The sequence below is a fragment of the Lampris incognitus genome, chromosome 13, assembly GCF_029633865.1.
Source record: "Lampris incognitus isolate fLamInc1 chromosome 13, fLamInc1.hap2, whole genome shotgun sequence".
Classification (NCBI taxonomy): domain Eukaryota; kingdom Metazoa; phylum Chordata; class Actinopteri; order Lampriformes; family Lampridae; genus Lampris; species Lampris incognitus.
Window position 1 is genome coordinate 20,325,256 of NC_079223.1, and position 60,948 is coordinate 20,386,203.

At 42.2% G+C, this 60,948-nt stretch overlaps 2 protein-coding genes across 2 annotated transcripts; both read left to right on the forward strand.

Moving 5' to 3' along the window:
* The first annotated feature begins 16,952 nt into the window (after positions 1 to 16,952).
* myoz1a (myozenin 1a) lies at positions 16,953 to 29,033 on the forward strand. Its single transcript, XM_056292105.1, has 6 exons — positions 16,953 to 17,120; positions 19,235 to 19,321; positions 23,219 to 23,406; positions 23,972 to 24,203; positions 26,711 to 26,876; positions 28,120 to 29,033. Exons 2-6 carry the CDS (start codon positions 19,237 to 19,239, stop codon positions 28,352 to 28,354), a joined length of 906 nt encoding a protein of 301 aa, XP_056148080.1. The 5' UTR covers positions 16,953 to 17,120; positions 19,235 to 19,236; the 3' UTR covers positions 28,355 to 29,033.
* Positions 29,034 to 32,780: 3,747 nt separating this feature from the next.
* hhat (hedgehog acyltransferase) lies at positions 32,781 to 60,533 on the forward strand. Its single transcript, XM_056292320.1, has 11 exons — positions 32,781 to 32,901; positions 33,218 to 33,279; positions 33,739 to 33,852; positions 34,481 to 34,675; positions 35,476 to 35,688; positions 36,115 to 36,292; positions 37,869 to 38,019; positions 43,244 to 43,279; positions 46,433 to 46,634; positions 47,211 to 47,355; positions 60,192 to 60,533. Exons 1-11 carry the CDS (start codon positions 32,781 to 32,783, stop codon positions 60,275 to 60,277), a joined length of 1,503 nt encoding a protein of 500 aa, XP_056148295.1. The 3' UTR covers positions 60,278 to 60,533.
* Positions 60,534 to 60,948: the final 415 nt, after the last annotated feature.

The following is a 60,948-nucleotide window of genomic DNA, read 5'->3' on the forward strand; positions in this document are numbered from 1 at the left end:
CAACCCTTTACACCCTGAATCACATCGTGACTGGATGTCCCAAAGCACTGGGAGAAGGTTGATGCAGGTGGAGGCACGACAAGGTCCTTACAGATATTGCCAAATGGACAGACCTGCAGAGGGTCAAAGCCAATAAACACCAGGCATTACCATGCGAAGTTGTCAATTTCCAAAGGGAAGGAGATGAGACTCCTTGGCCAAGACTGAACCCGTGCTCCATTTTTTTTTCTTTTTGCATGAAACTTCCAACTGGGAGATGCAAGTACCTGAAGAAGAGACTTTTTTTTCCATCAGAGATGGCAGTAACCTCACTCCGAACTGACATGGTTCTTCTATCCAGCAGCACAAAAACTTAGTAGCTGAACTCGGTGCCCTGGGAGCACAGGCTAGTCATCTGTCACTAACGGAAAAAAAGCCAAGTACCAGGATTTGATCGATGATGCCCTTGTCAAAGGATGGTACACAATCTTATTTCCCATCGAAGTCGGCAGCTGCGGTTTCCCAGCAACATCAGCAGGGGTAGCTAACCATGTGCCATGGAGAGCCATGTGTATGCAGGTTTTCATTCCAGCTGGACTCCACACCAGGTGATTTCACTAATTAGCAACACTTCAACCAAAAAAGTAAGATTGTATCATTGAAATCCCATTGAGTGGAGTCGGGTTGGAATGAAAAACAGCATACACATGGGTCTCCATGGCACATGGTTAGCCACCGCTGAAAATCAGTGTGCTATTTCCTACAGAAGATGGGTTTGGAACCCAAACAACTGAAGCTAGCTATTGGGGAGATGGCCATGGCAGCTGAGACCAGTTGAAGGTGGTTGACAGCCCGCAGTTGGTACCCTTCTGCAGGTGAAAGCTAATTTGGTCTTTGCTGCCCCACTCAGGCAAGGCGTAAAGGCTAAGGGGTGAAATGCCTGTGACACAGAGATGCTTGCTTAAGATGCAGAAGGGTTCATCACAATGCGAATGCTCTGACCACCCTACCATCAAGAGGAGTAACTTACAACATCTTACGGAGCACCTGCAGTTTCTGCTTGTAGCAAAGCCATCACTGATGTTTGTTTTACGTTCTTTAATTATAATTATTTATGAAACCCAATTTCCCCTCGGGGATGAATAAAGTATTCGGATTCTTGTGCATACTGTGAATCTCCACCTTATTGTGTAGTTTTTACCACAGTAATGGATGCCCATAGGTCAGTAATGGTCAAATCTCATTGTTGCAGAACTGAGAGGTGGCCGTCATAGGTGGAGACTTCTCACAGCTGAATCGGAGACTAGTGACTAGTGAATATGGTGATTGCCAATCATGCCATCCGTTTGAGGGAAATTCAAAATTAAATAGTTGGAGACCAGGTAGTCTTCAAAGGAACTGACAGCGTCAGTATTTCTACCATTTGACTGGACCCTACAGAAGAACCATGTAAGGGCAAAGCAGCTGAATCGGGAAAAATTTTTTTGTCATTTAATCTTATGGACTACATACACAAATGAATTGTTTTCCACAACAGTGCAACACAAATGATTAAAAAAAAAAAAGTCAACACAGTCCAAAAACTCCACCATCCACAGAACGAACGCCAGCCAGGATGACTGTCGGTCTGCATGGGCTAGCAGTTAGCCTTGCCTTCCCCCACGTCCCATCAGACCGCCCTCGGTGTTTCACTCTCAGGTGCTGGGCCATGGTCCCTGGGCCCATCGGATGTAGCAGACCAGGCTCCCCCAGCTCTCCAGCCACGACACCCTCAACACACCTCCCCTGCACTCCACATGACGACACAAACACTGCACAGTCGATGCTAGGCAGACCGCCTCGGTGTTTCCTCTCGGGCAGGGCCGTGGGCTAGCACGTTGTATGTGCCTTTTGAATTTGAAAGGAATTTGAACAGTTGAGGAGCAACGATTCCAATATGTGCTGGTAATTGTTATACTGTACAGAATTTTTAGTTTGTAGAGTATGGGCCATCTCTCCAGAACATCGATATAGTAAAAGTACTGTATTGATGTGCTACAATGAATAAAATTGATGTTGTATAATGTTTTATAGTAACTGCAACACAAAGCTTTCTTTCCAGTAAAGTAAAATGTGGGTTTTGACTTCTGTAGAGAATCTTTGAGCTGGATGCCATGGCTGACCCACAAGTATATCTTCATTAATGAGGCAGGGTTCAACCTAACAAGGGGGCACAACATATCTGGTCACGGTGCCATCATACACGTTCCTGGCAAGAGGGCAGGTAAAGTTCCTCCTATGTGAAGCCATCAGCAATTGTGGCATCCTCCACCGCCATGTCAAAGTGGGTCCATGCAACATGGTACAACACCTTAAATTTCTAGATCAGCTGCACAATAACCTTCAACAGGAAGGGGAGTCAGAGCAACCAGAGCAAGTCCAATGTTATTTGGGATAACGTGAGTTTCCATCAGGCTGCTCTGGTTGAGTGACCACCCCTGATTCACACCCCCCCCCCAAAAAAGTATTCACAATTTTGAGGAATTTTTCTCAGCATGGCGGTGGGAGTGTAGGGCTGCAACCCCTAGGCACAACAAAATCTCAGGCACTGGTGGACACCTGTGGTGATGTGCCTGGAGTCTATAAGGGGTTTTCTAAGGCACACAAGGGCATTTTCCCATGCTGCCTGTCAAGAGCAAACATTTTCTAATAACTATCAAAATGTAACAATTAGCCGCTGAGAGGGCCAATGTGGGGAGGTCTGTCCGACACGCTATGTCCAATCAAATATGAGTCCGTAGCTGCATTATATTTATTGTAAACACACAACACATGTTACAAGATGCTCTAATATTGTGGTGAAACTGGACAAAGGATAGCGGTCAACAGAAAATAACGGCATCCTACTCACCCCCCTCTGCTACAAATTGAGTCACAAGCGAGTGCAGATGATATTAATTACTACAGCTACACCTCAACACACACCCCACAACTACCATTATTGGCTGAGTGACAGGCGTGCAACCCATATAAAGCCCTTGCTCCTGCATAATGTAGGACATTGAGATATTATGACCTGATCCAGACCTGAGACAAGATGATAACGCTGATGCTGAGTAACCTGTAATTGGAAATACAGCTTTTGGAAATTGGGTATTTTACTGTGCATGGACTCTTCTTTACATGTTTTGTCAGTGTGACATTTCAAAGGTCTGGTTTTTGACCCAACAGCATATACAGTAGTGTTCCTTAGCCACTAATGTAAGAGGTTATTACAGTACTGACTTGAATTTATCTCACCAGGGTGTTCCTGAAAGGGTTATCTGCAGTCAGTACTGTGATTTTTGCAAAGTTCCAAATTATTTCTCTGAAAATCTAAACATTTCGGTGGCAGTGTTTTGAATAAATCCCTCCAGTGTGTAACAGTCATGCAGTCTGTTTTTTTGACAGCTTGTGTTTGAATTGGGACCCAGAAGTTAGGTGTGTGTGTGAGAAAATGGTGAGTTGTTCCACAAATTGTGTCTAAGCAATTGAGGAAAAACTGTAGTTAAGGACAGAGAGAAACTATAGAACCAGAGTCATCTTTATTGGCCGTGTAGGTTTGCACATACATGGAATTTGACACGTTTCGTCGCTCCCTCTGTGTACTTAGAATAACACTACAACACAACTATCTTGACATATATATGTAACGGACCATGCATTTCAGACCTAGGCCTTCGGGGAGACGTCACCTCTTCATAATTACCCAAAGACAATCGTCATATCGCCATGCTAAAATGTTTTAGTCGCAAGTGTTTATCATCACAATCATCGCCATCATCGTTATTTTACACTTTTCACTTTCAAAACAGCGACATCGTGTGGCGATATGGTGTAACGTACAGCCTTACTGGAAGTAATCTCGCTGGGCATATAAATATGCTATCAAGAAACTCAACAAACACCTCCCAGCCCGGCCGCTGGGCATAAAAACAATCAAACATTAAGCAAATCGAATTACTGTAAAAAAAAAACATTTGACTCACCAGTGTTGTCTATTTGAAGACAAAATCCATTCTCCTTTCTTTCTGGATGAAACGGTCGATCACACGGTCATAGGGCACTCCTTTGGCTTTTAAATAAGACAAGCCAGGTTTTGAAAGCCTTTGTAGTTCCATGACCCCTTCTCTGACGAGAAAAGCAAGCACGCCCAGCAGTAAAGTTTTCCGCTTTGCTCTGATCCAGTGAGCCACGGGTACCTTTCGTAGGTGCTTGCCTGGAAATGCCGCACATACGTCTTCCCGGTTGGGTCAGAGCCGCTAACTGTGGGGTTGATCTGCCCAGCTCCACATCCTTTGCTTTTCCCCAAACGATAGTCTTGAAAATGGTGTGACTAATAAATCTGCCACCACAGCATTCACGAGTTCTCCTTGAGACATTATTCTCATTCACGGCTAGCTAGCTTAGCTAACTAAATCAAAAACACAAAACGCTAGCTAACATTAGCCACCAACTACGGCGACCTAGGCGCTGCTGCCGATTGGCTGAACAACCGGTCACGTGGCTGTATGCAGCGAAGGTCCTATGACGCCAAGTATGAAAGAATACGCCCATCCGCTTCACATCAAAATCTGACTGGTTGAGTAATCTATCAATCCCATATTAACGCCTAATTTATTTAGATAGCGGAGACGGAGACCTTCACTCGAGATGCCGAAGGCGCTGGCAGGAGGAGTCTTCTCACATGGTTACAACAGAGGGAAAAAGCTGATTGGATAAAAATTTTTTTTTGGCCGAGAGACTGCAAGCAGAGCCTCCCGAATTCGTATGTGTAGTCGAAATTGAAATGTAATGCAATATTAACAAATTGATTAGAAGATTGTGTTATATTTATGAAAGTGTTTTCCTTTTTCTGTGGAGTCTTGGTCATTCACCAAAGGCCTAGAAGGCCCTGACGGTTCGCCACAGATATATATATATATATATATATATATATATATATATATATATATATATATATATATATATATATATATATATATACACACAAAAAGATATACACACACACGGATTGACTTATACAGACGAAATGAGAAGTGATAAAGTGCAATGGTGCAGAGAATATATCAGAGATGCTGAAATACATGTTAGCAGGTTACTTACATACATGCCTGAGGTAGATGGACATGTCAGAGCATACCAGTATACGTACAATGTACAGCATATATATATATATGTGTGTGTGTGTGTGTGTGTGTGTGTGTGTGTGTGTGTGTGTGTGTGTGTGTGTGTGTGTGTGTGTGTGTGTGTGTGTATTTTTTTTTTATAGCTCAAAGTTGTTAAATGGCAGAACAAGATTGTTTCGTGCTCAGTGCACTTGGCAGCTGATAAGTGCATTGGGCACGAAACAAGCTTGTTCTGCCATTTAACAACTTTGAGCTATAAAAAATATATCGTTGCTCCTGAATTGTTGAGCTCTTTTTTTCTACATCGACGGTTTCATTGCAGGTAAGGACAACAAAGGTACTGTGCCACCTTTGAACCAAGGATGCTGACATAAGGTCGTACATGGTTACATAATTGTCAAGTGTATATGAAACTACATGTGGATGATTTCCAATAACAAAGATTCATTCTCAGAAGATTACTCACCACACAAACCAGCAGCTGTTTTTTTTTAACTTGCCTTGTTTCTCTTCCTCTCCCCAAATCCCCAAGGACGTTTTTCCTTGGAGATTCATGGTGCTGAAGTGGACTGAATTCAGTCCAAATATAAGAACATAAATTAAAAAAAATCCTCACCTGACCAGTTTTACCCCAATAACTGGATCCTAATACACTGCCGTACCACAGATAGCAGAGCTCTTCTCCAATGCTCTGAAAGAGACAGATGCACGAGATGTACTTAAACACATTTGAGAGAATTTAAAGCAATGTAACACAGTCTATAGTAGTTTTGCATAGACTGCTTTTAAACGGTAAAATTGAATATTTCGGTTAAAAAAATGCAAATTAGTGTTTCATGACCTACTTATTGTATCAACATTGAGTATTCAATTTGATCTTTTTTCTTGGAAAGATGTATCTCATCATTTCATTAATGTATGGAAGCTGCTAAGGAAATATCTAAACTTAGCACAAAAAGTAAGGAAATGTGTGTTTGGTAGATTATTTCTTTGTTGTAACAACGCTTCTTGGCAATAAATCTTACATCAGGCACCTGATTGTCAGTAACTGGGGTACCAGAAGCTCAAAACAAGAGTCAATAGCAACAGCAAAATAAGCTGTTTGGCACTGGCAGAGAAGATTTGGCAAATGTTTCATGGACACAACCCACATACTCAGCTCTGCTGCTCATCCCACAAATGCATGTTCCTTACAAATCTGGCACCATTTAAAAGGGAAATAAACAGGCTTTCCAACGGTATAAGATTTCTTGCCAAGAAGCATTGTTACAACAAAGAAATAATCCACCAAACACAAATTTCCTTACTTTTTGTGCCAAGTATATAATTTTTGAAGATTTCTTAGGAGTTAATGGTTTAGAATAGAACAGAGTACACTTTGTCATTTGTACATACAAACAATGAAATTTACTCTCTGCATTTAACCTATTCTAGCTGTGTAGCTAGGAGCAGTGGGCAGCTGCTGTGCAGCACCTGCGGACCGACTCGTTATTTCTTCCGATTGCCTTGGTCAGGAGCACAGACAGGATTATTAACCTTAACATGCATGTCTTTTTGATGGTGGGAGGAAACCGGAGTGCCCAGAGGAAACACACGCAGACACCACAAAGGAAGGCCCTGGGACGGCCTGGGGTTCAAACCCAGGACTTTCTTGCTGCGAGGCAACAGTGCTCACCACTGGGCCACTGTGCTACCTAATAATAATAATAATAACAATAATAATAAACTTTATTGACACAGCACTTTTCTTAACAATGTTACAAAGTGCTTTACAAAAGAAATATAACCATCCATGCATCCATCCATCCATTATCTGAACCGCTTAATCCTGCTCTCAGGGACGCGGGGATGCTGGAGCCTATTCCAGCAGTCACTGGGCGGCATGCGGGAAGGCACACTGGACAGGCCACCAGGTCATCACAGGGCCGACGCCGACACACACACACACACACACACACACACACACACACACACACACACACATACACGCACCACCTAGGGACAATTTAGTATGGCCAAATTCACCTGACTTACATGTCTTTGGACTGTGGGGGGAAACCAGAGCCCCAGAGGAAACCCACGCAGACACGGGGAGAACATGCAACCTCCACACAAAGGACCACCGGGGATGACCCACCAAGGTTGGACTACCCCGAGGCTCGAACCCAGGACCTTCTTCCTGTGAAGCAACTGCTAACCACTGCACCACCGTGCTGCCCAAAATAAAACCAGACAAAGCAAAACTGAGAACAAGACCAAAGGACAAGAGCACAGAGGCGGTAAATACAATAAAGGAATAAAACAAAATAAATAGGAATAAATAGTATAAATAAATAAAAACAAATATCAAACATTTCCAAAAGTTTTCACAAAGAGAAAAGTTTTAACAAGACATTTAAAAGAAGTTAGAGACATGGTTTGTCTTAGTTCAATAGGAAGAGAGCTCCATAGTGTGGGGGCTCCAACAGCAAAAGCTCGGTCACTCTTTGTGACAAACTGAGACCTGGGAATAACCAGCAGGGCTCCATCAGCGGATCTTAATGGTCGAGAGAGCGTATACCAGGTCAATAAATCAGAGATGTATTTAGGAGCATGATCATTTAAGGACTTAAAAGTGAGCAATAAAATTTTAAAATCAATTTGAAATATAACGGGGAGCCAGTGTAGGGAGACAAGCACAGGAGTGATATGGTCATGCCTCCTTGTCCCGGTAATGAGCCGAGCAGCAGCGTTTTGTACCAACTGCAGACGGTGGAGGGAGCCCTTACTGATACCAAAGTAGAGTGTTACATAATCAAGCCGAGAATAGATAAATGCATGTACAAGTTTTTGTAGATCAGCAATTGATAAAAATTAACTAATTTTAGAGATTATCTTGAGCTGGAAGAAACATGACTGCACAACATTTTTGACTTGATTATCAAAACAGAGGTTAGCATCAAATATTACTCCTAGATTCCTAGCTTTCTGCTTAAGACTATGACAGACCACCAAAATAATGTTTTGTTCCAATAAAAACCTAATGGTATAAACCACTCTCCAGCCTAAAATACCCAACGTCGTTGGATCAGATTACTAAATTAACATTATCATACCCTAAACTCCATTGTTTACCAATTTATCGTAGCCTATTTGGGAAAAGTGATTGTACCTTTAATCTTTAAAAGCAATATTTATCTATTTTCGTGGTGGTGCACCGCTGCTAACTAACATCCATCCATCCATTATCTGAACCGCTTATCCTGCTCTCAGGGTCACGGGGATGCTGGAGCCTATTCCAGCAGTCACTGGGCGACAGGCCACCAGGCCATCACAGGGCCGACACACACCCATTCATGTCTAGGGACAATTTAGTACGGTTAATTCACCTGACTTACATGTCTTTGGACTGTGGGAGGAAACCAGAGCCCCCGGAGGAAACCCATGCAGACACAGGGAGAACATGCAAACTTCACAGAGCGGACCACCCGGGATGACCCACCAAGGTTGAACTACCCTGGGGCTTGAACCCTGGACCTTCTTGCTGTGAGGCGACCGCGCTAACCACTGCGTCACCGTGCTGCCGCTAAATAACATGGGAAAGTCATATTCATAGATTGCAGCTATTCACTACTCTGCCAAAGCTAGGGTAACTAAGTGGCCATACGTAATATTGTATCGAGACTCTTGGAAGCTTTTGAAGCCGTTCTGCCCACGAAGGTCATCTTTACTATAGGGCAATCAAGGCTTCAGTAGCCTTCCACCGTCGGTAGGCTACATCACTCACTGCTGTTGCTGTTATAAGGGGTTCACCTATGCAAAGCACTGCAGCAGAGAACGACAACACCCCAGTCCACTTATTTCAAAGTATATAATGTAGTGTTTATGTAGCTGGTCTGGCCTGACACCTCACTTTATAGGAACTCTGCATCGTGATTGTGGATGATGAAGAATGAGACGGAGACAACTGTTGCCTTGCCAGCCAGGGGGATTTATTCTCACACAGGCAGTGTAGAATTAGACTCTCTCTCTCATCTCATCTCATCTCATCATCAGCCGCTTCTCCAGGGTAGTGGTGGCAGCAAGCTAAGTAGGGCACTCCAGACGTCCCTCTACCCAGCAACGCCCTCCAGCTCCTCCTGGGGGATCCCAAGATGTTCCCAGGCCAGATTGGACATGTAGTCCCTCCAGTGAGTTCTGGGTCTGAAGTAATACTTGGGGTAGTATTGGTCGAGGATCAATGACCAAACCGGGTTATAGAACTCAGGTTTAATCGTGGCTCAGTAGGCAGACGTAACAACCATACATGGTAGTGGTGTAACCATAATAACAGTCCGGGTAGTACATAACACCTAGTGTAGTTCCAGTGGATATACATAGCATTATATCACTAAATCCTCCCTGTTTAGTTTTCAATTTTTACAGTATCAAAATACTCTAGAACATTCAGTTATATAAACCAACATATCACACAATTCCAATGTGGTACAATCATTGATCAGCATTGTACAGTCATTACACAGAGGTTGCCCTCTCCTTTTTTCTTTTTCTTTTTTTTAGACAACACACTCAGAATTGTCCATCTCAAAAAACAATAAACATATTCAGAGCCCTCCTTTTGTGTGTGATTGTCTCTACTCATAGTCCTTGTAGTGAGCTGGTTTGGAAACAGCTCTTCCATATCTTGTGCGCACTGTCTTGTGTGTTTCACAGGTTTGGCTGGAAGAAGTTTCAGCTGCATGAGTGTCCTGTGAAGCGGGTTCTTGCGCTCCTCAGTGCATGGGGGTGGTGAATTTCCCGCAGGACAGATACGCTGTTCTCTGCTCCAGATGGAGTCGGTTTTCCTCCTTGCCTGGGTCCCCTCGACTCGGCAGCAGGGTGGTGACTGGCCTTCCGAAGATCAGTTCTGCTGGTGATGGTAGTTTACTGTCGATGGGTGTTGCTCTGACCTGTAGTAAGGCCACTTGTATGTTACCTCCTTGTCTCATGGTTTTCTTCACAATGGATTTGATGTGTTGCACATGCCTCTCAATGAATCCATTGCTTTTTGGATAGTGGGGTGAGCTTGTCACGTGCCTGATTCCCCAGTCAGCCGTGAATTTCTGGAACGTGTGCCCTGTGTACTGGGGTCCATTATCTGTAAGTATCTCGTCAGGCCTTCCAAAAAAAGACATGTACATTTCCATTTTTCGTGCAACTGCCCGGCTGGACACAGGCATGGGCATTTCATCCACTAGAGGGAACTTAGAATATCTGTCCACAATCAGTAAATACTGATGTCCATCGATCTGGAATAGATCAGAAGCTAGGGATTGCCATGGTTTTGACGGTGTGTTGTGTGGGTTGAGAGGTTGCTTTGGATTTGCATCCTGATGTTCCACGCATACGCTACATGACCTGCAGACTCTTTCGATGTCATCGTTCATTCTGATCCAGTAGACACTTTCTCTCGCCAGTCTTTTCGATGCCCTGGTGTCCTACATGCAGCTGTTCGAGTATAGAATCAGTCATGGAGTCTGGGATGAGCACCTGTCTGCCTTTGAATATGACTCCTGCTTCAACTGCGAGCTCATCTCTGAATTACCAGTACTCACGTAGTTGTCTTGGTAGAGCTTTGATGTTGTCTGGCCATCCCTGGTGGATCAGCTCTTTCAGTGCATTGAGTCTGGGGTCGCTGGTGGTTTCTGTGCGGAGTGCGTCCTGTTTCTCGGGAGAAAAGTTTATCATTGTAACAGTGAGCATCTCTGGATCCTCGACTTCTGCCTCTATTCCGTCAATGTGCTCATCCAGCTCGATGTTGCTGTTGTTCTCAGGGTTGGGTAGTCGGCTGAGTGTGTCTGCCAGGACCATCTGGTTTCCTGGCCGATACGTGACCTCGTAGTTGTATCCTTGTGTTTTTATCAGCATTCGCTGAAGCCGTGGCGGGGCGGCATGCAGTGGCTTTGTGCATATGGTAACGAGGGGTTTGTGGTCTGTAACTACAATGAATGACTTCCCATACAGGTAGGTATGGTATCGCTGCATTCCATAGACTATGGCCAGCATTTCTCGCTCTATGTTGCTGTACCTGGACTGGCAGTCGTCCAGTGTCTTTGAGCCAAAAGCTATGGGTCTTTTGTTCTGCACTAATGCCACGCCCAGTCCTTTCTGTGATGCATCGACCTCAAGTGTCAGAGGTGTGCTTGGATCATAGTACTTCAGACAGTCATGTTCGTTGATAACTGATTTCAGGTCCTCAAAGCTCTTTTGGTGGTCAGTGTCCCATGTCCAAGGCACGTCACTTTTCAGCAGCACCCTCAGTGTGTGTGCTTTGTCTGCGAACTTTGGGATGTAGGGTGACAGGTAGGTCAGCATCCCCAAGAATCTGCTCAGTTCATCTTTCTTCTGGGGTGTCGGCATTTTCTGGATGTCCCTGATTTTGGCTGGGTCAGGTTTGATACCTTTGTCTGTGTACAGGTTGCCAAAGAATGAGATGCTTGTCTGTTTGATTGTGCACTGGTCACTGTTGAACACAATACCTGTCTTGGCTGCTCTCTCCATCCGGTTGGTCAGGTTCCTGTCATGCTCCTCTTCGCTTGCTCCATAGACTGCAATATAATTGGCTATGCTGACGACACCGTCGAGCCCCTCCAGGATTTGGTCCATCTTTGCCTGGAAGAGATCTTGAGAGACACTGAGACCAAATGGCAAACGTTTCCAGCAGTATCTACCAAATGGAGTTCGGAATGAGGTTAGCAGTTGTGACTCTTCCTCTAGGTGTATTGACCAATATCCAGCTTTTGCATCAAGTTGGCTGAATATTTTTGCATTTGCAAACTTCGGGTTCAGTTCCTCCACAGTAGGAATCTTGTGTGGGCATCTCCTAAGGCTGGCATGAAGCTTTTGGGGGTCTAAGCATATACGAAGGGAACCGCCTTTCTTTGTGCTGTATGCCAGACTCGAGCACCAGTCTGTGTGCTGTTCTACTTTTCTTAACACATCTTGTTCGACTAGGTTATTCAGTTCATCTTTCAGTTTGTCTTTGATGTGAATGCTGCACTTACGTGGTGGGTCTATGAATGGTTCAGCATCCTTTTTCAGGAAGAGCTTGGCCTTTCCACTGAAGTTGCCAGTTTTGTCAAACTGGTCTGGGTATGCTCTCTTTAGGTCTGCACAGTTAGATATGGTCATTTTGGGTTTTGTCTGTCTTGTGTTGACTTTTTTCTGGCTTGCATTTCCTTTCTCGGTCACATCATCTACATTGACAGTCACTAGGTTTAACAGTTCACATGTTGGCAGCCCAACTATGGCTGGCCCTGGTACGTCTACAATGTAGAACTTTGCATTGATCCATTTGGATTCTTTGTACTGGCATGGAATGTCAATGGTACCTAGGCAGGGGATGGCGTGACCACTGTATGCAGATAGCCTCCTGTTGGTTTTTTTCAGTCGTTTCTGGGTGCATGCATTTTCAATGTACATCTGCTTGAAGGTACGTAATGGGAGTGTGTTGCCTGACGCACCTGTGTCTATTTTCAGATGTAGTGTGTATCCAAGACCAGGTAGGTCAGGTGGTGTCCCCTTCAGGACTGTGTATGCCTCCTCTCTGGCCGGCTTGCTGTCTATGCTATGCATGCACTTTTCACTGATAGTTATGGAGTGGAACTGTTTCTGGTAGGTACTTTCGTTCTCACTGTCCGTTTCACTGCTACTCTCTACAGCATGTATGCGAGTCCTGCTCTGTTGCTTTTTGTCTTTATAGGTTTTGCGCTTGTGCTTTTTGTCTTGTGGTGTGTGGGACTTACTTCCCCCGCTCCTGCTCTGGCTGGAGTGTTCCTGGCGCTCTCGTTTGGCCTTCCTGCAGCACCGCTCCCAGTGACCTTTTGCACCACACGCATTGCATTCATCATCATATGCAGGACATCGACGTGGTTTGTGGCTTCTCCCACAGTTACGACATATGCGGTCCCTGTCCACAGCGTGGATTCTCTCATTGTGTGACAGGCTTAGTTTGTCTAACTGTTCATTGCCTGCTGTCAGGACTTCATATTTTCGTCCCTCGGCCAGAACCTCTGCTAAGGAATATCCTTTTGGTTTGCTGTATAGATCATTCCTCAGGGCATCATGGGGAGTGCTCGCAATAATAAGCTCAATCATACGCTCGTTAAGCTCTTCGTCTGAAAACTGACATTTCTGTGCTAGTGTTCTGGCTCTGGTCACAAAATCATCAATATTCTCATCTGGTTTCTGTCTGTGTTGCATCAGTTGCAGTCTATGGATTCTGAAATTTACGTTCAACTTTAGCTGTTTTTCAAAGAAGTCCCATAGTTTGGCAGGCTTTTTCTTTTCATCATCGGTGAGACCACTGGCGTTCAGTCTTTTTAATCCTTCATCTCCGATTCCACGACATATTTTCCTAGCTTGTTTAGCTGCGCCATTTATTTCTTCATCTTCTAAATACAGAGTCATTTTCTGTTTATACAGTGAAATTGCCTCACCCAGGTCCGGGTCTGGCCAATTCATCGTCGGTAGATGCGATGCCATGACGTCTCCTGTTGCTAGCTAGCTAGTTAGCTTTGCGGCTAGCTCAGCTCCTGCGCACTCTTGCTTGAATGATGACAGAAATTATCCACGGACAATTTTATCAGTCTATCTTCATTCTTCATAGAGAGTATCCCACCGCTGCCACCGTGAAGTAATACTTGGGGGGTAGTATTGGTCGAGGATCAATGACCACACCGGGTTATAGAACTCAGGTTTAATCGTGGCTCAGTAGGCAGACGTAACAACCATACATGGTAGTGGTGTAACCATAATAACAGTCCGGGTAGTACATAACACCTAGTGTAGTTCCAGTGGATATACATAGCATTATATCACTACAGGGTCTACCTCGGGTCTCCTCCCAGTTGGACGTGTCCGGAAAACCTCCAAAGGAAGGCACCCAGGAGGCATCCTAATCAAATGCCCGAACCACCTCAACTGGTTTCTTTCGAAGTGAAGGAGCAGCGGCTCTACTCCGAGCTCCCACAAGATGTCCGAGCTCCTCACTCTATCTTTAAGGCTGAGCCCAGACACCCTACGGAGGAACCTCATTTCAGCCGCTTGTATCCGTAATCTCACCCTTTCTGTCACTACCCAAAGTTCATGACCATAGGTGAGGGTTGGAACGGAGACTGACTGGCAAATTGATAAAGTGGTAAATTTACCAGAATCAGACTGTGTAAAACACAATAGTTAATGTACAGCAACTTCATAGGACCAGGCTTCAACATGCACACCTCTCCTCAGGATGGCTCCCAGCCGACTCAGCTTGACATTACATGTACTACATCCAGCCTTCTATTATATCAATAAAACAAAATACATCTCATTCTGATTGCATAATTAAGAGCTATTTTCCCACTCACCCAGCGGCAACTTTCGTCTTTTATAAATGAATTACACATTTTAAATGTGAAAACGAATAAATATCGAAATATACAGTGTATGAAAGTCTAAATTTATCAATAGGAAACAAATTTAGATAACTAAAAAGTGAAAAGGGGGTCCTCATATACCTGTGTAAAACACAATTAATGTACAGTCTACAGTGACTTCACAGCACCAGGTTTCAACATGCACACCTTTAAGTGAGAAGGGGGATAACCGCGGACCCGCATGAGAAACCATGCCAATGCTGTTAGCCTAGCTTAAGTTCGCAAAATTAGCATGTTACACTAAAGTGCTGTACACGACTTAAAATACATGGAAATAAACTTTATGACAACAAAGAACTGTATCTATGACCTGTACAAAAAACAACAACATTTGGACCTCCGATTAACGTTTTTATCCTGTTTAACATGCTATTTGCTTGAGGACCTGTTAACACCCACCTCTCTTCGGGAAGGCTCCCATCCGACCGAGGACAATAGCGCAAATTCACAGGAAGTAGCGTCACCAAAATGTCAAAGGTCACACAACCAAACGTTGTAATAATAATAATAATAATAACAATAATAAAACTTTTATTTATATAGCCATTTTCTAAAACAATACCACAAACCATTAAAAAATAAAAAGCTCACCAAAAGAAATATACAGAAACAAGTAGCCTATAAACATAAGAAACAACAACACATGAACAAAATGGGGAAATGGATTATTGGTGAAATATAAACCTATTACATTAATACACCGGTTACATGTACGTACAATGAACAGAAACGTGGTGTTGTTAATTTGCTGAAAAAGTCTCAAGTCGTGTCTCTAGACAGCTGTGAAAAACGTGGTACTGCGCTTCAGCATCTTAAATCAAGCAGCTCTTGACAACACTCTGATCCAATGGCGTTGGGCATTGTCAGGTTGACAGTACTCTAGCCCGATGGTGTTTGGGGGGGGGCATCGGAGAAGGTGGGCAGTCATATTTCGGGGGGGGGTGTCACCCCTTTAGACACGTCCCTGCTCTGGTGCGTCCCATGAGCCCCCACCCCCGAGAAACCTCATTTCTACTGCTTGGATTTCATTTGCTAGCTTGTGACCACAGGTGAAAATGGGAACAAAGATTAAGCAGTAAATGGAGAGCTTTTTTGTTTTGTTTTCTTTTTTGCCGATCAGTTCCTTTTTCAGCACCACAGATACAATGCAGGTCTCACGATTTCCTTTAACTGCACGTTAGTGAATACCTGAGCCCTCTCACTCGGCACAGCTGCTGACGCTCCATCTCAATGGGAATTAAAAGAATCCGGCAGAGAACCACAGCTGCATTTTGGCTTTTAGGTTTCTCCTGGCATCGCAACCTTGCATGGCTTATGTACATAATTATGGTCTCGTGCGCATCATTTCTACGTTACTAATATTCTGTGAGACTGTTTTCTTCCCTTGCACATTGGTCTCTATATTATTTTGGCCTTGATACTGGCTTCTATAGTATGTTGAAAAAATGCAGATCTCTGACTTAAAAACAGAAGTCTTGTTAATGGGGCAGTTTCGGCAGAAATATGAAATGAAAATGGGAAACACGTTGCATTACCTTCAGTGACTTCTATTGATTCAACGTTTAAGTATGCATATTTTGAAAATGTGTGTGTGGAAAAATAAGCACTGGTTCCTGGCGTGCTCTCTAATGAACTGTCTGAATATCAGCTGAATAAAAAAATGAATTATCTGTAATGTGTATAGGCCTTGGTATGTTTGGGAATCTAATACTATACCATATGTCTGCATCAGCTGGTGAAGCCAAACAAACATTTACTCGGTGAGCCATCTGAGAGCCCTGTCACCATATAGCCATCACATCCAACAGGACAGGAGGCTGTAGTGAAAGTGAAAATGTGACAATCTAGTGTAAGGTTGGAGGGAATTAACGAAGGATGTCAAAAAGCAAAAACCATGCAAACCAACACCTACATGTACACATATATACTTAAGGTGACTCATGCACGCTTTACACCCACGGGAAAGCTCTTCTCGCTATCTTTCCCCCCTTCTCTGCTTGGCTGTCTTTCTCACTGTCTCCATCTTTCTATTTGTTGCTCTCTTGCTCTTTTTCTGTCTGTCTGTCTGTCTCTCTCTCTCTCTCTGTCTGTACCCCAATCACACCCCAAAGTCCCTTGAGGCTATCTAATAACTGAGTTTAGACCCCACTCCCTCCTCCACTATGCACTATGTTGCTATATATAGGCCTCTGAACCATCTGTGAGAATGATTTTACTCTTTTAATATCTCCATCAGCACTTTGTGCTAGCCAACAGAGATTTCTCTGCTTAACAGCCCTCCCCAGCCCGTTATCCTGCCCTAAACCTCATGTGCCCCCCCCCCTCCCTTCCTGTCACCACCACTACTCCCCCCATCTCCGTACTGGGGAAGATTTGCCATCTAGGCGTAAGGGGGGTTTTGCACTCCCAGCGACGTAGGTCCAGCTGTAGGGTCAGAGAGGCACTGTGGGATCTGTAAACCTGTGATCGAAATCACCAACATTGAGCCCTGGGTCTCCTCTTCTCCCGTTGGTATTTATAGGCCTGTCTATCACTCTGGTATTACAACAATAACCCGGTGAGTGGATTTGCATCCCGTCAGTGTGGTTTTGTTCTACTAACCAACCAGTAGATTGGGGTTAACCTGTGGACCAGCCACAATAAGATTGGGGGGAGGGGGGGCGAATAAACATGTGAAATAGCATTTTACTTACAAACTAGGAGGATAATGTGTTTCTGCAACTGCTCTTGGGAATGTGGATTGATGGAGAAAGATCTCAACAACTCAAAAATATACTTCAGTTATTTACTTATCAATTTTGTGGATGATAAAATACCTCTGATGCTGCCAACCAATGTAGTGAAATGGCATTAGCAGTCCCTTCACCGCTTTTCAGTTTCTCAGCGGATCTTAAAATGACCAAGGGTCTTGCAGAATGTGCTGACTCTTTGCCATTGCATGTACTGCAATGATTTTATATGTTACCAAATCCTAGCTGGAACACAAGGCTGTGGGGGTGGGGGGGTAGAAACTTGAGTGCCAGCAGTCTTCAGCTTGTGATTATTTAAAGAGAATTAAAAGGCATCCAGGCCCACTGCCGCCATCTCTCAACACCTTCAACCGTAACCATCCAAACCCTCGTAGATTTTGAGAGAAATTCACAAATTCCCTTAGAATTGATTCTCAAGCAGCGTGCATTGTGTCCTTGTGGGTTGCGTCAAGCCCATTTGATAGTCCAATGACACCGTTACTTGTCACTAAAATGTCTTGGCTGAAAATGGCATTTAAAAATAGCTTTGAGAGATTGAGTTACAGCCAGTAGATGTGATGTGATGTTTTGCCACTTTACAGGGGCCTTAAAGGAACTGCTGAAGAGCTGAGGGCCCAGAGAGTTGCACGGGTAGAAAGAACTTATTCCGACTTAATAAAGTAATGTAATGTCAGGATCAAATGAGATCTCAACACATGGAGCTGACAACTTAGGGCACAAGCAAAAGAATGCATTACATGTGGCAGATTAAGAGTGTTGTCATCGTCACCATTATTTTTGTGTCCACCTATCGAAGGTTATGCTGAGCATGCATGAAGCAAAAGCCTGCTTCACATTCATGCAGCTTAACACATTTGCACCACTGAGCTCTCCAGTAAAACCACGATTTTCTCTTCGCTACTCAGCTTCTCCACTTGGGAGGTTACTAAGGTACCTCAAGAGTAATTGTTGAGCTGAGGGAGCCAGTACGTATTGACCATCCCTACCCAGACGTTCCTCCACTTCTATATGGATTTGGAATGAGATCAGTTAAATTGAATGATGCTAAATTCTGTCCTCATCGCTCTAAAACCTTTACTGTGGCATAACAGCGCTGAAATGTCTTGATGTATGTGCCTCTGAACTACGTTTTTGTTTATCTGTACTCAGTCTGTGTACAGCATCCGATACCCCTAAACAAAACAGAAATGTATAGTAGGCTATATGCTTCCTGTAGCAGACATCTGTTTATCTGGGGAATGAGGAGAATCTGAGGGCACTGACATGCCTCTTGAACTTGAAAGATGAGTAGGGCCCATGCTGTCTGGCTGATCATGGCCTCATACGTAGGTACGGGTGCCAGGGTTTCCCTTGCAATGGTGGAAGGGTCAACTTGATACTCAAGGTGTACCCCTGAGTATGAAGGATTTGGAGATTAGAAGCAAAGGACTCCAAATGTGATACACCTGGGGAAGTTGAGCAGTTTAATAATGGCGGAAATTAGTGATTTGCTATCTAAAAATTGCTAACTGCATTTCAGACATATGTTTACATTACTCTAACCAGTATCCTTAAACGATGGCATCTGAACCTCTGATTCAGACATGGGTAAAGGAGGTTGACAATATCGACTTTGACAATTTGAGCTTTTCGACGCAAAAACTATTTCTCCACACTTCCTGAGATAGCCTGATGACGCTTATACTTTACTTTTTGTCTTTCTAGCATCTATTTGGGGGTTTACGTGTTTGTCATTCCTTACAAATGTGTTCACGATCACAGGAATGGCCATATGTCGAAATCAAATTGATCAAATATGGAAGTCTTTTTTTCTTTTCTTGGAAACCAGGGTGATGTTGGTGATATAAATGTGCAAATCTCAGATATATGTGAACTCTTCTGTTTTGAAAACTTTCTCCCAACTGTGTCCTGTTCTCTCAAGCCATGCCTCACGGAACACCTGCCCCACCAAACAAGCGGAAAAAGCCCTCCAAGATCATTACCGACTTGTCACATGTCGCTCAGGATGGTAAGGTTAACACACGACCCACCAAGAGGCCTCACGAGCACTTGTGCAGTCAAGCTAAATATAATACACAAAAAGTAAAACACTTCCAAGTAAACCCAACACCCAGATATAAATGGATGATAGTGGTAAGGATAAAAACGCATTGTAAAATAAAAGGTGCAACTATCTAAAGAAATGTCTTAAAACCATCTAAAGTATGACTCTTGACTGACTTTAATACTGTAAAAAGAACAACAGAGCATGTATCTTTATTTATTCTTTTTATATTGTGAAACATGCCACTATTGACAAAAGAAGCTCAGTGTGCAATAAAGGACAAACCCCCAGACTTGTTACTATTTCAAGAGAAGACAGGAATGAGAAAACATGCCAACACCTGTTCCTGTGTGCTATTGTATGTTTATACGTAGTTTTTGAGAAACTGCTTAACTGCCATGATGGTTTTTGCAAACTTGAATATAATAATTTCATATCAATGTGTCAGGGATGTAGAGAGGGGGAGAAATTGGGAGTAAATAGAATGGGTCAGTTAAAAGAAAATGACCAGAGGTGCCTTCGCTAGCAGATGAAAAGAAGAAGACTTAAAACTCTATTGTAGCGAACCATGAATAATTTCCAAGGATTGTGATAATGAAATATTTTATTAGTGCCATGACTCTGAGCTCTGGCATATAGATCATAGGCTCGAGAAACACTCCAATGACATTAGAATAGAAAAAAAAGAAAAGAAAAGAAAAGAAGACTATCTCCCCTTCTCCAGTGCTTGGACTTAGGCGAAAAACCAGCTGAGGAGTCAGCACTCAGTTGCAGTATAAAACAAGGTTTTTCAGAGGTTTTGAATCACTGCAACCACGAAAGGTCCTTGATCATACACTCATAACTGGGCACAAAAATTATTAGGCTGACAGGCCCAGTAGTATGTGAGATTAGCAGTGGACAGATATGCACAGACAGAAAAATAGGGTTTTTCTTGCCATTATAAGATTTTCGCTTAGCGCCCAAGTTGAATGAATGCGAAACATAGGAGGAAAAGTTTTTAATATGCAGCGTTGAAGCTAAAAAATCTACCTAATTAAAACGCTTTGCCTGTCAGTCTGTTGATGCACAGCCTCCTAGGCGGACCCTCGCACAAATGTGACCAAGTCCAATATATGAACTTTCACTTTCCAAAAAGAAAAGGTTGCTATGCAACTATTTTGGTCTGACCCTACACACACACACACACACACACACACACACACACACACACACACACACACACACACACACACACACACACACACACACACACACACATAGTATATCCCTTTACCCGAAATGAGTAAAACACAAGTTCATACAAAGATAGTATATACACAATCTCCATATTCAAATGTGAGGCTGCACCCTAGATGACAACACTATTTGGTGCTCAGTAGTGTCCCTTGGCAAGATTGTCTGTTGTTCGGTGGCACAGTGTAGCTGAGACGGCCGCAGAAGAATCATGTTGCTTCTTGCCAGAATTGTTGATTGCCGGAACCGCTGCCAAGTTGATTGACAGGAGCCGCCATGGTTTACCCTTTCCGAGTACTGACCGCTGGGTAGACTGTGCCCGAGGGTTTGAATTCAGAGTTACCTTCTCCTAGCCTTTGCCTAAAGAGGCATTAACCCACAAGGCAGCAGGTGGATTTGAAATTAGAGTTCCCTTCTCCTGTCCCAATGTGTTGGCTGGACTGGGCAAAATGGGAAGTACCATACAGGCCTGCAGGAGGACCAGATTTATCAGTAGGGATGTCGTCCTTAGCCAAAGGGCCCTTGCTGAGGTAATGAGCTACCCCTCTACAGCCTGCGGTTGCAGTTTAGCGTCTTACCCAGGACATGACCCTAACCCTGCCTTTATTTTCATAATATTGTAGCAAATTCGGGGGGGGGGGGGGCTGGCGACTGTGCTAACCAGTCGACTAAAAGGTCCGATCCGTTAGCCAAGGGCTAGCAGTGGTGGGCAGTCTTATCCAGAAAGGGCCGGTGTGGGGGCAGCCGGTCTGTGTTCCAACCAAGCAGTTACACACGTTCCTCAGCAAAGACTCTACTGGTTGATTAGTGGGATCAGGTGTGTAACTGCTTGGTTGGAACAAAAAACTGCACCCACACCGGCGCTTTCTGGATAAGATTGTCCACCCCTGGCTAGCGAGTCTAGTTATCCATGACCGTAGTTGACTGGCTAGCGATACGGGTTCGCGTCCCGGCTGCGGCGGTTCCTGGCTGTCCCCAGAATTTGCTACATTAATGTTAGAAGCTGGATGGTGAGATCGTGAGGCCATCGGAAGCGCGTACGCGCAGAGGCGCGAGGGAGCTGGAGGGGGAGTAGGGTCCGATCCGTTAGCCAAGGGCTAGCGAGTCTAGTTATCCATGATCGTTACAATATAGTGTAGCGAATTCGGGGGGGCAACGCAACCACAGGAACTGCCGCGGCCGGGAAGCGAAACCGTATCGCCCGCACCGCAGGAGACATCGCTAACCGCTCGACTAAAGGGTCAGACCCGCGAGCCAGCGTGTCTTCTTATCCGTGCACGTTACACTACCCCCCCTCCTTCTGGAAGCGCGTCCCCGCGCGTAAGCATATCAGCTCCTTCACGCCTCACGGTGCCTACGCTTCCGATGGCCTTACGGTCGCTCCATCCCACTTCTGACACCATTGTAGCGAATTCGGGGGACAACGCAACCACAGGAACTGCCGCGGCCGGGAAGCGAACCCGTATCGCCCGCACCGCAGGAGGCATCGCTAACCGCTAGACTAAAGGGCCAGACCCGCCAGCCAGCGGCCAGCGTGTCTACTTATCCATGCACGTTACAATAGTAAACCGTTTACAATCGCGCATGCGCGATTCACATTACTGTTGCCTCAGATCGGGCAGCGACAAAAATATGCAACACTTCCTGTTTTGACTGCAACCTAGAGGAAGATGTTCCTTTATAACTTTAACATATTTTTGGCTATCAAAGTTCTTTTAATAATTTATGAAAATAAAGATAGGGTTATTATTTTGTTCATCCAGTGTTCCTCCGGTTCTCCTGTGCTGAGATCAGCAGTGAATAATTTGCAGACTTGCGAAATACCAGTCGACTTCTCGTTTATTTTCAAGACCCATACCCGCATAGATGTGCTGTTGACTTAGATCGGGCAGGGACAGAGAGCAGTGTTGGTCGAGCGAGCTAGAGAGTGAATGAAGAGAGGGAGCAGCGGTAACGAGAGCAAACATTTTTCAATGGTTTTGAATCACCGCAATCCCGCGAAGTTCTTCATCATACAATCGCAACTGTGCAAATCAGGCTGATAGGCCGAGTAGTCTGCGAGATTAGCTGCAGACAGATATACACACAAACATGTCAAAACGCACCTTATTCTGAATTATACATGAGACATTTGTGTGGATGTGTGTGGTATGCATGTCTCAGAGGGATATCTCTGCCATAAGAAAACGCACGCACGCACGCACGCACGCACACACACACACACACACACACACACACACACACACACACACACAACAAATATCTCAGTCCCCAGATTCAAGGATCACGTCTCACTGACCTCTCAGCCTCATTGGTCATGTTTCTAAGTTAGTCCACATCAAAACAAAAACACGATAATGGACGATTTACTGCGAACACACCTCAAATATGTTCTAAACCAAGGATACTTTCTTACTTGTTGTACATATTGTGTATGCACTCAAGTTCTGCTCATAACAGGAAATTGATGACATTTGTTTTGTTTTGTTTTTGCATTATGAGAAGCGAAGAACGTTAATTTTGAAATGCATACAGTGCCATCACAGCACTGGCTAGTTTCATTGCTCTGGTTGAGAGACAATAGGGTTATTTTGCAGACTTATCCTACCTTCTTGTCTCCTCCAGAGTATGAGTCAGAGCCAGAGGCGTCCGAGTTTGACCTGGGGACGAAGATAAGGACTCCCAAAGACATCATGCTGGAGGAGCTGTCTCTGCTGAAGAATCGAGGCTCTAAGATGTTCAGAATGAGGCAGCAGAGAGTGGAGAAGTTCATCTATGAGAACAACCCCGATCTCTTCAGCAGCGAATCTATGGTGAGAACGCCAAAGTCCACAGGGGAGAATAAATTGCGACTTTCTCTGGAATTTCATTGTAAAATGTAACAAAATTTCAGGAAAGAGTTGAGTAAGAGATTCCACGGACAAATGAATGAAACCTCAGCTGATTCCATGAAAAATTGACTTTGGTGCTGTTTTGGTTTAGGTTCGGTTTTATTAACCATCCGAAAATTTGAATTTTGCAATTTATGGGATTAGCATTGTTGGGGATGCTTTCATGAATTCAACATCCCTTGAACCAGTCCTCGGTCCAAGTCATTCCTAAAGAGTCACAGTTGTTAAAAGACACATCAGGCATAGGCAACTTTTAAAAATAGGCTGACCACATTCATTCCACAAATTGAAGCTCACTCAGAGTGTGCTGTGTATGTTAGCTGAAACTTTTCATGTAGAGGAAACCATTGCTGATCCTGATGTTCAAAAACCAAATAAAAGCAAAAAATAAAGAATAGAAATAGAAAGTAAGAATCACGGTTTGGTTAAAAAAGGGTCATTGTGTGGTATGTAGTTTTACTGATATCCTGAGCTTTCTTTGTCACAGGAGAACTTCCAGAAGCTGGTGCCAAGTCTAGGGGGACAAATGGTGGATGCCGGGGGACACCTAATTGGATGGCATGCTGGTGGGAAGGCCCCCATACCCCCACCAAAGCCTGGAAGCAAAGGTGCAGGTGTGGGAAGTGCTGGAGGTGCTGGAAGTGCAGGAGGACATGGTGTTGGTAGCCACGGGCATGGTGGGACAGGAGAAAGAGGTCTAGAGTGGTCTCCACTGAAAGGTTGGTTTTATTTCAACAGGAACTGGTCTGATTATTTTTTTTCATGGTTCTAAACCTGTTTGAATTTTTTTTGACAAATAGAGATTAGAATTTGGTTATATAAATTTCAACAGCATGGGGTACAGTTAATTTTGATCACTATGTAAACATGGACTATACAGATTAAAAGATAGATCCCGTAAATGCAGAGATCAATTTGATTTTTTGATACTGAATCATGTGCCATGGAGGACGACGCCAGTCGATTTCACGGATCAGTCTACCCCTATCAGGTTAGATGTGTGTTAATCAGTGAAATCTGATGGTGTGTTGAGTTGGAAACAAAACCTGCATACACATGGCCCTCCATGGCACGTGGTTTAATGAGATCATTTTAGAATACTCTAGCGAATTCGGGGGGGGGGCAACCACAGAAAATGCCGCGGCGCGAACCCGTATCTTCCGTGACATCGCTGACCGCTCGACTAAACGATCAGAACCGTTAGTCAAGGACCAACGTGTCTCCTTATCAGTGCACGTTACAATACATCCCCAAAGATCTTAATTTTTGTTTAATTTACCAACGCCTGTGATGGCACCTGGTAGTTGCCGTAGTGTTTCAGCAATCCACATCACCGATGCTCCATTTGAGATGAAATGGTCGCCACTGCTGAATAAAAACTACGGTTGAGAAACTGTTGACGTTACAGTGCATGTTGATAAAGGTCTTCTATGAGATTAGTCTGCTGTCTACTCATCAGCAACAACTTTGCTTCTCAAAATGTGCTGCTGCTGCTGCTGCTGCTGCCTTCATTTGGCTGCGTGGTGGGGACTTGGTGTAACCCCGTGTACTGTGTCCCCTCCCATGGGAAGTCTTACATAACAGCAACCATTAACAAAGTCACAACAAAAGTGGATTATTCTGACATTTGAGAATTTGCTAGTCGTAAATACGCTGATGGAAAAAAAAGTATCAACAATGACATTTGTTTGAGGGGTGTCCGGGTAGCGATATTATGAACCCTACATAGCCCTCGCCAAAATCCCGTACCCTGTCCCAAATCTCGCGAACGGACGCCGGATTTCCGCGAACGGACGCCGGATTTCCGCTGCGTTGCTAAGGAAACAATCAACTATCAACTCGGTGCGAAGCAAAGCTAACGTTAGCTACCTTCAATTTGAACTTATGAATCGTCTAAAAAGTGAACCATGGGGTTGAAATTAGGATTGTGAGGGAAAGAATAGCCTTAAGTTGACTAACCTAACAATTTTAGGTTACAAGGTCTGCCTCTGCTCCTTGGATACGTTATTGGTATTATAATTGTGATGCATTTGAGGCTTGATGAGACAAAGAATCAGAATGAACCCCAGCTAAAAGGTTACATTGAGTAGTACATCACGACAGAGTCAAATATGTCATCTTCCTGAGGGTGGCGCTAATGTGCAAGAGCTGAAGGTGGCGCTAATGTGTAAGACTTGTAAAAGTCATATTACTACAATATAGGAGCTCGTTTTGTTTGTAGTCATGATAAGGGGTGAAGTATCCTATGCTCAAACGTGGAGCAAGCAAAGATTGAGTTAAAAACGTTAATGTTGATTGTGGATAACTTAGACAGGTTAAATTGTGGGTGTACAGCGTTTCCTTGATGAGCGCTAACCCCATAACAACATGTTTTCGCGTTGCTACGGTGGCGCACACGTGACAAAGCCAGAAACGGGATTTTGGCGAGGCCTATGTAGGGTTCATAATATCGCGTCCGGGTAGCGTGGCGGTCTATTCCGTTGCCTACCAACACGGGATCGCCGGTTCGAATCCCCGTGTTGCCTCCGGCTTGGTCGGGCGTCCCTACAGACACAATTGGCCGGATGTGGGTATGTGTCCTGGTCACTGCACTAGCGCCTCTTCTGGTCGGAAGATCGGTCGGTCGAGGCACTTGTTCAGGGGGGAGGGAGAACTGAGGGGAATAGCGTGATCCTCCCACGTGCTACGTCCCCCTGGCGAAACTCCTCACTGTCAGGTGAAAAGAAGCGGCTGGCGACTCCGCATGTATCGGAGGAGGCATGTGGTGGTCTGCAGCCCTCCCCGGATCAACAGAGGGGGAGGAGGAACGACCCGGACGGCTCGGAAGAGTGGGGTACAATTAGGGGGAGAGGAAAAAAGGGGGGGGTAAAAAAAAAAAGAAGACATTGTTTGAATGTAAACCTCCAAGATTCAGTAGTAATTAAAATTACATAATCTTGGAAGGAACAAGGAGGTTAAAAAAGCAACAAAGTGATTTTTTGTTTTTGGTATTTTCATAATGCCCTGGAGTCTGTTTTGCCCCCCCCCCCCATGTGTGAAGCTGATGAGGTTACAGGTCTGGTTTTGGTTTGTATCGCTCAATTTAACGCTTCAGCATAAGGTTCTCGACTACTTATTAAACAACTCGCCAGGCTTGTTGTGACTATGATGCATTCAATTCAAAGTATCTCAAAATGCCGGTACACGCGTGTGCCATTAATCGAGGCTATGAACTTCACCCCAACAGGTGGTGGAACAGATGATCCTACCAAGAAGCACATTCATGTGAGGACTTACGTATCGCCATGGGAGAAAGCTATGAAAGGCGACGAGAACCTTTTAGCCACCATGAGATCTAAAATGCCTGGTCCTCATGTTCACGAGGACTCACCAGGGTACAAAACTTTTAACAGGTATTTCCTTAAACACACGCGCGCGCGTGTGTGTGTGTGTGTGTGGTGTAGGTAGCTGTGATATATCTGATACACGTGATTGTACATCATAAAACTATACATACATCTCTATATACACACATGCACCCATACATTCATTCTCCTTCATATGCATTTACAAATGCAACAATGCATTTATATACAACCATGCATACACTTTAAAATGCCATAACAACACAGACAAAAACAAAAACAGACCACAAAGACATCAGCTATCATTCTTCTGTCCCATTCGGTTCGGCATTGTACAGTCTGACTGCTGTAGGCAGGGTTGCTGCTGTCAGCTTGCTTGTTCTGAAGTGGACGTGTGTAAAATTGCTGCTGGCATCCATCGTTACATCGCTAGGATCCTTCCTATCAATTCAGGGGGGAGGGGGAACTTGAATCAGTCCCCCCCCCCCTATTAGTTCCTATCAATTCCAGTGATCTGAGCTCAGTTCAGCTGGTTTTTCCTCAACATGGATATCATCTAGGATCGGTCTTTGATTTTGCTTGAACTTTATTTTCCACCGTTGCACTAAAAAATGAGCTCCAAATTCCATGTTATATTCTTGACAAATAACAGTTAAAGCCCCAATTTTTAATTACACTCTGGCACGCGCCAAAATAATTGTTATTGTTGTTATTGCACTACTGGCTTTAACAAATTTCTATGACCTGTTTAATTAGACTGGACACACTGTTTTATTTTTTTTCTTTTAAATTGGTGGGACGAGCAGTTGCTGATGGGTTTAAACCTATGCTGAGACTACTAGGCAAGATGAATGTGTACTGAGGCGTCCGGAATCCCCGTGTTACCTCCGGCTTGGTCGGGCGTCCCTTCAGGCACAATTTGCCGTGTCTGCGGGCGGGAAGCCGTGGGTATGTGTCCTGGTCGCTGCGCTAGCGCCTCCTCTGGTCGATCGGGGCGCCTGTTCAGGGGGGAGGGGGAATAGCGTGGTTATCCCACACGCTACGTCCTCCTGGCGAAACTCCTCACTGTCAGGTGAAAAGAAGCGGCTGGAGACTCCACATGTATCGGAGGAGTCATGCGGTAGTCTGCAGCCCTCCCTGGATCGGCGGAGGGGGTGGAGCAGCGACCGGGACAGCTCGGAAGAATTGGGTAACTGACCAGATACAACTGGAGAGAAAAATGGGGGGGGGTACTGAAAAATGCCAAATAACACCTTGACTTGAGATTTGATTCGTTCCCTTGCTCCATCAGGACTGCCATGCCCTACGGAGGATACGAGAAGGCCAGCCAGTTGCTTAAATTCCAACTGCCCGACCCCGAGAAGACCAAAGAGGAGCCTGAGCTGGCGATCGTGTACGAGCACGACGTTGGCTGTCGACCCTGCTTCAACCGCACTCCTATTGGCTGGGTGGGCAACAGTGAGCCATGCAGCATTCACATGGAGACAGACGCTGTGCCCTTTGATGGAGAAACTGACGATCTGTGAAAAGACCCATAAGCCTACTGTGAAAATAAAGGATGATTTGAAGACAGATATATGATGACACACATATTCACAAACACATACTGTACACAGACACGCGCATGCATGCATGCACACAGAAACACTTGCACATGCACGGCCTGCGAGCTTACTGTTCAGCTGGAAAACTGTACTGCTGAATGAAATGATTCTATCAAAGTGTAACGTTTTTTGAAATGGTAAATGAAACAATCGTGTGACTGGCAGCCACAAAAAAATACAGTTGATGAGAAATGTTTCCTTGTTAAGTATTATTGTAACAATTATTAATCTCAGCTGCATTGAAAATTCAATCTGAGCAAGTCCATTCGTGCAGGTAGCCTAGAGGTTGTATGTTTGGAAGAATGTAAATGTATGGGAGGCATATTTAAATTATCGCTTCTGTGTGTGCGTGCTGTCTTTATGTCGATTTATTCTGTGATCTTTTTTTGTTTGTTGTTCCTTTTGTTTGTTTTGCAATCTTGCGATGGAATTCTCATCAGTCTATATGTCTCAGTCTCAATGGCCTATATGTGCCCAATGCTCCGTTAAATGTTAAATGAATGATAAACAGTTTCTTATTCAGTTGCTACCCCACTGGCTAATCCATAAGCTTTTTGCCCCCTACTATTTCTCTACAATAAACTATCAATCTGTAATCTTCCTTCAGTTGTGTCATTATTTCATGGAAATCCCTTAGTGTGTCTATTGGTCTTTGCGTATCTGAGAGGTAAACACGGAGTAAATGATTTAAGGGTGTGCTATGCAAGACTCTTGTTACCGTCCCTGCAGGGACAGAAAGGCCCCCCAAATCTAAATGGAAATCAAAATTGCAATAGCCTGTTTCCACTGATACTCCCCATCCCCTTCAAACTTTAAACAGCGCTATGCATCATTTTACAGAGCAAATAGAATATCACTTTGTTTAACATGAACAACAAATGACGAATGGCCAAGGGAAAGCGTAGGTTAATGCTACTGGAGTTTACATTCAGTGATAGACTGTGCATACGTATCTGCTATGCCGAATGTGTGTGGGGTCTGGGGTGGGAGTAGAGTACGCATCAGCTACTAGCAGCAGGCAACGGCAAAAAAATATTTAGTCCATAGGGAAGTGTCTGGTAGTTGCCCAGCCAGCTGTTTGGTTATAGCCCTAAAAGGGCAGGAGTTTGAAGTACATACATAAAGAGGAGTGCTGACCTAATGAAGATGAATATCTTACATAGCACACTTTTATTATATAAAATGCTACTTTTTTACACTTTGGAAACTAATGGTGGAACTTATTTTTTTCAAATAAAAATAAATAGCAACCAGGGTGTCTCCCCGCCTGCCCCTCAATGACTGCTGGGCTAGGCTCCAACTTCCCAGCGACCCTGCGAGCAGGATAAGCAGTTTGGATAGTGGAATGGAATGGTAAACTGGCACGACCCCTGCTAAAATTAACACTGTTGTGCAAAACAGGGTTGAAGTTTACGGCTAGAAGCGAGAGTGGAATTTAACAAATATTCTGTTAAGTGAAAAACAGACAAGAAATTTAAATTGTAGGAGCACAGCACCATGATCATGGCAGATGTTTTCAGTGTCAATAGTACGTGTTAAATATACCGGAAGTCAAAGTGATGCAGTATTTGGAAAGATGCCTTTCAACTGGAGGACGGAATTTAGTTTCCCTTTTTTGATGGAGGTACAAAATTCGCAGTAATGTCAGCGACACGATCGAAATGCTACTAGTTATTTGTTCAATAAATGTATACAATTCTTTTTCGGGAGCTTGCGTTTAAAAACTTCAGTCGTTATAAAAAAATATCCAACCCATACAACTTTTATTTTGAAAACGTGAACAAGCATTTACCGGAAGTGTATCGTCATGTTTAAGCTATTTCACAACGGCATCGCAGGCACTTTAACCCGTGTTACTGCTGTACCTGAATTCCTATTCTCGGCGTGGATTTACACTTCTTCAATGACATTCACCGGCTCTGAAGTTAAAATTCACTTGTTAATTTACGAGGCAGAATCAGTGAGCCTCATGGTATCCCCGCTGTTAGCGTAAAGGGGAAAAAGGCTACCTGGCACCCAGCGGGGAATGGTGAAGTTTTCAGGACTAAGCTAGTTGGTTCAAAAGATGGAGTGGTCCAAATACGAGTCGAGCGCTTAATTCAGTCCCCGAGGTGAGGTCTTACCGCTTCGAATGTTAAGGGGTTTCTGATTTAGCAGGATCCATTAGCCTCAGTTACACATTTACCAGTGTCTTAGAAAAGGGACCACGCCGGTGTTTTTGCGTGTTTGAAAGCGCGGGTTGACTTTCAGTTGCATTGCGCCCTCACAATAACGAAACTCGCTAAGAAATAAAGGCGATTGAAATGCTCACTGTGATGGATTACCTGTCCCAGCTCTTCGCAAATTGCTTTTCATACCCCACCGGAAACCAATAGCTGCTTGAGAGGGAGAATAAACGCATTTCAAGAAGTCTGAAATGCATTGCTTGGGGGGGAATGGTCGGGAGTACACCGCAAAAAAATGAATTTCAAGAAAGCAAAAATGCCCTATTTCCGACGTTAAGTACACGTGATTTGTAATAAATGGGTTAAAACATGCAAAAGCACCGGTTGCTTACAACTCTGCAGATTAATTAATAGCATTCACCTGTTTCTGCTCCAGTCTCCAATCAAGGCTGTTTTACACCCGGCACAACAGGTGAATGTAAATTAACTACTAATCATGGAATAGAAAACCAGCTGTACTGGCGGTACTTCGGGACCGAACTGAGAACCGCTAGTTTAGCTTGTCAGTAACCCCTTGGAACGGTTGCCTAGCAACAGGCAGGCAGCTGTAACGGGGGGAAAGAACTGCAAGTCCATTTTATTTGTATAGCCCAATATCACAAATTAATAGTCGATGGATGCGATTAAAATTAGTCGAATTTGAAGGGACTAGACACATCTCCATACATTTTAAAATGAAATCCTATTATAAATTATCAAAGTCTGACGAAATTCATTCGTTCAGATATACATAACCTCTATGAGTCGATTTGACTAACTAAAGCCCAATTTATGCTCCAAATGTCGGCTAGCAGACAAATGTCTCCCGGCAGACAAAAAAGTGTCTCTCGACCTTTCTGTTGAGGGTCCTTCAGGCTGTCTTTATGCATGCTCAGTGAATCCAGGTAAGAAAAACACAGAAAGTTGAATCAGTTCATCTGGAAACAACGTTTATTGAGAGAAACGTTTCATCACTCATCTAAGTGACCTCTTCAGTCTCGACCGACTGCAGGTATCCCCACCCTTATAAACAATACAGTGGTATAATGACCAAAAAAACCGATCGGTTTCATATGCTGTATAAGGCCTGATGTACCCACGCTTGAGGCCACTGAGTGACTTATCAAATACAAAATGTTTGAACACTGGTTAATCTGTGGATTTTGGATGATAAATGTGCATGCATGATAACACGCAAACGCCACACATGGGGGTCGTCTCAGGTCGTCCTGTGTGTGGAGTTTGCATGTTCTTCCCATGCCTGCGGTGGGTTTTCTCTGGGTGCTCCCGTTTCCTCCATCATCAGAAAGACATGCATGTTAGGGTTAATAGTCCTGTCTGTGCCCTTGACCGAAGCGTAGCAAGACGATCTGGAGTTGGTCCCTGGGTGCTGCATGGTGGCTGCCCACTGCTCCTAGCTACACAGCTAGGATGGGTTAAATGCAGAGCGTAATTTCCCCAGCGGGATCAATAAAGTATCTCAGAATACAAAAACAAAAAACAACGATCGGTTTCATATGCTGTATAAGGCTTGATATGAATATTGAATACAAAATGTTTGAAAACTGGTTAATCTGTGGATTTTGGATGATAAATGATCTGCCAACTAAGTGTGATGAATTTCTACTGGTGATAGTTTCATTTGTTTTCCAAAACCTTTTCTGTGCCCTTCACTGTAAATGATGATGGCCAAAAGAAAATGCTGTAAAATTCACCTTCCCAAAACTCTTGCTTTATTTGCAAACACATCGTCGTCATACACTGACTTTGATATAGAATCAGTAAAGTATCTCATAGTAACGTTTTGCCTATAAACTTGCCGGAAGCCAAACCCAGAATATATGCATATAAGAATATGCGGGGTAACATGGTAGAGCATTGTTTTGAAGAGTTCTGTTTCTTCTGTTGTTACTTCTGCCAGAAATTCTAAGAAATCCATAAATAAGCATATCTGAATCGAAATCCAAATTTTTGGTTAGCTGGTCAATACTGTGTAGACACTAGTGCACATCACATCTGTTGGAGGATTTTAATTGTGTGTGTGTGTGTGTGTGTGTGTGTGTGTGTGTGTGTGTGTGTGTATGTGTATGCTTGTTTATACGTGTGGTGATTTACACTGATTTTGAAGGTTTTGGAATAGCTTAATGGCATCTAAATCCAAGTTCACGTTGGCATCCCTGCCAAAAGCAGAGATCCTGGCATACTGGGTGCTTTCCTTTGGCTCTCATCTGTTTTCTTTCTATGAACTGCACAAATTCTCCAAAGGTAAGCTAGAGAAAACATGGAAAATTTGATATCATTGTTTGATCTGACAAAATGCGTTCTCGAGTCATTACTTTATCATTCCATGATTGGAGATATCTACCCTCTTCTATATTCCGATTATATAGCGGTTTTGCGCCGATGATTTCACCTGCCCTCAGTATATTTTGAGAGAGATAATGCAACAAAATAGTAAATTTGATTTGGCCTACATGCACCTCTTTTTTTTTTATCCAGGACAACCTATATACAATGATGGGACCATGAGTTTCCCCTAAACAGATCACAGTTGTGATAGAATTGCCCTCTTTTTCCTCAGAACATGAAGCAGGGTTAGAGAGAGAATTACAGCTGGAGAAAGGACTGCTTGGGTTTAAAAGAGTGAGTACTTTGAGCACACTGTTGTTTAAAGCCCAAGACCACATATAGCACCATACCGAATATAGTTTGATGATATAATCAGATCAGTTTGAAACAGTAACTAAAAGGGGTACCATGCTTTTTATTGCTTTGAAAAAATTGTTTGTAGTCATAGAAAGCTCTAATAGAGCCAATTTGTTTTATTTATTGAGCAGAAATTTGCCATGTTAGCATTGTGCAGACTGATCCAAGGTAAGCCTCTATTTTAGGGGTTTCTCATAGTACAGAGTTTATATATATATATATATATATATATATATATATACATATATATATATAAAATTTAAAAAAAACCAGACCCACTCGCAACACATTTTAGCCGTTCAGATTGTTTTCTGCTCCGCAGGGGTCATCCCTGCATCCTTCTCCCAGCTAACATACTTGTTGAAAGCCTGTGGTGAAGTTAGTTGTTTTTGTCAGGACCCTACAGACTTTGAATGGAGTTTCTGGACTGGATGGGCCAAGAAGTCCTTGCTGTGGTCTCTGATTGGACATGGAGTGATATCTAGATTGACAAGCATCTTTATCCACAAGGTAGGGATCAAACATTACAAACCGATGCAAAAGATATGTTCAAAAAAGATGTTGCAGAGGTGCTCTGCAATGTATTGCAATTGCATTTAGCAACTTACATGGTTGGTGGGGGGGGGGGGCGTGCCTCTTCAGCTGTGGTGGGATCTGGTTGAAATATTGTGAGCCTCTGCACACATTATTTTCTCCCAGAGAAACCCGCAGCTGGCAAGTGAAAAGAAGTGGACAGTGACGCAACGTGAACCTGAGGGTACATGTGTTAGTCTATACCACCTCTCTATACCACCAAAGGGGTTAGTCATAGGTGGGACTTTAGGAGAACAGGCAATTGGACAAGCCAAAGTGGAAGAAAATAGAAAAAAGTGGGTGGTTTATTGGTTAGTTTATTGTTAAATTGGCAAAATGTTTAATGTTTGTTTCAGACAGGAAATAGTTCTCCACATTGAGTGCGTCTTACAGAGAGCACAGCACACCCAAACACTGGTATTCAAATTCACAACAAAATCAAAAACACATGGATGCACCCATCTCAAAATATATACAACATTCACATAAGCATCAGTACAGACTGAATAGAACATCCTCATCAGGTGCATAATATGATTCTAACAGATTTTTGTCTCTCCAACAGCTACGGGTACCAGCCTTGTTGATATATGGCCTTGTATCAGCCTGCAGTGTTTTAGGTGTTAAAGGTCTAAGTGTACTACTGGTACATCTTGGCCTGTCCTTTGTAGTGGCCCAGCTGCGTAAGCCTGCTCTTTGTTGGGCTTGTAGCCTGCTGCTGCTCTCTACCCTTCACATACAACCATTGCAGGATGTCCAGGTAGGTGGGAACAATTCAGACACTGCTCTTATATGCAGAGGAATACCTTTGATTCCATTGAATGGATAAAATAGGCATTCATGTAATGTAATCAGATCTTGAAATTGACACCTGCCAACCTGCCAAATATGGGTAAAAATGAATAGTGATGGTTAATGCTGTCAAGTTACTTGCCAACACAGCAGGTGATGAAACAAGTTCTAAATATCACTGTGTAAGCCTCTGTCTGAAGTGGACTGAAGTAATTCTTATGAACAATGTCATGATGTAGAACAGTTATTGGCTTACTTCAACCTGCATGTCTGTGCATGATGTATTTGCGTGGACTCACGTCCGTTTGGCCAAGTTAGTCACTTGTGGGTGTGACCGGCCTAATGAGAAGCCTGAAATGAAATTCAATGTTGTACTGGAGGATTGATTGTGGGAACAAACCAAATCTTGTTTGTCCAATCAGTCGACTGCGCCGTTGGGAAGCCTCTTTTGCATGACATTGACTGAACTTCAACTTTTGTCCCACCCCTTTCTCTGGGCTGTGTGCTTGGTTCACGTCGCAAGATATCCCATCACCCCTTGCACAACAAACACCCGCGTTCAATGCAAAGTCATTGGAGGCAAAACGGTGGCTGCTTCTTTGTAAATGTTCTCATTTATACCACATGCATTATTCAATGTTAAAATGGCTTCTGTAATTGAGCACTAGGTTAGTCAAGGTAATTCATTAAAACTATCAATTATTGACAAATGGCCCTCCAGGACACAATGTTGTCACAATTAATTGGATTCGCCATTGTGTCCCACAGAGAGGTTGGTACAAAACAGAAGAGGAGTACTACCTTTTGCTGTTCAGTGTTGCCATGTGCGGTCTCCGTCTCATCAGCTTCAGCCTTGAAAACTGCTGGCACCCCATGGAGCCCTGCACAGCTGCACAGCTCTACTGGTTGTTCTCTTACATGTTTTACCATCCCTTGTTCTACAATGGACCAATTATCTCTTACAGAGATTACATTCAGCAGGTAGCATTGCCCCCTCCTGCTCTTTTTCTTATCTGATTCCTGCTCTCAAGTACTGGAGATCTCAGCTCTTCTCATGTTGTGTATCACCTTGAACACTGCTGGTGTTTTTTTTTTTTTTAGGAGATATCATGCTAAGACAATAACTTTGATTTCTTGCTAGTCTACAGGGGTATTTTATAGATTATTCCGTCTTGTTCTGTGTGGCTGACAGTCATGTGATCTTATAAATTCAGCTAATAATGGGTTCTTTAATTAATGTCTCGTTTTCAAAATAGGTCTTATACAGGGGTTGGGTTACCTTGGTTTACTGTAGTTCCTCTGCATAACTTTGTGGTATTGGAATCACTGGTATTTGTAACTAAACCAGCCATCTTTTGACTAGTTGATGCTCTCCCTAACCAATTAACCATCTTCCTGCTAATGCAGATGCAGAGACCTGCTGGGGAATATGAAAGAGAGAATGCTGCCCTAAGCTACTTGGTAATCAGGTCAGGAAGAATCTTTCTATGGTGGCTGCTTGCAGAACACATGATCCATGTAATGTACATGCACACCATCCAGGCTAATGAGACCTACTTAGAAATTCTTCCTCCTTGGGCTTTGGGTGAGTCTCTTTATGTACTGTTAAAGTTTCCATTTGTCTTTTTACAGGAAATGAATTTGTTATTGAATTTTGTTGTTCTGTAATTACCCTGCTACTCACCCAGACCAAACAGAACAGGGTTGAGAAATATAGAAGACACGTTGCCCTCCATCACTTTCCATTCACTTTGCTACTCTACCTGATATGTTGATAACTGTGACAAGTTTTTATTGAAATCAACACTCGTTAAGAAGCCCAGTACTAAAACAATTCTCTTCGCAGAGACAACAGTATCAACTTTAGACTTGAAACACAAAGCATACATAAAACAGTGTCAGCATGGCAGTATATCTGGACTTTTACCCTTCAGCCTGGTAAAACACACATAAATAGGGGGAGTTGTGTATAATATACGCACAAATACAGACGGGTGACAAATTAAAGCAAAAATCAACATAAAGTGTCTTAGTAAGGCTGTTGGGCCACCAGGAGCCTCCAGAACAGCTTCAGTGCTCCTTGTCATAGATTCTACAAGTCTCTGAACCCTACTCGAGGGATGGTGTTTTGATCATGGTGGAAGAGTGTTATCTAACACATCGGCCCAAAATCTCCCATAGGTGTTCAACTGGGTTGAGATTTGGCGACTGTGAAGGCCATGAGCATATGATTTACATGATTTTCATCCTCATCAAAGCATTCAGTGACCCCTCGTGCCCTGTGGATGGGGGCATTGTCATCCTTGAGGAGACCACTCCCATCAGGGTAGTAATGTCTCATCATAGGATAAAGGTGATCACTCAGAATAACTTTGTATTGATTTGCAGTAACCCTTCCCTCTAAGGGGACAAGTGGACCCAAACCATGTCAGGAAAATACCCCCCACAGCATAACCCCCTCACTGTAGGGGTCAGTCGTTCAGGTTTTTCCTTTAATTTGTCACCCGTCTGCATATATTAGTGATAACCTGTGCTCAGTGGTGTCTTCTTGGTGAGAAATGTTTACCCTATTCATTCAAGCAATAAATCTTACCCTTGGAGCATGTCATTGATAGAGGTAATATTCAGTTTATACAGCTTCATCAAGATTGTGTTGTAAATGGCCCATGGACACTCATAACACATGCAGCACACGCAGCACATCTTTACTTGTACTGCGGTACAAAATGATGAGGCATAAGCCGTCCTCTAGCCCCACAGTTACCCTTCATTTTTCCTCTTCGCAGTTAGTTTAAGCATTTAGCTGTTGCTCTTGTCCAGAGCAACACCTGTTCAGCCAGTGTTGACCCAAAGCTAACCCAACCTCTCAACCCGAGCTTGGGTCCGTATCCTGCCCCAGCCCTTGGTACTTGCCCTTATCAGAGTTTGTGTTCACCCTTTGCACACACACTGTTGTCCTATGTATACATAATTGGCTATTATTTTATTGTTGAGATAAATCAAACCCTCTTTAATCAGTTGGCCATCAATAAATTACCTTTCCTTGTGATAACAGAAATATGTAATATGAATAATACCATAAAAAATGAATATGTATTGATTCATATATGTATTTAATTTTACTTTAAAGATCCTCACTTTTCCCTTCTTTTACACTGCAGGTGGTCTGGCCCTGGCCCTAGTCCAGTTTTTTTATGTGAAGTACTTGGTACTGTTTGGTTTGCCATCTATGCTGGCAACGTTGGACAGGCTAGTTCCCCCGAAGCTTCCTCGTTGTGTAAGCATCATGTACAGTTTCACAGGGATGTGGAGGTGAGTCACACCATAGAAATCATATTAAAACCTAGACGCAGTGACCGACTTGGTTTCTACTGGCATGCCTTGAAGCCTTTTTTTTGACTCAATCCAAGATGGTGATTGGTCATTTGTCTTCAACAAAAACAGAATTAAAAATATAATGAGGTTTAATTTCAGCCTTATTGATGGTGCCTTGCTGTATGAATCAAGCTGCCTGTCAAATTAAGAGTCTCTGATGGCTGTTGTATGATTTCTATGATTGGTACATTTGTTGAATGTTCGATAGGCTGTCCATAGAAATCAGAGGCTACCTCACTTAATGTAGGTACGTTATACGTGAGCAAACCATGCTACAGCTCCAAAATTTTTATGGGTGCGTATGGCTTATATTAGTAACGTTTTTGGCATCATAGATAAATAAATGTATGTTTCTATAATCACATGTAGCCTATGATTTACAGTTTAGATCATGACTAAAAATTAGTTACATTGAAATATCGGAAAATATTTCCTGCTGAAGATAATGCATTGAAGTACAGCAAATGGTAAACACATTTGTTTGTCCAGGTACGGAATTCCATAATGAATTATTAGACTTTTGGTATCAGTAGAGTGAATCCACACACGCAGATTTGGGGGAGTTTTATCATGAAATTCACTCTTATGTTGTTCCTTCACACAGGGTATTATGGTTAATATGGGGTTTTTTTATAGAAAATAATTTAGGGTATTTCGAGGCAACTGAGAACTTCAGAGAAGGGTGAATCAGTTCATCTGTATACAACATTTCCATGAACTGATCCAACCTTCTTTGATTTTCTTACTTACTGAGCATGCATAAAAACACGCAACTAAGAACTGTTTGCTTTTTCTTACAAAATCGTATTACTTGTCTTAATTTTAGATGCTGAACAGACTCCAGAAACGTTATAATTGCGAAGCTACACAGCCATATATTATAATGGCGGTCTATAGAGAAATGCCTCTTGCCAAAATTGTTGTCGTCCCCTGCAGGTTGAAATGCCTGTTTGCCTCAAAATCTAAGGAAACGTTGATGCCCCGGTTAAAATGTGAGAACTGCTCGTAACTCTGCTGATATACTCTGTTGAATAAGCAGTAAAGTACAACTTAATGTTTTGTTTGCAGCAGTAGTGGTCATAATGGACGTTCATCCTGTTCTGCTTTCCTGCAGTCTGTTCAATTTGAGATAATTTGACGTTGTAAGATTCTGACATCAACAATTTGAATATGATTGATCTGCTTACAAAATAAAAAAATAAAAAATCGTTGGCCAGCATAACAAAGGCAAACTTTTATTTCACGTAGACAGCAAAAGGTCCACAGCATCAATAGACTTGACAGAATGAATATGTAAACAGTAACTCGTAGAAAAGATTGGTTGTACTTGTGTTTTCCAACAATAAATCCTATTTCAACAAAAAGTGGATTAGAACATTGCCTTATGTCCTGGTCTCTGAAAAAGCTAAGCTAGCAGCCCTGGTGTCCTGGGGGAGAAGCTTAAAGTGGTCAATTTGCTTCAGCAATCAGGCCCTCTGACCATGGTGATTTGTCTCATCTTCTATCATTATTGCCAATCAGAACAATATGTCACCGCCACTACTCCATCAAGAAAATATAGGTCCTTTTTTGCAGAACCAAGATAAAATGGCTTGTTCACTGTGGCTACGCCTGTTCTTAAATGATTTTATTTGTCATTATTTCAAACGAGGCTCATTTCATAACGTTTCTGTGACATCTTTAGCATTTGCCATCGTACTATGACAGTGCATCCCTACATGCAGACTTTGGATGTGTTGCGACAGGGCAACACATTCAGCAGCAGTGCTAAGACCAACAAAGTAAAACCATGAAACAAAACCTTCTCTGTTTAATGTCACCAAGTATGACACAGAAGACACAGCTGAAATAAAATGAACATTTCCGACAGGAAAATGTATGAGAAAGGTTCAGTATTCAAAGTGAGGTTCAATAGTCAGTTCAAAGTGAGAGAGGACCAATGTTTTAATGAGCAGAAAATTTCCATTTGACTGGTTCTCATTAAAACATTTAACCTTTCTCACTTGAAGATAACCTAGTTTCTTATGAAGGATAAAACTTTTACTTTTGGAAGATTTACAACAGCTAATGGACATTCTTTGTGGCACGCCAGTAGCATTTGCAGAAACAAAGAAAATGCCATCAGTGAAAAGACTTCATGGGTAAACATTTTTGGTTCCTTACCTAAATCGCTGATACCCCCTGTTGAAATGCTGTTCCACTACTGTTACCGTCATTAACATTCTTTAGTGACTTAAATGAGAACTTGTTTTGATTTATACTTAAGACGTTTGACTTTATTGTCCCCAAGGGGAAATTCCTTTCCACAGCAGACAACAGTACATACAACAGCACACAGTAGCAACATAGTACATGTTTAGTGAGGCCTATTGTTTAAGGTGGCTATGGCTGCAGGGATCAGGCTTTTCCCCAAAGTGAGCCCTTCTGCACCTCAGTGCTCTGTACCTGCACCCATAGGATGTCAGGATAAGGTGGTGATTGAGTGGGTGTGTGATATCCTGTTCTATTGAGGTTGCAATGTGTGCAATGTCCTTATTGTTTAGCTCAGTGAGGTTGTGTGTGGGGAGACCAATTATCCTGGCATTGGTGTTTGTTATGCGTGTGAGTTTGGCCCGGTTAGTAACAGTAACAGATAGCCTGTTAAAGAAGCAGGCGGGACAGTACAGTAGGATGGGCTGAATAATGCTCTGGTACAACAATAGGAGGAGATGGGAGGGGTGGGGGGGTGCAACATAGAATCCTTTAAGCTTGTGGTTGAGTGATAGTCTTTGGTGGCTCCTTTTTGGGTGTCATTAGTGTGCTGGTCAAAACTAAGTCTATTGTCCAGTGTCATTCTGAGGTATTTGAAACTGTCAACCATTTCAACTGTTTGGTTATTGATGAGAATGGGGTGCTGATGGGGGACCAATTATTTAATTATTTTGTCATTGACATTGAGGTGAAGATAGTTATCCTCACACCACTGGATGAAGTGTGCAACCATGTCCTGACAGTCCAGAGCAGAGTGGTGGTCTGTGAGGAGGGCAAGAATAGCTGTGTCTGAGTATTTGAGGTAAGCGGTGATGGACTGGTGCAATCATTGGTGTAACGTGTGTACAGGAATGGACTCAACACACAACCCTGTGGCGCTCCATTGTTAGTGGTAAGTACAGATGATGTGGTTGTGCCCACCCCACAGCTTGCAGTCTGTCACTAAGGAAATTGTGCATGTGATGGATCAGATGGGGGGGTGGTGGTGTAGCTTCTCTTAGCCTTATAGGCAAATTGGAGGGGATCCAGTTGTGGGGCAACAACTGGCAGAATGATGTTTAGCAGCAGCTTCTCCAGGCACTTCATTATGGATGTGATGCCAATGTGGCGGTAGTGGTTAAATTCTGTGGGCCGGGGTTTTTTGGGTACGGGGATTATGGTAGCCGTTTTCCAGAAGTTAGGTAATGTGGCAGTTTGGTAGGATTTGCAGAAGAGTGAATGTAGAATTGGTGAGAGTTCCAGAATTCCAGGGCGCAGGTCTTCAGCACCTTTGCTGGGATGCCATCAGGCCCCAGGTTCTTGCCTAGCTTACATCAGATAAGCTGGCGCCGTACCTCCTCCTCTGCAAGGGGGGCTGGTTCTTCGGGCCCCTGTGGAGGGCGAGCTCTCAACCATCCTTCACATTCAAATAAGAAATCCTGAGTATCAAAGCGGGTGTAGAATGTGTTCAGTTCTTTTGCACAGGATTCTGGGTTGATTATTGGTATTTCAAAAATGTATATATATTTTTTTTGCTTCAGTATGAAGAGCATGTGGTAACTGAACAGTTTTACATGTGTTTTTGTGTAAATGAGTTTTTGCAACTTATTTTTGTGGTTTGCCACCATGGAAGGAATGTACACCCATTTTGTGATTTAGAAACGCGTCAGAGTTGCAAAACATTCATTTTCCATCTGCATGTCAGAAATCTTCAAGAACAAATGAGAATGGCTATATGAAAATATATACAGTATAGACTGACAAAAGAAATTCAGGATTGTTTATTTAAGTAAGGTGTTTTTTTTCTATATTAACCGAAAAATGATTGCCAGCCTTGTTACCTAGCTGCTTTTGTCAGGTAATCTTAAAGCCAAATGAGAGGTCAACAGGGGCATTGTATGATCCTTCATATATTTCATTCAGACCAACTCCACAAACGGTATACTTAAAGGTTTGAGCTTCATAACAAGTATTAAACTCATCATCTGTCACAAAAGCGCATGCAAAGTGATGAGTGCTATGCAAATCTTATGCTGAAGGGGTCAGGATTGCTTAAGCTGATGGAGACGCAGCAGCATTAATCCACAAGGAGAGAAGACATATTTAACATTTCAGCAGAATGGGGAAAGGCTAATCCCCATTTAGTTTCCCATGCTTGCATGGATATTTACTACACCTCAAAGTAGGCCTTCATAAAATATTCACACAGCCATAAACATTTGACTCTAAGAATTGTTTTTCACACACTGGTATTTGCCTTTGCAAGCCTCCTTATTTGCCTTTGCAATCCTCCTGATGGCACACACACACAATAACACAATCTTTTGTGGACGAAAAAAGCAACTGCTGTTAGACAATATGCAAAATATAACTTTTTACTCACTGGGATTTTGACAAAATGTTTTGCGGAAAAGTGGGTAACATCCGCTTGCCTGTAAATGTAGAGGAGTATTGCGAAGTCTCTGAGCATTTCTGCATTTTGTATTGCCTTTAACATTTTAGTGGTGTTGCTTAACGAAATATTTTTTGTGTGTTTAGAAAGGTCATAAGTAATGACTTAAGACCCTTTTTTTTAAATTTGGTTCTCTGTTCAATTTATAAATCCGTATGCTGGTATTGCAGTAAAAACGGTTGTTATCTAGATTGGCTGATGTGCTGACATGGATGTACTCAAACTCTGCAGAGCTGGCCAATGCTAAATATAAAGCCTCTCTTTTATAGACAGGATGAGAAATGGCTCTGTCTGTTTGGCTTTTCTTCTCTTTTTTTTTTTTACTCTCCCCTTACACACACACATACACACATCGGTTTGTCTGAATTCAAAGTCTGAGTAGCTTTTGTTACCTGTGAGGTGGGCTCAGGTGTTACTAAAGGATGAATGCTCCAGTATTAAATTTCTGACTCAAACATTATGTTCCCCCTCATTTTTTAGGCATTTTGATGAGGGACTGTATCAGTGGCTCATCAGGTAAGAGACACTTCATCAAACTCTTGGAAGTGGTGGACTGTTATTGCTGATTCAATATGGTGATTTTACACTGATGTCAATGTAAGTTGTTCCTACAACAAGACTGCCTTGATGTTTGGTTTGTTTTTTTTATTGCAAATTAAATTCACCAACACATTAGTGATGTAGTTTATCCTAAACATTTCATGTCAGATGTTGAAGCGTGTCATATCGATACTGTAATTATTACCATCAAACAGCTCCTTTATCACTGGTATTGAGATTTTCTGATAAATTGCTTTCCAAAAGGGGCATCCGGGTAGCTTAGCGGTCTATTCTGTTGCCTACCAACACGGAGATCGTCGGTTCGAATCCCCGTGTTACCTCCGGCTTGGACGGGCATCCCTACAGACACAATTGGCCGTCTGTGGGTGTGGGAAGCCGGATGTGGGTATGTGTCCTGGTTGCTGCACTAGCGCCTCCTCTGGTCGGTCGGGGTGGTTGTTCAGGGGGGGAATAGCGTGAGTCTCCCACATGCTACATCCCCCTGGCCAAACTCCTCACTGTCAGGTGAAAAGAAGCGGCTGGCGACTCCGCATGTATAAGAGGCATGTGGTAGTCTGCAGCCCTCCCCGGCTCAGCAGAAGGGGTGGAGCAGCGACCAGGACAGCTTGAAAGAGTGGGGTAATTGGCCAAGTACAATTGGGGAGGGAAAAAAAAGAAAGAAAAAGAAACAAAGATGCTGCATTTTTCTGATTATGAGCTTCCATACCATTCTGTAGGTTTATTCTCTTTCTCGAGAGACATGCCACTCTGTTGAATATGTATATGTGTAATTGTGGCATTATGTATTTGCTCACTTGTATTTTAAATAAACACACATTATTGGTTTGTCTGCTTTTAATGATACACACTTGGTTGAATGTGGCCTATTGGGGGTTTATGGTCTGCTTGGTAGATGTGGGTTGCTACAGTGAGGGAACGCTATTCTTCCACAGTTGTCAGAGAAAACGGAGTGATTTTTCTGTCTCTTACCCCCTCTGGGGTATCATTTCATAGTGTCCATCCTGACATGAGTGTAGCTGTTTTCAGTTGTTTCATGTGTCCCGCTTTGTAGATGTGGTTTTTTTTTTTTTTAAATGTAAACGTATAAATTAAAATGCAACAAAAAAGGCTATTAAGGCAGATGAGAATAAGTGTGCTAAATGTACTAGAATCTACATTGCAAATGCAGGCCTCTATTTTAATCCATTCCCATGCAAAATAGTTTCCCTCGATTCAATGGCATCCTTGTGCAATTATCCCACAGCAGATGCAGCATAGTGATACGATGCCCCCATGTTGTCTTCTGAAGAAAGTGCTGTTAAATGGGTTTTAATGCAGTTCTTAAAATCTGCAGTAATTGTTTGAAGGGCACTAGATGAGTGTGTGGGTGTTAAATGATGCTCCACATGACTCACTACTGATGCCCTGTCTCCATGGGCAGCTAAGAGGCTCATTCTTCGCCGTTCCAATACGGTTTCCCTCGCCTGTTGTTCCATGGCGTCAGGGCTTCTCTGTTACCCACACGCATTAGTGGCCCACAAAATGCCCCTTACCGCTTAATTTATTTCATAGTAGGACTTCTTAAGGAGGGTGGTTGTCTGGTACAATCCCTGGAGGCAGTATATGAAAGCTGATAGCCATTTTTGTCCAAATCCTGGGAACAATTTGTTTGGGTGTGGAAAACGCAATATTTCACTTTGCTTTATATTTATACTTTTGGTATTCTTAACTCCATATCAGATCATCTAAGGTCACCCACCATTCATGAGTTTCCATTCCCAATTTTCCCTGCGTAGTGGTCTAAAGCCTTGCTCTATGATGGTGTATGTTGCATTTGTGTGCAATAGACAAGTGGGCCATCCTGTTTTTTTTTTCTTTTTCTCAGCTATATGAGTAATCAGTAGTTATAAAAAACATTTTAACATTTAATTATCATCTACTTGTAAATAATTTCAAGGTGATTGATAAACAGACAGATTCACGGGTAGACTGATAAAGACTGGTAAGAGATGCAGACTACCTCTGCATCTGTTGCACCAACAGTGTGTCCAAGCTGCTGCTGTGTTGAAGGCTGAGAAAATGCTGGCTCATCTTTCAGGGACATTGATTAGCCACAGGGAGGCTGGGATAATTAGTTCTCAGATCAGCAGCACCAGAGTGAAAGAGATGTTTGCTTGTAAGAGTTTTGCAGTCATCTTGCATGGTGGTGCCGTTGGTGCCCTAGGGACCGACGAGGATCTTGCAGTACCTGAAACTAATTGTTGTAATTTACTATGTGGGGGGGATGCAAGGTGGGCTGTTTACTAAGGTCTTTAATATTTACATATTATTTTGTACTGAGGTGATTAACACGTGATAAGGTCACTTTGTAACCTATTATAATAATCTCTTAAAGCTTTGAAAAATTAAGTATTTGAAGCATGTATTAAGATATTTTTGCCTACTGTTTTTTCTTATTATCACAAGGCCACATTGTAACAAGTGTGCAGCAAACCGTTCCTGGGATTTTTTTTCCTTAATTACAAAATGACCACTGTTATTAATTTTGATATTTTAAACATTAGTTCATTTGCTTACTCCAGTGAAATGGGCAGAGAGGAATAGATAAGATATGTGAGCCAGTAGAGATGGCATACACCACGCTTGGTATAGGAAGATTAAGTTCTAATCTCAAAGACTAATAATTTCATATGATATGCATAACTGTGACAACATTGTGGTAGAATTGATATACACACTATGTCATACTCCCCTCTTGTATATTGTACCAGAACATTGCTTTTTGAATAATAAAAAAAAGCAATTAGCATTTATAATTTTTGTGGCAGGTGCTTTTCAGAAGTCTGTGCCGCAGTGCTGTATCAGACCACTGTGCTCTACATTTGAGCCACTCACTGACTGCTGTTGTTGAAATGCACTTTTTTTGTAACTTATCCTTACAATCCTTTGTCATTAAAAAAGTCTTTCTGTTGTCTATATCTTATCTATACATGCCAATTTGAGTATTTATCAGTCTTGATTTTCTATTTTTAATTATTATTTTTTTTAGATTGATTAATTTTGATTCCATGTGTAGTTTATTTTTTCCTTTATATTTCTTGCTGATGACTGTCTCTACTGTTATTCCAGATACATCTATGTCCCACTGGGAGGTTCCCGTCATGGTCAGTTTTACAAAGTCCTGTCCTCTGGCACGGCATTTGGGTTTGTCTGCCTTTGGCATGGTGGCCACGACTACTTGCAGTACTGGGCCCTGATGAACTGGGCTGGAGTTCTGGTGGAGAATGGACTGAAGACACTCCTTACTTCCTCTCTCATTCCCTCTGTTGTTGTAAGTTACGTGTCTTGAGTATATAAGGCTAAAAAGGTGCAAAGTGCTGACGTTAAAGGAACTGAAATGTGCTTGATAGCGATTTAATTCTATGGTTATTCTGTTGATAGAGGATCTGCGTACATTAGCAAAGCTTTCCCGAAGCTGTCAAAATAAAGCCAAAGTAATTCAATTTATCAGGCAAAAACAGTATAGCTTCTCTTGTGCTGCTGGATAGGAGAATGTGAAAGCTACTTCAGAACCTCAAAATGTGTTCACAAAGTCTGTCTCTGGCATGTTTAAATCAAAAAGCCGCTCCAAGATGTTTCTCTTGATTACATCATGGTCTTTGTTGTTTGGCATCTATAGCTTTGGGAGAAAGTTCATGTCCATGAAAGTAATGATTGAACACTCAAAGAGCATTGCGATATGATTTGAGCTATAGCATATTTCAGTGTGTTTCCCCTTTCTGGTCAGTGGCATTCTGAGTAAACCAATGCAACTCTATCAATCCCTCCTGTTTATGTACTTTGCATTGTCATAGGTTTATGGTAAAAATTAATTTGTGGTTTAACTACAATCCTGACATTTCCCCAGGGGCGCAATTTCTCTGCACCCATGAAAAGACGTTGCATCGCCTTTCTCTCCGCCTTTTCCACTGCTTTGCTCATCCTCTCTAATCTGGTGTTCCTTGGGGGAATACACGTCGGCAGGATCTTCTGGAAGCGTGTCTTCGTTCAAGGTGAATTGCCTCCCATAACACTCACCCAACTGGATTTTCAAATACATTTTTGTTTTGCGGCATTGTTTCGAATAGCATTTACAAATCAATTTCCTTAGTGGATTATCAATTCATACCTGATGATACAGTCTTACATTGATAAAGATTACTTACGTGGTAATTTGAGAACAATATGTTCTTCTCCAGTGATAATAGCAACTCTACATACCAGTTCCAAAAATGAAGACATAGTAACTGTTTATAGGGCTGCAGCTAATGATAATTTTGATTCTTGAGTGATACATTATTTTTTCAATTAATTGATCAATCATTTAGTCTGTTAAAAGTGAAAAATATTAACGCATGCCCATTTTAAGTTTCCAGTCCAAAGTGATGCCTTAAAATAGTTTACTTAATCTGACCAACAGCCAAAAACAACTCAAGTATTCATTTCATACTGATATAGATCAGATGTAAATGATTAATTTTCTGTTGATCAACTACTTGTTTTTCAGCACCAACTGTATGAAGGACCTGCTATAGATTGTCATTTCATTGTCTGTCTGTAGTTTAGAAGAGGAGAGAACTATGAACAGAATAGGCTAAAGCCTATGCACCATAACATAGACATATTTCTGATTTATCTCATAATTTGCTTTAGATAGTCAGTGAAGTCTTGAAAAAGTGTCTGCAAAATATGTTTATTTGGCTGTGCAGTTTGAAAGCAATACAGGTAAAGAGGTTTGACGCTTGTACATATTGCCGATAGTGTTGCACGGTATACTGATACTAGAAAGGTATCGCAATACCCTGCCATTAAAAACGGTACTAAACCCCATTTTATTAGTACCGGTACTTCAAGAATAACTGTTTTAATAAGAGTCATTTCCTATGACTTGCGTCAATGCGCGACAGTGGGGCTGTGTGTGTGTGCAGTGCTCTGCTTCCACTCCCTGTAGGCATAGTGGGTGTGCCGCCATGCGAACTGCATGCTGCAGCTTGCATGGTGACAGAATGAGATGCATGGCTGCAAGTAAAAGTGCTCCTGCTGGCCGTCCACAGCTTGTTGACAAAGCAGATGCACGGAGCGAAATATGGCATTATATTGCGTACGCAGCCGACAGTCAAGGAAAGCTCTCAGATACTGCAAAGCCCATCTGTAAAAGATGTTTTAAATCCACGCAGACCAAGGGAGCCAACACGTCCAATTTGGCAAAGCATCTCACTGGCAGACATGCCAACCTGTTCAAGGAATTCAAAGAGCGACAGGTTAGCAAATGTGATAACATAATTATATGCCCTCAAATATTAAGTCAAACGAGTGTGATTTATTTTGTGACAAGCGAACTTTTTCCACCGTCAGAGTTTGACAAAGGCCATTAAGGGCAATGATAACTCTTAATTTGGCTCTAGCTTTTTAGCTAATTTGACAATGTGGCAAACATCTATATGCAAATGCAACATTCATCCATCCATCCCTTATCCAAGCCACTTATCTTGCTCAGGGTCGCGGACACAAAATATATTTTAATTTATTTATTTTGATTTTTTTTAAAGTTTAAACAGTATCAAAATACTTTTTATTATTATTAATAATATAAAAAAAAACTAAGAATTTTAAGTTCCATGTTCTGTCATCACTTTCCCTGAGGTTTTAGCCATTGGGTCGTTTCAGTATCAGTATCGAGATACTTAGGCAGATATCATATTGAAGTCATACTTTTGGTATCGTGACAGCTCTAGTTGCATATCAGCACCTGTTGCCGTGAATGGAAAGGGGGTGTATTAACTGCACAATTCTTTGCATCTGCATTGGGGAATTCTACCAAGCAAAGAGACATCTGCTTTGTGTCACTGCCAGTTTTTGTCCTGCTCCTTCCGTCTCTTTATTTGGCTCATTTAGTACCTAGAGTGAAATGCCCCCTGCCTTAACATTCAGTGTTTGTCCCACTTAAAATCTCTGTCCCTATTTCTTCCTGTCATTCCAAACCAACTCTTGTCCTTTCCACGCACAAGTCATTATGGCTGTGTTAAAGCTTTCTCAGTCTTTGGCACATATATATGTTATCATGCAGGAGGAGAAACTGCATCTGCAATTACAAATCTGCAAACTTGAGGTTTGCTCCTTCACTCTTTCATCAGGATACAGACTGTCAGCTTCCATAAATGTGAACTGATATTTTATGCAGCGTGTGCCTAACTAAAATGCCAAATGATTACTACTTAATTAAAGAAATAACATGAAAGACTTTGCATATTCACGGATCCTCTGGGGAATGGATTTTTCTGGCCATACAGTTCAGATCTATGGAATTAGACATTAGAAACTGTCATTGGCAGCTGTGGGCAATTTAAAACTTGAAAGTGGGGTTACTCACTCAATAAAAAGGGAAGATACTCACTGCATTTATGGGAGTTTCTCAGAAAACTCAAAGCGCATTATTGTCTCAGCCAAAAAAAAAAAAAGGTGGAAACTGTAGCAAAGAGCTTTTGGCTTTTGTAATATCCAAATTCCGACATTTCTGACTGCATGTGAGATTTAAAAATGACATAAATATATAATTTACGCATAATCAAGTTTTCCCATAACATACCTTGGAAGCTGTGTGACAGCTTCGAAGCCTCCATCAAACAAGCTAATAATGGTCTTATCATTTCAGTGGCATCTGGTAATACAGAGGAGCCCCATAGCCATGGGAGCAGATGTGGTGCGTTAGCAGTGCTGGCTGTATCTAAGGCAATTCAATGAACTTTCTAATTCTTGAAGAGCCTTTTGATTCTAAATGTGTGCTCACACTCGGTAAAGGGAACTCTTGACAAATTCTGTTCCCCCGCTGACTTCCAGCTGTCAAGAAACAGTGGTCTTTATATATTTTACTTGTTGGATGTGAAGTTCTGTCATTCAAAATAAATGGATTTTATGGAATGTGGTCCAAAGAACAGGTAAAGTCTAGTGAGGTGTTGTTTTTATTGAGCCCTTCCACAAAGTACTATCAAGCTTCTAACTCAGCTGCGTGACTTTTCACCATCATAACCAAATCGGCACTCTTGTGAAAAGCTATATGGTTTTGATTTTTAGGCGCTGGCCAATGGATTTCATGTGCTCTACTGCTTTAATTATATTTTAATTGCCCTACATGTTGTGTGATCAAAAGAAACCGCAAATAGCAGTTGGTCCCTGGGTAGCATCTCTCCCTTACTTTAGTCAGAGGAAAATCCCCAGCTGAAGGTTTGAACAGTGATGAAGTTTGCAGGATTATTTAATTTGAAAATTAAGTACAATAAATGACAATTCAGTGTTCCGTTTGTGTTTGAACCCACCGTGTGTCCTTTTTGCATTATGTAATTGGCTTAGTTAGTCCTGTTTTTCTCCCCATCTTCATGACAATTGATTTAAAACTTGCTTGCTGTGCTTTTTATTTAAGTCCACAGACTCTCAGAAAATGGGCAAATGCTTATGTTCCTATAGAAAAATTAGATAGTACTGTAAAGGAATTAGAATAAAAAAGCGGTATGTTCCCACTGAACAATTTTTTTTTTAAACATTTGCTTCCTGGAAAAAAAAGGAGAGATTATGATAGACAATGTCGAGCTGAACACAAAATAATCTCAGATTTGCTGTATCACGTAGGAATTTGGAGAAACATTAAAATAACTTTTATTGAATTTAACATGTTTAATCACATAATGATGCTGACAACTAAGCTTAAAATGTTTTGCAGCTGATTTTTATGTGTACTTAGCATCTGGTGCCTCTCGTGTCAGTGTCCAACGATAGTCGGCCAGCATTGATGGATTCTAGTTGCCCTGATACCGCTTTTCCATGGTCGCAATATCCCGGGGAAACCTTTCACCATGTTCATCACTGACTGCAGGGAAGAAGTCCAAGTGTGAATGCAGAAAATGAATTTTCAATGACATGTTGCACTTCATGGTTTTGTATGCTTTAAGCATGTTGTCAAGCAGCTTTATGTAGTTTGATGCTCTGTGGTTGTCAAGAAAATTCTCAACAACATCCTTAAATGCCCTCCATGCTATTTTCTCTGGCTCCACTAGCAGATCTTCTAACTCCCTCTCATTTGATGACTTGTCTGATTTATGCACCAACAAAAATGCCTTCCTTAATCTTGGCATCAGTTATTCTTGGAAACATCTGTCTCAAATAGCGAAATCCATCGCCTTCTTTGTTCATTGCTTTCACAACATTTTTCATCAATCCAAGTTTTATATGAAGAGGAAGTAGAAATATCCTTGTTGGGTCGGCAAGTGGTTTATGCACCACACTTTTCTGCCCTGGAACGAAATGCTTACGGAGCAGCCAGTTCTTTTTAATGTAATGTGACTCTTTAACACGGCTACCCCATTCACAAAGGAAACAACAGTACTTTGTATACCTGAGCTGTATTTCTAGTAGCAGTGCCAATACTTTTAGATCACCACAGATGTTCCGGTCATTGTTGCACTGTATGTGTTTCAACAACAGTTCCATGTTATTGTAGGTTTCTTTCATGTGTACTGCCTGGCCAAGGGTACTGAAGGATGGACATTGCCATTGTGTAACAGGACAGCTTTCAGGCATAACTTTGACAAATCTATAAAATGACACCATTGTTGTGGGTCACGCACACAACCCAAAGCCATGAACAACCCATCAGTGTCAGTGCAGAAACAGGTTGTCAGCCTACATAAAGAAGTTTGTCAAATATTCTTGATTGTTCCGAAAGCTAGAAATTTTTGTACCCGGTGACAGCAAACCCCATCCTTGCAATCTTGAACCAAGTAGTTCTGCTTTAGCTTTTGACAAATCTAAGTCCCTGACCAGGGGTCTCATTTATAACCGTTGCATATGCACAAAACGGAGCCTGAAAGAGGCGTACACTACTTCCCACGCAAAATTTGTGATCTATAAAAACAAACTTGATGGGAGAATGTGTGCACCTGTACGTAAACACAGATGGTGAGGTAGTGAATTGAAGCCAGATTGTATAATGATGCCTCTCACACATTTAAGTCCGTTTTTTTTTTTTGGCGCATGCCATTCTTGGCTTTTGTGCACACGTACACTTTTAGTAAGGATCCTATGCACCGTTTTATAAATGAGACCCCAGGTCATTTCATTCTGGCTGTTATCAGATGGGGATAACAAGGCATTAAGGGTTCAACATCAGGGTCAGTGTTGTTTTTCACATCTGGTTCATGTGTTGTGGCATCTTCATCTGCCTCATCTTGGCTCCATGTCTCTGGTGGCTTCGGTACTGGCAAACTGTCATCATGTGGCACTGGTCTCATGGCTGAAGGCAGATTAGGGTATTCAGTAGATTTCTTATTTTTAGTAGAGAAGCCAGATACATTGATCAGACAGACGTAACAGTCCGTCACGTGATCCTTATGCTCTCACCTTATCATTGGGACTGCAAATGGCATTGACTTCCAAGTACCTGTGAGCCAGGCTCTCAGGTTGACTGCACATATTTCACAACAAATGTGAGGAGCCCAGGTTTTCTCTTGGTCACAAATTTTACATCTGAAGTAGAGCTCATAGGCTTTTTTAATAAGTGGAGTCATGGTGCATCTTTGAGCCTTAGGCGTATACGCTCCACAGAAGTAACAGAATGTATCACAGCTGTTGCAACGCTGACGAGGCATTTCTGCTGCATTAAATCTTCCTGAAGACAATAAATCTTGTTAAGTATACTCACTATGCTAGTGCCTGAAGAACATGTGCATCAACATGCGTCCAAACAGCATCTGCAAGTGTAAGCAGCTTTTATAGCCTGTCTGCCAGCATCTAACCAGACTAAGCATGTCCAGGTATCCCTAAGACAAGATTGGCACAGCACCTACACTGAGTGCATGCCCAGGCATGCTTGGACTGACCAAAATAGCTTGCTTTGTGGGCAATATACCAGTAGACTTAAAATATCACGGGAAATCACAAAAATAGGCTATATCTGCAAAATGGTATGCGATAGGAAAATCTTAAGGTTATTTTCGTGATCAGCGGCCCAAAATCCATAAAATATACCCAAAAGTGTTCAGGAAGCAAAATCTTTGTTGTCCAGTGAAGCATATGAATTCATCAGTTATATTTGTAAGCAGTACAATGTTACAGTTTGGTATTCTGACTTCTTATTTCTCTGCACTTGTAGGTGAAATAAACTTCTAATTCACTTTGATTGTTAATGTCAAGTCAAATTTATTTATAAAGCACATTTAAAAACAACATTAACCAAAGTGCTGTATAGACCAGAGCAGGTAGCTAAAACACAAATACAAGCTACACCAACATAAACAACAAGGCACATAGCTCGTAGGCATAAATAAACAATATATGGTCATAGGCATAAGCCAGAAATCAGCCACATCAGGAGGATTCAAGCGCTAGCGAATAAAAGCAAGTTTTGAGTCGGAACTTAAAAGAGTCGATGGAGCGGGCAGATCTTATAGGGAGGGAAATTCTATTCCACAGTCTAGATGCTGCAACCGCAAAGGTGCGGTCACCCTAGAGCTCAAGGTTAGATCACAGGACAGCCAGGAGTCCCAAGTCAGCTGACCAGAGGGACCTGGTGGTAGACTAGAGGGTTAACAGGTCTGTGATATAAGAGGGGGCCAGCCCATTTAGGGCTTTATAAACAAACAGTAGAACTTTAAATCAATTCTGAACTGCACAGGCAGCTAGTGGAGAGAGGTCAGTATAGGGGTAATATGGTCCCTCTTTCAGGTACCTGTCAGGAGCCTGACTGCAGTGTTCTGAACCAGGTGCAGGCGGGACAGAGACAGCTGACTAATCCCAATACACATGGAGTTGCAGTAGTCCAAGCAGGAGGATATAAAAGTGTGGATGACTTTCTCATGATCTTTAAAAGAGAGAAACTGCTTGTTTTTGGCAATAGTACGAAGCTGGAAAAATTGGCTTTCACTACTGCATTAACTTGCTTGTCAATCTTGAAGGTGGAATCAAATATCACACCAAAGTTTTTGACATGATGTTTGACAAGGGTGGACAGGTTGCCAAGACTGTTGGCAAACACTTAAAAGAGTCAGGGGGGCCAAATAGGATAACTCCAGACTTGCCTTCGGGAAGTTTTGTGCCATCAAACACTTTTATGTCCTCAAGGCCATTCAAGAGGATGACTATATTGGACTGGTCATTTTCAGTGGGAGATGAAGCTGAGTGTCATCAGTGGAAGGAAATGTATTTTTGGATTATTTTACCGAGGGGAAGCATGTATATATAGAGAAGAATGGAACCTAGGATAGGAACCTTGTGGGACCCCACAGGAGAGAATACAGTGGTGCTTGAAAGTTTGTGAACCCTTTAGAATTTTCTATATTTCTGCCTAAATAAGACCTAAAATATCACCAGATTTTCACACAAGTCCTAAAAGTAGATAAAGAGAACCCAATTAAACAGATGAGATAAAAATATTATACTTGGTCATTTATTTATGGAGGAAAATGATCCAATATTACATATCTGTGAGTGGCAGAAGTATGTGAGCCTTTGCTTTCAGTATCTGGTGTGATATAGAAAATTCTAAAGGGTTCACAAACTTTTAAGCACCACTGTAGCTGGGGGAGAGGGAAAAAAATCGCCTATGTTAATTGAGAAGCATCTATTTTTGAGGTAGGATGTGAACCATTTCAAGGCAGAGCCATCAACACCAACCCTGAACTGGAGATGGTCTATTACAATGTCATGATCCACAGTATAGAATACCACGTTGAGGTCAAGAAGAATTTAGAACAGCACAGTCACTGGACTCGATAGAGAGGAGCAGGTCATTGTACACCTTCCGCAACGTAGACTCCATGCTATAAGCCTCTAAACCTGACTGAAATCTTTCCAAGATGCTGTTGTGGTGTAGGTAGGGAAGCAGTTGACTGAGAATAACCTTTTTGAGAACCTTTGACAGGAACGGAAGTTTAGAAAGAGGTCTGTAGTTACTAGGCAAGGTAGGGTTTAAGTTTGTTCTTTGTTTTTTTGTTTTTTTTTCCCAGGAAGGGCTGGGCCACTGCGTGTTTGAAACAAGTTGGAACGGCACCAGTGGCCAAGGAGCTGTTGAAAATGGAGAGGATGCTGGGGCCGGCTATGTCAAAGACATCGTTCAGGGGGGCAGTAGGGACAATGTCAAGGGGGCAGGTTGTAGGTTTCATGATGGGATGGAAAAAAACTTTGAAAGGGAGGGTAGTGTGCTAAGTTGGAAGCAGTCCAATTTAGAAGAACTGACCAGTGAGACAGCAAAGTCACAGGTGGGGGGTGGGAATGTTCATTCTAATATCCTCAGCTTTGCTAATGACATATTTTAAAAATTCTTCGCACTTAGCAGGGGACACCTCTAAGCTGGTACTGGGGCAGGGCAGATAACAGAATTTATGGTACTGAATAAGACCTTGTGATTATGAGAGTTGTTGGACCCTAGGTCAGAAAAGTATTTTGCGCTCGTAGCCTTAACTGCTTCTTGATACTTGTGAAGGTTGTTTCTCAAAATTTCGAAGGAAATTTTAAGGTTATCACTCTTCCACTCTCATTCGGATATTCTGCACTCCCTCCTCAGGGCTCTGGTGGTGTCATGGTGTCATTAAGCCAAGCCAGAACTTTAGGCTTAGACTTTTTCAATTTAAGGGGAGCAACCGTATTCAGAATAGAAAAGCAGGTGGTATTAAATAAGGAGGTGAGTTCCTTAGTCCTGAGATGGGGGGGGGGGCTCAATAGTGCAGGTAGTGGAATCAGCTATGAGAGCCTTAGAGAACTTATTAGTAGTTGAAGAGTTAATATTGCGAGAACAATGTAACAGGAGATGACATTTAGTTGATGAGAAATGCAGAGATGCATCAAATATGACAGCACTGTGATCCGACAGATAAACATCAATTATATCCACATTGCAGATTGGAAAACCAAACCATAAGACTAGGTATGGCTTAGCTTGTGAGTGGGACCAATGGTAAGCAGAGCAAGATTAAGACTCAATCAAATGTATAAAACTTACGAGAGGCTTCATGGGACAGCCAACATGGAGATTAAAATAACCAGGAATCATAACTCCATCAAAGTCAGGCATAGTATTTGAAAGAAAGTCCGCAAACTGAGTGATTAATTCTATGTATTTTTGGTGGATGATACACAAGAGCGATTAAGAGGGGATTGACCAGGATGCATTATGTACACAGCTGTAGTGTATGTACCTGACTTCGTATGGCTCCCCCCATGGGTGTCAGGGTACTTGGCAACATTGCAGGTAGATTGATGTCATTCTTATGGTAATATTTAATTAAGTGAAGTTTTGAGATGGAGGTTAAGTCTAGTTGGGCAAAACATGGCCGTTTTTACAATAATTTACATTATGGTCATAACTTCCCCTTACAAATTTTGCCAGCAAATGTTTTACAATTTTTTTTTATTAAAACCTATGGGCTTTTGATCAGAGTATATTTCATGTATATACTTTGTATTTTATGTATTTTGTATATGTTTAAGTAAGTTGAAGTTTACGCAACATTTTGTAAATTTTACTTTCAAGTATGGATGAAATCATGTCAGGTCCTGTATTTATGAGGCACCTCTTCATTTGTAGCGTGATGTTTAACTTTTTCTTTAGAAAGGTCACCTTTCCTTACATCCAAAAGTCTACTACTATAAATTGACTCATCTGAGTTTAGCCTAAGTAGTGTCACAGAGGTGATATTTCATTATCCAGCTGATCACGCTTTGCATACATACACATCTTTTTAGGAAAACACAATGCCCTGGAGTTAGCATACATAAATTGAATTAAAAATATACACAGAATTGTGTTCTTCAGAAACTCTTTAATTCTTAGGATAATATTCTGAATTTGAATATTTCAAGGAATAAATTTTGCTTTTACAGTGAATCTTTTCACTGTGTAAGATTTAGTTATTACTGTGTTTTTACTAGACCCCCAAGAACTAAGAAAGAGGCAAAATTGGCCATTGACATAATGCCAGAAATGATTTGAGTGTGGTCTTTCCTGCGTATTGGTATTTTTGTACTTCAAATTGAAAAGTAAGGGATTCATCCTCCATCCTATTCCCAGTGTTGTTCCTTGTCTGCATGATAAACCACCAAGGGGGAGATGTGGTGCATCTCATTACCATGAGATCAATACTTTTAAATCAGCCTTCTTCAAGATTTTTGTGGTGTTGACTCTGGCTTATATAAGCTCTGACCCTTGTAATGCACATATATGTGTCACAGAGAGCTCTAAATCTCCGATTGTACTGTGCACCACAATGCTTAAATGTTTGATTTATAACTGCAATATCATCAGACCCCTGATGCTCCAGCCTCTGATATCACCTAATTTATCAGTGTTGCTGTGACAAGATTTTTTCATACATCTGTAATAATACTGTACACAGGCAAATGGGGGAGGCAGAATTAACACGACAAGTGTTCATCTTTCCGATTCCCATATAGTGAAGCCCAGCTGATAACTGGTCAAATTTGCATTCAGTTCCACGTAGCTTTACCTTTTACCTTTTATGACCAGGCAATCTGGGTAAGAGAAAGTGTAAATCTTTGTGAGATAAGATCTTGGCAAGTTGCCTTTTTACTTCATTTGTGCCTGACGTGCGCTGCTGTGTTAATCAAGAGACAAAGGCAAGGCAACTCTGGTAAGTAATTGCACCGCAAGCTGATTGAACTCACAATAATGAAGCCATGTAAAGATGTAAGATGCCTAAATGACTTTTTCTTTTTGTTGGAAAGCTTTCTAGTGTTTTGCAAGCTGGTAGGGAGTACCTAAAAAAAGATGTGAACATCCAGTGTCATCAATTTTAAATGTAGTTGCACCAATAGACCAAAAAACCCTAGTTAATTGACTTGAATTTCATGGGTAAGACTTTTTTTTTATCCTAATACTAATTTACAGCTCTGAATAGGATTCTGTGGGTATAAATAATGGATGGATGGATGGATAAGCACGAATTTAATCCTTTACAGATATATTCTTTTTGTTCATATTAATTACAATGAACTCATGGGTTTCACATAGGGTGATTGCTTGACCCCCCCCTACTTCAACTACACATTGATGCTAGCTAATAATACCCCCATAAAGTTCGATGTCAGACTGACCTATAGTTTAAATGGTACAAGTGACTGCAAATAGTGCATTTACTAGAGTCTCATCTGAGACATTAAATTCTTTTTTTGGGGGGGGGATTTCCCCCCCTTTCTCCCCAATTGTACTTGACCAATTACCCTATTTTTCGAGCCATCCTGGCCGCTGCTCCACCCCCTCTGCCGAGCTGGGGAGGCTGCAGACTACCACGTCTCCTCCGATACATGTGGAGTTGTCAGCCGCTTCTTTTCACCTGATAGCGAGGAGTTTCCACAGGGGGATGTAGCACGTGGGAGGATCACGCTATTCCCCCCAGTTCCCCCTCCCCCCTGAACAGGTGCTCCAACCGACCAGAGGAGGCGCTAGCGCAGCAACCAGGACACATACCCACATCCAGCTTCCCACCCGCAGACACGGCCAATTGTGTCTGCAGGGATGCCCGACCGAGCCGGAAGGAATACAGGGACTCGAACGGGCAATCCCTGTGTTGGTAGGCAACGGAATAGATTGCTATGCTACCCGGATGCCCCAGACATTAAATTCTTAACCAAATGCTTTTATTTAGTGGATTCTATGCAGAATGAACCAATTTACCAGTCATGCCCTAAAATTCTTAGCTGGTGACTTGTGTCAAGCTGTTAATTGATGAGTCTTGTCAGGTGTCTTATCTTCAAGACCAGCAGCAATAATATCAGTGTTTGGAAAGAAGGGAAAAAAAGCAAATCTAAAAGAAAAGAAGTTAAGAAAAGTGCACTATACATTTTATAGTACACTGGAGGCTTCTTGTTCTAAGACTTGAAAACACAATTCCTGACTTGATTTTGAGCTGCTGGAAGGTGAAAGACATCCCACACTGTGGGTGCTAATGAAATGTAGTCACTGTCCATAGATGGTACGCAGGGATGCTTTGGCATGATGCCAAGGATTGCTCACCGCTCATGTGGAGCACTGGACTGAAAGGTTAGGCGAGCTGTAAATAAAATTTACACCTCAGCGATGTTATTGTCTTTGAAAAGGGTGCATGGAAACAGTTCATGCACTTGACTATCCCTTACTAAATGTTTGTTTCTGATGGGAGTAAAATGAACTAAATAACTGGGTCTGACAACATTGCAAGTAAGTGTAAGGTGGCACTTAGGTTTTTTTTTTTTAGAATCCCACTTAGGGTGTTTTTTTTAAGAGTCATGTGAAAATATAGCTTAAAACAATACAGAACAATACAAAACAAAATTATACTTTAATAAATGCAAAAATATCGTCTCACAAACGTAGAAAATCTGTTCAGTTCAGCCTACAGTAGCTCTGCCCGACCTTTCTTTTACTGAAAACAGGATGCTGGGTACAATACAGCTGTGCATAAACCAGCTTGTGTGTATGCGAATGAGATTCTGAAGAGAATAGAAAAGAATAGATCATTGAAATGCATTGTAGTTGCAGGTGCAGTTCACTAAGAGAATCTGGAGGTAAGCCAGATGGAGGTGAGGGCCGCTCTCGCTGCCTACTGGTTCCTCAAGGAACCGATATATGCAAAAAATAAAATTTTTACTCGAGAAATACTATAACTTGAGTGAGATTTTACCTAATTTAGAGTGTTTGTCAATCACAGCTGTTATTTTTTTGAACAGTAATAGTCATTTCTTTGTTTATTTGTATTTACATGGAAACCTATAATTTCCATATAAATGTTCCAGGACAAAATTTTCAGAGGTATTGATTTGTGTGCACAAGTGTGTGTTTGTACTGAAGTTTATGGTTTTTGTATTTCAGGCTGGTCTACCATTGCCCCATCTATGTTGGCATTCCTGTATTGTTTTGCTCAGATTGGACTTGAATGGACACCCAACCCATCATGAGTGACCTTGCCAAGACATTCGAGTGATAATATCTGCTATCAAGCAACCAGAACAACCAGCTGAGTTCAGTGCTAAGGTCTATCTGGCCAGAAGCCAGTCTTCACTGGGTTAAGAAGTAAGCCAAACTGGGTTGGACTATGGCTGAACCAGCCACTTTACACAACCTTGCTGTAAACTACAACACAGTAGATCAATTGCTTTTTGTCCTGATAACAATGTTTCCTGTATTTCATGGAAAGGTTTAGTGTACCTGTCTACTTAGACAGCAAGGGGATTATTTTTCTATCCTGAAAGATGCACTGAATCACAATTATACGAAATCGCTAGAAAGAAGGCCACTGAATCAAAGTGTTATACTCCTGGAATGTCATTGCTCAGTTGTCCAGAAGGCTGAAGAAATGTCCACCCTCTTATGTACCTTTTTTTTTTTGTCCACTCGTAGTAGTGGCTTCTTCTCCACTGCAGTGTGCTCTTCCCAGAGCAGCCACAGTAATAATATGGGGAGGCCCTTAATTGGTGCAAGGAGCTTGGTGTAGAGTAGCATGTAGCAGATGTAATGCCAGGTGAAAAGGCTCTTCACATCAGGATGAAATGAGCTAAGATGAGGCCTCACAATGCACAGGATACAGGTCAAATGCCTTCAGGTTCCGGCTACCAACAAGTTGTTACAA

Bases quoted from the DNA above. Each gene is read 5' to 3' on its own strand.
- myoz1a (XM_056292105.1), top strand. From the start codon at position 19,237: ATGCCTCACGGAACACCTGCCCCACCAAACAAGCGGAAAAAGCCCTCC. The intron at 19,322-23,218 runs GTAAGGTTAACA...TGTCTCCTCCAG, and splicing joins GTCACATGTCGCTCAGGATG to AGTATGAGTCAGAGCCAGAG. The intron at 26,877-28,119 runs GTATTTCCTTAA...TTGCTCCATCAG, and splicing joins GGGTACAAAACTTTTAACAG to GACTGCCATGCCCTACGGAG.
- hhat (XM_056292320.1), top strand. From the start codon at position 32,781: ATGGCATCTAAATCCAAGTTCACGTTGGCATCCCTGCCAAAAGCAGAG. The intron at 35,689-36,114 runs GTAGCATTGCCC...CTGCTAATGCAG, and splicing joins ACAGAGATTACATTCAGCAG to ATGCAGAGACCTGCTGGGGA. The intron at 46,635-47,210 runs GTAAGTTACGTG...ACATTTCCCCAG, and splicing joins CTCTCATTCCCTCTGTTGTT to GGGCGCAATTTCTCTGCACC.